The sequence below is a fragment of the Sorex fumeus genome, unplaced genomic scaffold, assembly GCF_029834395.1.
Source record: "Sorex fumeus unplaced genomic scaffold, SorFum_2.1 ptg000019l, whole genome shotgun sequence".
In the NCBI taxonomy this organism is placed as follows: domain Eukaryota; kingdom Metazoa; phylum Chordata; class Mammalia; order Eulipotyphla; family Soricidae; genus Sorex; species Sorex fumeus.
This window is the reverse complement of record NW_026606076.1, coordinates 36,047,129-36,119,217: the sequence shown is the minus strand read 5'-3', so window position 1 is coordinate 36,119,217 and position 72,089 is coordinate 36,047,129. Positions and strand designations below refer to the sequence as shown.

General features: G+C 47.3%; 1 protein-coding gene and 1 pseudogene across 1 annotated transcript; both read right to left on the bottom strand.

Annotated features, from left to right (window-relative positions):
- Positions 1-18,501: 18,501 nt before the first annotated feature.
- On the bottom strand, positions 18,502-26,761 carry LOC130022204 (zinc finger protein 345-like; the record flags this gene model as incomplete). Its single annotated transcript, XM_056112960.1, has 4 exons — positions 26,756-26,761; positions 19,752-19,801; positions 19,141-19,476; positions 18,502-18,805 (listed from the first exon to the last, which is right to left on the bottom strand). Coding segments are annotated over exons 1-4 (696 nt in total), but the record flags the coding sequence as incomplete, so codon positions are not given.
- Positions 26,762-26,954: 193 nt separating this feature from the next.
- On the bottom strand, positions 26,955-47,153 carry LOC130022202 (zinc finger protein 420-like; annotated as a pseudogene).
- Between the last annotated feature and the right edge of the window lie 24,936 nt (positions 47,154-72,089).

Sequence of the window (72,089 nt, the reverse complement as noted above, 5' to 3'; positions counted from 1 at the left end):
AGGAATGTGAGCAACCTTGTGAGTAATCACAGGTAAACGGAATGGTCTGCTGGTATGTGGGGAGCTTGGGACCTGACCCATATTCCCACTTATAAAAGATTTCATCAAGGCGCCCCTTCCATCCTTTCAAACGTTATTCTGTGCACAGTTATGTGCATCTAAACTCTCCAACTGAGACCAGAGCAACTGTAGATCTGGGTAGGGTGTTGCTTGCACATGGCCAACCTAGGTTCAATCCACAGGATCCTGCAGAGTCTCCCGGATCACCATCAGAAATAATACCTGAGTGCAGAGCCAGGAGAAACCACTGAGGATCACCAGGTATTGTAGGATAATAGTGGTCTGCCCTTTCTCCCTGGCGGGTAAGAGATTATGTCTGTTGATTGCCCATAACCTTTCAATTACCTTTGTCTCCTGATTAGACTTTGACTTTTGAGAAATATTGTCTTTCTCTTTTTCTTAATGTCCTTTGCATGATTAGCTATTTCAGAGCAATTGCTTTTTGTATGGACACAGGAAGACAGTTACAAAGACAAGCCTGAGCTTGAGAGTTGATGGTCTGCAGATAATATTACATCCTGGACATCTACTCTCTTGACTGAAGCCTCAGTTGCCCTTAATCCCTCGGTCCCCAGAAGAGGGGTCCGATGAGGGACTAGATGGACCCAGGGCAAGTGGTGAGCTAGCTACTCTGGCGTCGAAATGGGCCTGGACAAAGACCATAATGATTATCTATAAGAGCCTGGTCATGGACAAATTGTGTCATGAAACAAAATGTAATAAGTAGACTTGGACACTGCTGGGATTAGGAGTGATTGATCCGGCCTGAGCACTGTGGTCTTAATCTGTGGTGAGAAGTCCCCAGGGGTGTCACCCACAACCCTAAAAGTATATATTACTGTGTCGATACAGAATGGTAATCATTAGGAAGTAAAACTAAATATGTCCATTAAGTTGCTGGTCTAAGGAGAGGAGTAACACACCCTAAGGTCTGCTTTTCCTTTGTGGGCTGCAGGTAATAGGGAAGTCTGGAAAACCATTTTTCATGTCGCTTCCCGTGGGGAGGCATGGATTGGGGTCATGGTGAGAGAAGAAAAAGAGCAGCTTCAAGGAGACAGGGAGAATGAAGGAGACTAAGAAAAGGGATGGTCCTCCTCCACCCAGATCTCCCATCTTCCAGTATGTAGGCGTTACACCCACCAACTGTCCCTGGTTCCGTGTAATCCCATCAATGGCCAAGATCAAGAGACTATAATACCCTGCTCCTGGAAGAGAACAGCGCAGTCTCCTGACTCCACGTCTGGCGGTCTTACTGGGGCCCCTTGGATGAGGGTGTGTTGAGTTTCGCTCCCCGCCCCAAGCAGAGACCCGGGGAATACATCTGGTTCGAGCCACAGCCATGCTTAAGACCACTCTCCACACATTCGGATGAGCCTCACGCATGAAGGAACTGACAGAGGAACCCAGGTGTGCAGGACTTGGGGCTTAGATCTCCAAGCTGCTCGTATTGGGACTGGGCCTCTTCCACCCAGATTACCCATCTTCCAATATGTATGCGTTACACCACCAACTGTCCCCAGTGCCATGTAATCCCATCAATGCCCAAGACCAAAAGACTATACAACCGTGCGTGGGGAGAGCGCGGCCACACGAAATCTTATTATCTAGTCTTACTCTGGAAAAACTGGAAGGCTACCAGAAGTATTCTGCCCACATCGCAGAGTCTGGCCAACTCCCCGTAATGTATTCATTATGCTAAAAACCAGTAACAATGATGGTTCTCATTCTCCTGACCCTGAAAGTGTCTCAAATATGGCACTTCTTAAAATCTCAGGGATAGGATGAAGGAGACATTACTGGGGCCTGCTTGAATCAATCTATGAACAACAGGATGACAATGATACAGTGCAAGAAGAAGAGACACAGAGTTAGAGGACACGGCTGTGACTTAGAGAAAAGGCTGAGAGCTGAGAGTAAGAGTGGCTGGGGAGATTGGAGAGGAGTCTCAGAGAGCACTGGAGAGCGAGTTAGAGCGAGGGTTGGATAGAACTGGGAGAGACAAGGGACTGAAAAAACGGCAACTAATCAGCAACCAGTCTGGTCCTGATTCTACTTTCATCGGTCCAAAGCAACAGCTGTCCAGGGTGGAGAAGTGGCTCGAGAGCACCAAATGTGGACAGTGAGAGAGAGCCGCCAGGAGAGACCGGGAACATCTGTTAACATGTAAATCCTGTTCAAACCCCCACTTCTTATAGGGTCCCCCAGGCCCTCCTGGAGTGACTCCTGAGTGCAGAGTCAGGAGTAAGCCCAGAGCTCTTCTGTCTGTGATCCGAAAACAAAAACACAAAAAGTGAACTTTGGGGGACTGGAGTGATAGCACAGTGGGTAGGGTTTTTACCTTGGACACGACCAATGCAGGTTTTATTCCCAGCATCCAAAATGGTCCCCCAAGAACCGCCAGGAGTAATTCCTGAATGCATGAGCCAAGAATAACCCCTGTGCATCACTGGGGGTGACCCAAAAAGCAAAAAAAAAAAAAGTTCATCAGAAAAAAGATCACAACTTTCTCGATTTAGCAAAGAAGCATTTTTATGATGGCTACAGAAATAGCACAGAGCATGAGTTGCTTGTCTGACACATAGCTGACCAGGGTTCAATACCTATCACGTCACACGGTCCCCAAACCTAGCATTATCAATGAGAACAGAGCCGGGGTAAACTCTTATCTCCATTGGGTGTAGCCAACCAAAAATAAATCAATAAATTTAGGTGCCAGAACTATAGTCTGGTAGGGTACTGGCCTTGTACACGGCTGACCTGTATACCCCGGCACCACACTGAGTACCGTTTGGTGCCTTTTGGCAGCAACCACAGGGTATGACCATATGAGCTGACAGTGAGTGGGAGGGCACTTGTCATGAATGTAAAGGACTTAACTTCACAACCTGAATTGCCAAGGAGTGATCCCGGAGCACTGCTGGGTTTGGCAAAATTCCGCATAGCCAATCCCCCTCCTGCCCAAATAAAGGCAATGAGGAGTTATCTGCCAACAGAAGAGGTGTGAAATCTAGTAATATATACTGAATGGTCAGTCTTCTGGGTCTGTTATTTTGTTTTGGGACCACATCCAGAAGTGCTCAGAGCTTGCAGGCCAGGTTTTCAGACTATGATTTTACTCCTATGGGTACGTGATTTTATAAAAGAAAAAGAGGATGAAAAATTACACTTAGAGCCAGAGTAATAGTACAGTTGGCAGGGCATATGTTTGGTCCCTGGCATCAGATATAGTCCCCCAAGTACTGCCAGGAGTGTTTCCTGAGTGCCAAGCCAGAAATCACACCTGAGCATTACCGCTGTGTCCAAAAAAGAAAAAAAAAAAAAGAAAAATCAAATTTAGCCCAAACAAGATGTTTGGTCCCTGGCATCACATATAGTCCCCCACGCACTGCCAGGAGTGATTCCTGAGTGCCAAGCCAGAAATAACACCTGAGCATTACCGCTGTGTCCAAAAAAGAATAAAGAAAAAAAAGAAAAGAAAAATTAAATTTAGCCCAAACAAGATTTTAAAGTCCATAATTTTGCTCAGAGCCTCCAACTCCTTCATTTTCCCCTAACAGCCATCTGTTGAAAGGGCTCAAGAAATTTCACATGTAAGAGTTTTCCATGAAGGTATAAACAGGAGAGAGCATACCAGACTGAAGCAGATGCCAGTAACCTGGAAGCCCAGAGGGCCTTCCCTGGTATTCAGTGTCCACTAGTCCCCTGAGCACAGAGCAGGGCACAGACGTCAAGTACTACAAGGTGTGACCCCAAATCTCACCTCATCTGCTCCCCAAGTAGTGAGATACACCCAAGGAGAGGAGCTCAGAGGGCTGAGCACCTGATTTACCTTTGGCGGACCTGCCATGGCTCCCCCTGCATCTCAGACACACAGACACAAGAGGCGGGGAGTCTCTGACGATCTCCAAGTTTATAGCAAATGGAGTGGGGGGGAGGGAAAGACAGGAAAATCACTCCAAACCCAAAAAAGATTCTCAAAGAATGCTCATGTGTCAAGACAAATTCTGGACTGGGAGGATTGGAGTCATACCTAGTGATGCTCAGGGGAACATATCACCTAGTTATGTTGTGGTAGGGATAACTCTGGTCACCGCAAAAAAGACAAACAACCCCCTGGCTGTACTACTGCACCAGCCCCTAAGAGTGAGACATTTAGAACCTATTTCAGCTGGTCCCCGGAAAACCCCTTTCTGCAAGTACTCACTTCAACAGCAGGGCGCACCTCTGGTCTTGGAGAGATGGACAGTGGAGATGCTTGGAACCTGGACAGGTGAGGCAGAAATTCTTTTTTCTGAGGAAATATAATCACATAGGTTTAGCAAAGCTAATAAGTTGATAGGGTGCTTTTCTTTCAAGCAGCTAAGCCAGGGTAAATATGCAACAGGACATAGGCTCACCCACTCCAGAACTGCTAAAAATGATACATGAACTCAGAACCAAGAGTAACCCCTGAGCACTGAGTGCTGCTGTGGTCAAAAAAAGTACAATAAATTAAGTAATTAAGACATTTCTGGGGCCAGAACGATGGTACAGCAGCTAGGGAGTTTGCCTTCCATGAGGTCATCCTGAGTTCGATTCCTGAAATCCCACATGGTCCCCCAACAATGCCAGGAGTGGTTCTTGAATGCAAGGCCTGAGTAAACCCTGATCATCCTGGGTGTGACCTTAAAAATCCAAAAAAAAAGAAATTTCTGTGTAAAGAGATTAGAGACACAGTATAGCAGGTGAGGTGCTTGTCTTGCACTCGGCCAAACCAAGTTTGAATCCTGGCATTCCCTACGGTGCCCTGAGTCCAGCCAGGAGTGATCCCTGAATGCAAAGGCAGGAGAAGTAACTGAGTCTTGCAGTTGTACTTCCTACAGACTGAATCATTATTTCATTTAAACGAATAAAGGTGTGGTGGCCAATAGTGATCCTAAATTGCATTATTAGAGGGTTTACGGCACACTCTGGAAGTGCCCAAGCTACTTCCTGCTAAGATGGCATATTTCGTTGCAAGATCCACTGTAGCACCACCCTGATGCACCCCTCCAACCTGAGTTGGCTTTAAGCTCCACACCTTGGGGCCTGAGTGACAGCATAGACAAATGGGCATTTCTTTTGAAGGTGGCAAACCTGGGTTTAATTCTGGGCATCCTTTATGATTCCTAGCACGACTAGGAGTTCTTGCTGGATTTAGAGCCAGGAGTAACCATAATGCCCTGCTGGGTGTGACCCCAAATGCAAAACAAATAAATAAAAAAGAAAGAGAAGCTCCCGATCTCCCTGAACTCCCAGAAGGCACTGAATGCACATGAACCAGTGAAAATCAAAGGCTCTGCCAAATGCTTTTGAGCCGCAAGCATATGAAGAATGTGCCCAGCCCCACCCCCCCATCCAGCCCCGTCACCCCCCAAGAATGACAGGACAGAGGGGAGGGTTTTTTTTTTCTTTCATGCTGCTGACCCAGATATGGCGTACCCTGATCAACCCCAGGAGTGACCCCTGAACACTGCCAGGTGGGGCTCAACACCCGCCACGAGGAAAAAGAATGCGCCCCCAGGTCCTTTTGATGAGGGAATCCCATGCTTTACCTACTCCACAATCAGCCTGAAGAAGGACAGGGGGCCAGTAACGGGATGTCCTGGGGACACTGCTGGGATGATCCACCCACCCCTGTGACTGACCAGGTGCTGGTCGTCACCCTGAAACTAAGATAACGCTGAGCTGCCCTCACCCGCCCCATCAGATCTGGGGGAGACTGAGGCTCCCTCTAGTTCTGGCACTTTCTGCTTTGTGAGGGGCCAGAGCGATGGGTCAGCAGGGAGGGCACTGGCCCCGCATCCCAACACCCCAAAGGGTACTCGGATCACCAGGGAGGGAGTCCTGAGCGCCACCGGGTGTAAAACACATAAAAAAATTAAAACTTTTTTTCCACTTTTTCTTGTTCGGTTATTGTCCTCATTTCTGAAGCTTTCAAAAGGACCTTTGCGCTTCAAATTCGTTTTTCTCCTCGACCACTTGCTTCCTCTGCCTACCCACCTTTTATTTTTGGGCGCATGGCTATTTTCAGGGGTTACTCCGGGCTCTGGGCTCATTCCAGGCTGGTCCCGGGACACTGTGGGGGGGGCCGGGATCGAACCCGGGCAGCCCCGTTCCCCCCTCATGCATCTTCCTAAATAAGTTCTACTCAGTAAAAACAACCTTCGTTCCACCAAAATCAGTTTATAAACAAGATAAACCTTCCGGCAGGAGCTCTCGGTGCGTCCTGGGTGAGGGGCTGCCACCACGGGCCACCGCCACGGAGCGACCCCGCCGCCCACAAGGCGGAGACCGTGGGGGTTCAGGCGCTCAGAGCGACCACCCGGGCGGGTGGCGGGGAAACCGACCTTCCCGGACCCCCCTGTCCCCCTGGGTGGCCTCTCACCCGCTCCTCACCTTCTGCACCACGCGACCCTTCTGCACTTCCACACAGAACGCCAAGCCTGGAGGATAAAGGTCGCGGATTTTGAGACATCACCCGCACGTTTGCCCAGAGCCGCAAAGGGCCAGGCTTCAAATATTCCTGACCAGGCAATTCCCTGCTCAGAAAGATTCATTTTTCCTCGTTTCCGTGATAGGATCAGGTGATCCAGACATCAAGAGGTCGACAGGTTTGGAATAGATGGGAGAGAGATGAGCTGAACAGATAACATGTCGAGCAGAGAGCCTTTGTATTAATGAAGGAAATAAAATTTATAAAAATACTTTGCAAACAGCCGTCAAGACCATCTCTCTGAGTCCCGACGTTCATTTATTTATTCATTTACAACCCTCAGCCACATGCTAGAAATAGGTCCCCAGGATTCTTTCTGGCAGGTGCCAATGAGAAAGACGGGCTTCAACAAGGTCTCTCACCATTGGGGGCTGAGGAGCTGCCCCTCAAAGTGATCTGGCAGTTTTACACACACATGTCTACACCGAAAGTTGCGGGACAGGGCCTGGTACAAGCCCTGGTTGAGAAGGTTGGGATGGTCAAGACTTCTGCCATCAGCAGGTCTGACATCCTCAAGACCCACAGACCCCATAATCAGCTCTGCATCCTGGCAATGCTGCCCCATCACAGAGCTAGAAGTGAAGATGCCCCCCAAGGATAATGCACTCACACCCAAGACCCCTGTGCCGTGCTAAAATCCCGCAGAATACCTACAAATCTCCATATCCTCCTAAAGCCGCTGGAGCAAGGCAGACCCCAGGAACCCACTTGATATGGATAAGGGGGAGTGAAAAACAACCACAAAAGTGCCCTAAAAGCTGGCACGATCCCGTCGGTCACATCACAGGCACTGGAGGTGAGAGATCCTTATATCTTGCCACTAACTGGCCTTCAGTGCCCCCCTTCGACTGAAGTATCACTTTGTCCTTTAAACGTGTGCCCGGTGGAGGCCTGATCCACTGGACATCATTAGGAAATAAAGGTGCATATAGAAGACTCCCATCTGTGACATCATCCATTTCACCAAGGAGCCTTAAAATGCCAGGTTCCAAGCGCAGACAGACAAGTGCCAGACCAGGTGATTCAGTCCAAGAGAAATGAGCTCAGATAAAGGAGAGGAGAGGTAAGTGCTGGAGGGGCTGGTCACAGAGTTCAGGGCAGTGAGTTAAGGCAGAGTCCCTTGGTCCTATACTTGTGAAACATGGAACCAATGTTCCCACACACATGTCCATCATAAAAACAAAAGCAGATTGATTCAAAGTAAAACACTCAAGTAGATTGTGAATGGGTCATGGGACAGTGACATTCTCTGGGAAGTCATTCATCAAAATGGGTGCAGCGACTCGGAAGGCAGCCCTGAAGATGTAGAGGAACTAGCTTAGCAGCAACCCAGAGAGCTGGAGAGACACTGGACCGGAGCAGAGGCACAGCGGGTAGGGCGTTCACATTGCATGCAGTCAACACGGGTTCAATTTCCAGCATTCCATAAGGTCCCCCAAGAACAGCCAGGAGTAATCCCTGAGTGCAGAGCCAGGAGTAAGCCCTGTGCATCTCTGGGTTTGACCAAAAATCAAAAGAAAACAAAAAGAGTGGCACTGACAGCTGTGATCGAGGGGTGGTTTTTGTACCCATTTACTTAGTTCCTATTTAATCAGTTTTCACCTGGATTCCATCATCAAGACCCATTATTTACAGGGGCTAGAGCAATAGCACAGCGGGTAGGGCGTTTTCCTTGCATGCGGCCGACCCAGGTTTGATACCCAGCATCTCCTATGGTCGCCCGAGCACAGCCAGGAGTGATTCCTGAGTGCAAAGCCAGGAATGACCCATGAGCATCTCCGGGTGTGACCCAAAAAGAAAAATAAGAAAAAAGTACCCATTATTTACAGGTTAACATACCCATCAAGCCCAACTGTGGGACACTGGCATAGGAAATAGTAATCATTACTATTACTATTATGGTTTGCTATATACGGTACCTCAGGAGGTTAATTCAGCTTCACCAGGAACTCAGGCATTAGTAGGCGTATGAAAATACACAGTGGCAAGAACTCTTAAGAGTGTACAGAATGGGAAGATCTTTGTGTTTCCCTGAATTGCAATCATCAGCAATTCCCTTTTCCTCATAGTACTGAAGTCACCAGCTTAATTTGAACTTGAGAACTGTAACAAAAAGAATGAACTAGGAGTGTATATTTAAGACATCAAAAGGTTAAAGCACAGTGTTTGCCATGGGATCCCCCAAGCACCACACTCCCAGAGTAATCCCTGAGAGCATATCCAGGAGAAAACCCTGAGCATGACCCAGGTGGGAAACAAAAATGGAAAAAAAATGGTCAAAAGGCAAGCTATGAGGAACCCAGAGATAATGGAGGCCTTGTGTATCCCACCCAAGGCGTGGGGAGATTGAATCATGCATTCAAGGTAAACTGGAATTCAGATTTTAGGAACTGCTGGGTATTTGTCTTGCAGGGTATGATGGGATATGATCCCTTTCACTCCCAGGCCCACCTGGAGTGATCCTGCCTGTGGAGCCAGAAGTAACTCTTGAGTATTTGTGGTTGTGCCTTACCCCCACCCCTACAAAATAGTACTTTTTTTGTGTATTGAACAGAAAGCGCTATGTCAGGGGGATCAGGTTTATGAATGACAGATGTGAGCGATTTCAGTGATTCCTGGGATCAAGGCTTTCTGTGACTGTAGGTTTTTTTTCTGGGCTCACCTCCAGTATCACATGGTCCCCTGGTACCACAGAGAGTAATCAGCTACCTGGGCAGCACTAGGAGTCTTAGGATTTTCATCTTTGGGGAGGGAGACACAGTCAGCAGTGCTCAGGGCTTATTTATTCCTGCCTTTGCACTCAGGAGTCACTCCTCTGGGGCCAGGGTTGAGGGCTCCTAACATCCTAAATTCCAGCACATCCTAATGGTTTGGATGGAATTGATGTAGGCATGCAGGCAGATAGGGAAGGTCCCCCCTCCCAAGGCAAAGGCAGTAAATTTCCTGGGAATAGCTTTGAAGTTGTGAAGGCCAACCTTGCAAAAAACAGGAATTAAGGCCTGATCACGACCTCACCTACGGCTAGCAACAGACCCAGAGAAGCTCCTGCAGAAACAAAAGGCCAGGAAAGGAATTTCAAAGAAGATCTTCACCACTCCCAACCTGTGTAGACAAACTCCTTAGCAACGGGACTTTCACCTAGGTAAAAGCCTAGATTCGATTCCCTTCTGTTCGTGGAAGACTGCTCATTGGATTCCCCAGACATCTGTGGGAGTAGGGCAAGTGGGTGGTCCCCGAGTGTTGGAACCAAAGTCGGACTTCAGACGGGGGCCACCCACCACTGCTTCTTACCCCCTCCCCCAAATCATATAGTGAGATCAGGAGGTGAGGACCAGGTGGAGTGGGGTGGGGGTTGGGGGATGACCCCAGACCTCAATGGTGCTGCTTCATTCTCAAGGGGTCCGTGTGACAAGAGGAGGTCGCCTCTGGTGGATTCAACTCTCTTGCACCCACAAAGGGCTGGAGGGGATGAGAGAGTCCAGCATCTTCCAGCCCTGCCTGCACCCAACTGGGCCTTCGGTCAGAGAATAAACTGGGGATCTGTGTCCCGGTGTCCCTGCTACCTGAGGCTCGTCCCACTCACTCTATGTGTGGAGGCACACCCAGTGGGCAGTGCTCCAGAGCCAGCTACCCGAGAGTGAACAGGGTGACACAGGAGAGGCTTGCCTTCCGCAGTAAGAAGTGTCCAACCAACTCAGTTATAAACGTCTCCAGACCCCACGTCCACATATCCCAGCACCCCACATTGCTGAGGATGCCTTCTTCTGTCCTATGTTTTGAGGTTCCTACACACATGAGAATTCCCATGCCTTCTGTTCTCTGTGGAGGAGGGTAGCAGAGGCCAGATTCAACTCCAGCATCTCCAGATGTCTGGGGTGAAGGTAACAGCCATCTGAGGAACTAGGGTGTGTTAAGAAGAATTTTAATTAACACAGAAATATTGAGCGTAAGACTGGGCAATCTCCTTCCCTGGAAAATCTAAATAGATCACTTCTTCCAAGGTTGTTCAGTTCCAAGTTGTTCAGTTCATTTCGAACAAGAAAAGTTATGACCCCTCTTTGCTCTGTCTGTGGCCCGGCTCTTTGGAAAGGTATCAGTTATAGTCAACCCCACGTGCCATCACCCCACGTTATGAGAATGCGCCAACCCTCTTCTACACCGAAAAGGGGTCAGGGATACAGCAAGATACAGCTCAGAACCCACCAAGTTAGGGTGGGGGAATCTGCCATCATGGGACTGAGGCTATTTTGGTTTGATTTGTATTGTTCATGGTTTGGGGGCCCAACACCAGCAATGCTCAGGGTTATTCCTGGCTCTGCACTCAAGAATCACTCCAACATGATGGCAGGCTGTACGGAGAGCCAAAGAAAGAACCAGGGACCTGTGACTGCAAACCAAGAGCAATAACCGCCCTGCTACCGCTGCAGCGAACCAAGCGGCTTACCTGATTAATGACCCTATATCTAACACTGAAGCAAAGAAAACGGCTGAAAATCTTAAGCGTGGGAAAGGTCGACCCGCAGCAGTTCTGCGAAGCGCCACGAAGTGGAACTGTGGGCATTTCCGTCCCTCCCCAGGCGTGTTCCTCTTAAGAATTTTCCACCCTTGGGTTTGCTTCAGGGATAAGTATGGCATAATTAAGGATCACACAAGCCGCTACCACAGGTGTTGCTGTACAAGAACCACGTGTGTGCTTTCTTTTACTAGAGTAACCTGGGTTCGATGCCAGCCTTCAGATCTTGTGGGGTACATATCTGAATCTTCTTGGGAGTTGAGTGGGTTGCTCACGCTTTGTCTCTGGACCAGAAGGGGTGCAGAGGATTGAACCTGACGTGGAAAGAGCAAGGCAAAGTCATTCATTTTTATTTTTTGTTCTCCTCACTGAGCTAGAAAACTTCTGTAGCTACTTTGCTATGTCTGTGACCAAGCCATTGAGAAATATTTCCTGTTATGGGCAACCCACACCCCAGCACCCCACATTCTGAGGGAGCCCAAACCTCTACTACAAGGAAGAGGCAGCATGGATACAGCAAGATACATCTCAGAAACCCCTCGTTGGGGTAAGGGAATCCTCCAAGAAGGGATGGAGGCTGTTGTGGTTTTATTTGGTTTGTTCCTGGTTTGCAGGCCACAAATCCTGCAATATGAAGAGGTTCTCCTGGTTCTGCACTCAAGAAGCACTTCAGCATGATGTTGGGGCTGTATGGAGAGCCAAAAACTGCGAGTGCTTTCATTCACTTGGGTAACCTGGGTTCGATTCCAGCATTCAGATCTTGTGGGCTACATATCTGTACTCAGCATAAACAGTGCTCCTCTCCCACAGTCCAGGGGATTCTCACCTGGGGCAGTCTTGAACCATGGACTGAGCAGAACAGTCTCTGAGTAGCTTCGCCCAGGGGAGAGCTTCGTTGCAGGGTGGGCGCTTACTTCCTACTGGTAACCCACAGAAGACTTCCCACCTGTCTTGGCATCCTCATGGGGCTGAGGGCATAACAGCTCACTCGAGATTTTTTCAGTGTGCATGACCAGAAGAATTATACCTGGGCTGGTTGCTACCCGAAGAACAGCAGAGAAGGATTCCAATGACTTTGCTGTGCCTGATAGTCTTCTCGTCAAAAAAATTCTAGACCTGCTGCTTGGTTTCTATCATTTACCCAACTTGCTTGCAATTCTGACACGTGGATGGATTTTCCAGGCAAGAACATAACGTTTCAGCAAGATGGACAAGCAAAATAGACCGACGACAGGTCACATAGCTGTGTAATTTTTTTCCAACTCAAAGAACAGACACAGTAAGTGGAAATAACTCCCTCTACAGAAAATTGAAGCAGCAGTTTAGAGTGAAAATAAAAGGGGGCTGAGACTGGGCTTAGTTCTAGCTCAGTTTGGCCCCCGGGATACACGTGCGAAGGCAATGATGCATTCCCACACAGCCGAGACAGAAGACCTTTGAAAACATCTCACATGAATCAGATTCCTCTCCATGATCAATGAGTTTTTTGTTATCTTGTTCTATTTACTAGGTGGGGAGAGGGTCACACCAGCATTGCTCAGGAATTCCTGCTGCTGCGACTCGTGGGGGCATGTGGGGTGCTGGGATGGAAACAAGGTTTTCTTCCTGGTGCCAAACAAGTGCCCTTCCTAATGCAAAACTACTAGTGCTGAACCATCAAGCTCTTTTCAACAGTCACCACTTGTCATTGTTGTCTATCAAATGTAAAGTCACAGTATTTACCCTAGAATAAAAAGAATTTTGGTTCGGTTGGTTTCATAGTAGAAAGATAAGCATTTCCATTGCACACAGCCGGCCCAGGTTCAATCCCAGGCATCCCATACGGTCCCCCAAGTACCACTAGGAATAGTTCCTGAGCGGAGAGCTAGGATTAACCCCTGAGCATCGCTGAATGTAACCCCAATAGAAAAAAATTAATAAATAAATCTATATATACTTTAGGTTTTAGAATTACTGCTTTAATGCAGCAACACGGTAGGAACTGGAAGATACCGTCTTGAGTGAAGTTAGCCAGAAAAAGAAACAGAAACAGGATGCTGTCACTCATCTGTGGAATACCGAACACTGGATGTGGAAATGTACTGTAAAGGGGCTGATTAAATCATCCCCCATTCCAGTTTTTAGAGAGAAGCCAAAGAAGGAAAAAGAAAGAAGGGCAAAGAAGGACAAAGAAGGAAAGAAATTTGAGGCGGAAGAGAACCAGAAGTTTACAGGGATCAGGGATTCATTTATGCCAGTGACATGAGTGAGGGGTGTAGCCATTTACCCAAAACACAGATGCAACAGAACTGAAAACAAAAAATCTAAGATATAAGCACTGAAACCTAGTCATGTGCTTGTCCAGATGACAGGTGGGGGTAGAGTGGGGACTGGGGTGGGGAGGGAATATGGAAACATGGGTGGAGGGAAGTTGATGCAGGGATTGGTGCTCAATTATTGTACGCCTAAGTACAACTATCAATGACTTTGAAAATCCTGGCACTTTAATGAAAACTTTAAAAAATAATACAATAAAATAAATTTTCATATTTCGGCACCCACGGAGGTTAAAGACCCTCTAGTCCCAGCATTAGGCTCTGATATATTTCCTGTGATATTGAGACCATAGATGTGGTTGTGGGGATGGAGCCAGACACCACCTTTCAAGTTGCATGCTCGGTGACTGAGCACTCCAATGGCATACTATTTAGTTTTAACAAGAGAATCCTACAGCACACTTGTATGCAATTCCCCTGTACCCAAAGCAAATTGCTGTATTGCCACATCCGGAACCTGTGATTTGAGTTCTGAAATCAAACAAAATGCACAATGAGAATTAGTCCAATGTTGAATGGAATGCAGTTGAGGACATCTCCATAGTTCTCTCAGTCCTAGCAAGCCTACCGAAAGGGAAAATCTGTGGGAAGTGTTGTTGGGAGGAGCTCGGCAATCCCCAAAAAAGCCTTTTGGGTTTTGTTTTTAATCAGACCCAGTGATGCAGGGGATACCATAGGGGATGCTGGACATCGAAGGTAGGCGGCATCTGTAAGGCGAGCACCCTCCCTGATGCACTGCTGTTCTGGTCCTAATTAGCTTCACTATGGGCTCACAGTCACAATTTAACATACACACAATAAAACAGTTTTTGGTGCACACAAGCTTACAGCAGGTAGGCATTTGCCTTGCATGAGACTGACAGGGGTTAATCCTTGAACACTGCCAAAAGTAACTTACGAGAACCACCAGGAATAACTGCTGAGCATCCCCAGGCCCCCCCAAAAAAGAAAACTAAATTTCTTCCCATATTCAAAAAACCATGGCAATGATCCAAAGGCAAAGATATGCATGGTGTCAGATTGACTAACCGGGGCCCAGAAAGGGCAGCTGACCCTTTAGGTGTACAGTCAGGCTAGTTATAAAGCCGCTAACACAAGGGCCTTGAAACACATGGACTACTCGACATCCCTGACAGACAAGGAAGAAAGACAACAAAGTCAAGAAAGCAAAGCACAGGATCCCTCCGTAATGAACAGTTCCGGGGAGAAGACACCCCTACCCCATGACACACCCCCACATCACATGTTCTAGGGATGAGAAAGGGACACTCAATATCCAATGAGCAACTCAAAGATGTTTTGGAATGGAGGACTCCTGGGTTGGCCACATCCAAGGCAAGCATCCTACTTTCTCTACTATTTCTCTGGCGATTTCTAAATAAATTCACGGAAACGGGAAAAAAATGGGAGAGCACTCACAAAGCTTTCAGGTTTAAGTTTCGGTCATACAATGAAACAGCGGTCCCTTCACCGTGCCCATTTTCCACCACTAAAAACCCAAGTATACTGCCATTCTACACCCTCCCCCTAACTGTGGGGCAGATAATTTCCACATTCTTAACTCTACTTTGATTACATCAATATTTTGACATGAGACTCACCATTATTATGTGGGATTTTACCCTAGCACTCAAATCTGGCAAAAACACAACAGAAGATAATTCTTTATCGATTGCTGGTTATAAATAACATGATTTTGGAATTCTGAAATTTTAACAACTAAATCTGGAGGGATTTCTGCCAAAACCTGCTGGGTTCCAAGATTTGTTCCTGAGTCTCTGGGATTATGGCCATTAAACAGCATTATCACGAGCCAGAGAGGCGGTTCGTGGTAATAACATAGGCTCTTGTTAGGGTGGGGAGGAATTGGGCGGCTCCACCCCATCCTGAGAGACCCCATGTATATTCGTGACTGTGGGCCCAAACCTGACTTTACAAAGGCCTTTGGAGGATGGAGGCCACCGACCCGCCAAGTGGGAGCAATTGGGGGGACAGCACCAATTACCCCTGGGGTGAAGCGGGGACAGTAACCTACTGCAGCGTCCAGACACATTTTTGCTAAAAGGCGCTGGGTTTCGAGACTTGTCTCTGAATCTCTGGGATCATGGCCATTACGCACCTTGATCACGAACCACTGAGGTCAATCGTGGGCACCAGACAACTCGGGGTTTTGTTGGGGTGGGAAAAAAAGGGCCGGCTCCACCACCATCCAGTTAGGCCCTGCATTTCTCCTCACAGCAGTCCCAAACCTAACCGTCCAGAAGCCATAAGAGATTGCGGCCACTGAGCCGCCAGGCACGAAACCTATTCCGACCTGAAATACCCAGCTTTGGTAACCTACTCCTGGGACCAGACACATTTCTGCTGAAAGCTGCTGGGTTCCAAGATTTGTTTCTGAGACTCTGGGATCATGGCCGAGTGATCAAGAGCCAGAGAATCCGTACATGGGCAGCGACTCGGGATCTCATTGAGGTGGGGAGGAAAGGGCAGAGTCCACCCCTATCACATTAGGCCCTGCATGTCTAGTCATTGCAGGCCCAAACCTGTCTGTCCAATGGAAGATGGTGGCCACCGAGCCACCAAGTGGGATCAGGCGGAGATACACACTCTTTCCCCCTTGTGGTGGTTCGTCGCTGGTAGCTCATTGCGGGAACCGGGCACATCTCTGCCAAAAGGTGCTGGGTTCCGAGATTTGTCTCTGAGTCTCTGGGATCATAACCTTTAAGGAGTTTCATCAGGAACCAGAGAGACTTTGCCTCCAATTATATAGCTGAGCCGGAAATGGTTTGTTGGTGTGTCTTACACATACCTAACTTTTGGCCGTTTACTTTCTTTGAAGACTTTGCCCAAAGATTTTGGAGTCTGGCCAAAGGCAGAGCAGCAATTTTGAGGTATCTGAAAGTCTGATGTTGCCATCAGGCTGCTGATGCACTCACCTTATCGGCACACATTGACCTGCTGGAAGCACCATACTCCCAGGAAGCAGAAATTCTATATATGTAAATAAAAACAATAGTGGGGTTGGACTCACTGTAAAGATAGTAGGATTCTTGCCTTGCTGATCCAGGTCAAACCTCCCTATCCCATAGGAACCCAGAAGCACCACAGAATAATTCCTGACCTGCAGAATCAGAAGTACACCTTGAGCTTCAAAGAGTCCCTTCCAACTCCCCTGAATAAAAAAACATATTATAATTAATATAAGAGGGGCTAAAGTGATAGCAGAGCGGGTAGTCCGTTTGACTTGCACGTGACCAACCCGGGTTTGAATCCCAGCAACAATATGGCCCCCTGAGCTTTACCAGGAGTAATGCCTTAGCGAATAAGCCAGGAATAACCCCATGTGCAACGCTGAGTGTGACCCAAAAAGAAAAAAAAATCCAAAGAGTAAATTTTCAGAGGCAAAATATCTCTCACTTGTCCAAACAAGACCCAAAGTCCCAACCCCAGAACGGAAGCCAATGAAAATGACCAACCGCAAAAGTCTCCCTTTCCTTTGAGGGCTGCCCGGGAACATATCTGGAGTTTCGATAAGTGTTATGTCCAGTCCAAAGGCTCCAAACAGGGTCCTTCGCACTCTCGCGTAGGGAGGAATGATATGGCCAAGACCCCCACTCTCTGCAGGCTCCTCAAACCAAAACCTGAAGTCCACGTGACCACCCACCAGTGCAATCTTGGACATGGATGCGATCGTGGCTGCAGGGGCCCTCAGGATAACGCACCCTCACCCATTACACCTGTGCCACAGAACAGTGTCCAATGCACACCTCAAAAGCTCCACATCCTCTAAAGCCTGGATATCCAGATCAAGTAAGAAACAAGCGTGAAAGCGCACTACAAGCTGGCGTGACCTGGCACTCAAGTTCGCACCGGGATTTTCAGGGCGCTCAAGCATTCCAAATCCTAACACAGGAAAGAATGAAGAATGAAGGTTTTCCTGTTTTTTTCATTTTCAAACTATTCAATGCTGCATCTTAGTTGATTCCTGCCATAATTCCCGCTAACCAGGCCCTCTGGGCCAAGCCAGAAGCATAGCAAACAACAAAAGAGTAGAGAGCCGTGACAGCTCTGAGCAGGGGCTGTTTCTGTACCTGTTTATTCAGTCACCTTCCTCCTTATTTTCATCACCAGAACCCATTATTTCCAAGTTAACACACAAGTAATTCCAAGCACTAGAATATTGGCATAGGTGTAGCCACGGTGAAAATCAGCAGATACCTTTCAATGACATAAGGAGAAGCCTGTCCCAAGCAGGCAGGCTTACTTCCCTCTTAACTGCACTTTTTTTTTTAACACCCTTGACCATCGTGTCCAAAGGAAATTTGCTTGACTGACTTGTCCTGTTCTGTCCTTAGAGACTGTTATTAAGGGATCAAACCATCCAGCATGAACATTTATATGTTTATTAAGGTGTGAGGGGTACATGAAGCCCTTCCCACATTCCTGACATATATGCAGTTTGTCTCCAGTATGAACTCTCACATACTGAGTAAGAGAACAGCACCAAATGAAGGACTTCCCAAAAGACTGACACTGATAAGGTTTCCCTCCACTGTGAATATTCCTGTACTTAGCAAGGATTCAGAACGGCAGAAGGGCTTCCCACATTCCTCGCATATAAAAGGTTTTTCTCCGGCGTGAATGCTCGTATGTACACTAAATCTGAGGCTTCTCAAAAGGCCTTTCCACATTTCTTACATGTATATGGTTTCTCTCCAGTGTATATTCTCCTATGTACATTAAGTATTGAGGACATACAGAGGCCATCCCACATTTCTTACATATACAATTTCTCTCCAGTGAATTCTCCTAAGTACTCTAAGGCTTGAGGCTTCAGCAAAGTAGGCCCCACATTCCTTACCTATATACAGTTTCTCTCCACTGTGAATTCTATGTACAGTCAATTGTGAGGATGAAGTAAAGGACTTTCCACACTCCAGACATATCTAAGACTTCTCTCCATTATGAATTCTCATGTGGAGAGTAAGGGTAGAGAACCGTGTGAATGCCTTCCCGCATGTCTGACACTGATGAGGTTTCCCTCTGAGATGAATTTTCATATGTGCAGTAAGTCTTGAGGCTCCAGCAAAGGCCTTTCCACATTCCTTACATATATATGGTTTCTCTCCAGTGTGAATTTTCCTACGTTCACGAAGTCTTGAGGCTCCAGCAAAGGCCTTCCCACATTCCTTACATATATACGGTTTCTCTCCAGTGTGAATTCTCCGCTGTACACTAAAGTTTGAGGATTCAGCAAAGGACTTCCCACATTCCTTACATATATACAGTTTCTCTCCAGTGTGAATTCTCCTATGTACAGTAAGTTTTGAGGATGTAGCAAAGGCCTTCCCACATTCCTTACATATATACGGTTTCTCTCCAGTGTGAATTCTGCTATGTACACTAAGGCTTGAGGCTTCAGCAAAGGACTTCCCACATTCCTTACATATAAATGGTTTCACTCCAGTGTGGATTTTCCTATGTACACTAAGTTTTGAAGCTACAGCAAAGGCCTTGCCACATTCCTTACATAAATACGGTTTCTCTCCAGTGTGAATTTTCCTATGTGCATTAAGTGTGGAGGCCCAAGCAAAGGTCTTTCCACATTCCTTACATAGATGCGGTTTCTATCCAGTGTGAATTCTTCTATGTACAGTAAGTTTTGAGTCTCTAGTAAAGGCCTTCACACATTCCTTACATATATATGATTTCTCTCCAGTGTGAATTCTTCTATGTACACCAAGTCTTGCGATTCAGCAAAGGCCTTCCCACATTCCTTACATATATATGGTTTCTCTCCAGTGTGAATTCTTCTATGTACAGTAAGTTTTGAGGCTCTAGTAAAGGCCTTCCCACATTCCTTACATATACAAGGTTTCTCTCCAGTGTGAATTCTCTTATGTACACTAAGACTTGAGGCTACAGCAAAGGTCTTCCCACATTCCTTACATACATACGGTTTCTCTCCAGTGTGAATTCTTCTATGTATCCTGAGGCCTGAGGATTGAGTAAAGGCCTTTCCACATTCCTTACATATATATGGTTTATCTCTACTGTGAATACTTCTATGTATACTGAGGCTTGAGGATCGAGTAAAGGCATTACCACACTCCTGACATATACAAGGCTTCTCTCCACTATGAGTTTTCCTATGTCTATTAAGACTAGAGGTGTGAATAAAGGCCTTCCCACATGTCTGACATTCATGAAGTTTCTCTCCTGTATGAATTCTTCTATGCATAATAAGATGTGATGATTGATCGAAGGCCTTCCCACATGCTTCACATGCAAAAGGTTTCGCTCCTGAATTTATATTCATATGGTCATGATGGAGCAACCCCTGACTCACACTTTGTTCTTGGGGCTGACGTTTCTGGAGATTCTGTCGACTGTGGTTTTCTAAGGGAACACCACAGTGCTGAGAACATGTGGAGTCTCCCACACATTCCTTAGACGTAGATGGGTTCTTCTCACGGTGACTGTCGTTGAAGGTATGTTGCTGTGAGGGACTCACTTTAAACAGTGCTCCTCTCCCTAGCAGCTGCCGCACTGGGGGATTTTGTGCCTCTGAACTGAGAATAACACACTCCAAGGAACTTTCTCCAGGAGAGGGCTTCTTCAGAGTGAGGTAGCCCTCGCCATTCTGATCACCCTCAGAAGACATCCCGCCTGTCTCGGCATCCTCATGGGGCTGAGGGCAGGATTGCTCACACGAGACATTATTGTACAGTGCAGGATCAGAGACATTCCACTTGGGGTGGCAGCTTTCCTGTAGAACAACAGAGAATTCTAATTATTGACTTATTCACTGAGACTTCCTGTCCAAAAACTGAGCCCTTCAGATGTGGTTTCACACATATGCACCGCACAAATTCAATTACTGACATATGAATAGTTTTACTATAGAATAACTACATGTTACTGTAAGTTGGATGCACAAAATTGATGGATGCAAAGTCAGTAAATTCTGTGATATCATCCCCTTTAAATTAATGAAGGAATACAACTGGAAACAATTCCTTCTATAGAAAGCGGACGCATCCATTTCAAGAGAAAGTGAAGTACAACCTCATGTGGGTTTTGTTAAAGTTTAGTGTGGAATCTGTGATGCAGGGGTGAAGACAACTCTGCATCATCACACAGCTGAGATAGACCACGTGGCCATTGCAAAGCTCTCACCACAAGTGATGACTTTCAGGATCAATGAAGTTTTCTTTTCTTTCTGTTTTGTAGTTTCTATTTATTGGGGGTTGGGTGGATGGAGGGGCACAGCATGCAGTATCTAGGATCAGTTCTGTGGGTATATGGTATCTATAAGGCGTGCTGGGTAAGGACCATCCATTCCTGTGCAAAGCAAGTATATTTCTCTCTACACCATCTCTAGGGCACACAAATTAGCTTTCTAAACAACTACCATTGTCAAGCAAATCAAAACTAACAGTATTTTTATACATGCTTGATTTCAGCACCTAACAAAGCTAAGGGTCCTCTACTCCAAGCATCAGGCTTTGGAATTCCTCCATGCCATTCTCAGGCTTCCACCTTAACAATCACATACTTGGTCCGCTCCTGCTGGCATAATAATATTTATTCTCAATTAGCGAATCTTACCAACTCACTCGTACTTGCTGACCCCACTCCCAAATCAAAGTGCTGTAATGCCAAATCCTGAAGTCGCCATTTCCGTTCTGAAACTGAACAAAACATGCAATTCAAGCACTTGTCAAAAAAATGTAGCAAAATGATGCCAAGTAGTTAAGAGTACATCTCTGTGGTTCTCAAAGTCCAAAGAGTCCCACACTAAACAAAATATTTGAATAGTGGAAAACTGTGAGGATCTTGGCAATTCTACACAAGGTTTTGTTTTTCAGCAGACCTGGTATTGTTCGGGGAACCAGGTTATTTAACAAATTATTGAACAGGTCACCTTCGGGCACTGCAAGACACTCCCTGCTGTACTATCGTTCAGATCCAAACTAGCTCTGTTATGGTCTTAATTATTCGAGAGCCATGGAAGCCAATTACAGGATCATTCTGTGACTGACAGTCCAGGGGAATGAAGAGCAGCGTGAGTATGGCACAGACCCAAGGATCCAGGAGACCAAGGTCCCGTTCTCAGCAGCGTATTTCATACATGCTCAGGGCACCCATACACTGCACAGGGCTTGAGCCAGGAAGAGTCCTCAGACACTCACCCGCACACACGCCTCTACTCCCCGACCTCAGGGCTCCTCCTTCCAGCCAGGAGATCACCGCAGGCTTCCTACCAGAGTGCCCTGCCCCGACAGAGACAGAGGCATGGATAAATGACATGGAAAAGGCGACAGGTAAATCCCCATGTTTTCCTAATATAACTGCGCAAATATCTGAAAGGCATGAACAGAATGCCCATTTCCATAATGCCACATATTTCTAGTTATTCGAGAGGTAAGACCCAAGAAAATTCCACAAATACTCTAGTCCGGGCCTTGTGGATGGCTGACAGGGGTTTGATCAGAACGGTATGTTGTTGGTTTTTGCCTTGTTTGGGGTCTCCCCTGGCAATGCTCCGGGGAGACTCCTGACTCTCTGTCAAGAAATCACCGCTGGTGGAGCTCGGGGATGACATGGGATGCCGGGGATTTAACCCACGTGCGCTCCTTGCAAGAAAATCACTTTCCTCCCTGTACTGTCCCTCTAGGCCCAGCAGCATATGGAGTTTCCTGAGCCCCTCATGAACTCGTCATGGATTTCAGTAACAATAAGTACATAATAAATCTTGAAATGGCCAAGGGTGGCAAGAGACCCTTATTTTTTTAAGCTGAAAAATGTATCAGAAAGAGAGCACAGCAGGAGTTTCTCACAGACAATCCAGTTGCAATACCCGATATCACCTAGGGTCCCTCATGCCAGCCAGGAGTGATCCCTGAGTGCAGAGTCCAGGAGCAAACCCTAAGTCCTGCTGAAGTCTCACAAGAACCATTAGAAATAAATCCAAGCACTGAAATAGGGCAGCACATAGGACAGAACCGATACACACATATGTGGGTTTGATCCCAGGCAGCACATAAGATCTTGGAGCAGGGCCAGGTGTGGATCCTGAATACACAGGCAGGAATAATCCCTAATCCCTATGGAAAAAAGAAAAAGCAAAAACCGTCTGTCTTGAGTGACTGGTGCAAAAGTACTGGGGGTGAGGTTTCAGTCCACGGTACCCCATGGCCCCTGAGACTCTTAGGAGTCATCCTTTAGCACAGCGCCAGGGGAAGTGTGAACTGTGCCCCCCAAACAAAGGCAACAGCAAACCAATTAAACACACAAAATTTCGTGTAGTACTCAAAGTAAATTGATGCACCATTGGATGGAACTATTTAAAGGACCTGAGCGATAACTGGGCAGATAGGGTTCTTCCCATGGACACAGTCGAAACGGGTTGATAGGAATCACCCCATAGGATCTGGCGACCCCACAAGAGTAATTCCTGAGGACAAGGCTGAGAGTAAGCCCTGAGTATCCACAGGTAAAGCCTAAAAAAAAAAAACAAAAAACAAAAAATGAGGGAGCGAACAGCTACTGCACAACTGTCCAACATCCCAGCCCGTCACAGAGCTACTGTTGAACACACAGCTGCCTCCCAACCCCAGGGAGCCCACCCGGGTCTGTTCAGACACGGTTGTCTCCACACTGCTCTCACCGACAGCCTGTAGATGCTGGTAGGTCTCCAGCATCACGTCCCTGTAGAGCTTCTTCTGAGAGGCCGCCAGGCATGACCATTCCTCCGGGGTGAAATTCACAGCCACGTCATGGAAGGTCACTGCGTTCTGAGTCAGCACGCAGAGAGGGTGGGAGTCAGATTCTATCTTAGCCTCATTGCCACTACTGTGAGGCCAGGAGCCAGGGTCCTATATTGTCGCTGGGCCTCTCCGCTCCGAATGAACCAGTCTCCATGCACATGCATTGTTGACGCGCCCCAGAAATCACATAAGGCAGCTGGATCTGCTAAAGTTGGAGGACGTTATACAGAAGGTTCTTGGATGTATCTAAATTTCCTGGTAACCCCAGGGCCAATTTGAGCACCACTGGTGCAGTGAGCACTGTAGAGAGGATCACTTGAACACAGAATTGTACTTTCCAAAAGACTATCGCTGAGTGTAGCAAAAACCACTGCACGCTCACCGCTGCACCCCCAGAGCTCATGACCAGTAGGATTGAGAACTTGGCAGTCCATATAGACAACTACTCACAGCGGTGCATGGCATGTGCGCATGTAGGAACTCACTGCTCAGTACCACCCCAAATCCCGCTCAAAGAAGGTAGAAGTTTCTGGACCCCAACAACTCTACTGGCCACAGAGATCCTTGGCTCTTTCTCCTTGGGATTGGTGCATGCCCAGAAATCCACACACAAGATTATGTGAACGTAAGACTATATGACCGAGCAGGTAGTCTCTCCAACGCAGGAAGGACAAAACAGGAGAAAAGCAAGTCTCGGGGCCCAAGTCACAGTAGTTGCCACGGCGAAAACGGGGCCAGCACACCCCAGGGTGCTCTGAGGCCAGTAAGCTTTGAATCCAGAGCCCAGAGTCAAGAGGACAGCTCATGACAAAAACAATGCAAAAGAAACCGAAGCAGCAGATTGGCGTAACAGGACAGCTGTTCCCGGGACAGCACGTAAGACTGCCGATCCCCAACATCCCATATGGTCCCACAAGCACTGCCAGGGGCAATGCCAGAATGCAGCGCAAGGAGTGATAGTGAGAATCCTTGCTCTGCCACCCCAAATAAAACAGAAAACCCAAGATGAAGCCTTTGGACCTCCAGCATCCCATCGGTCACCTAGACCTGTCAGGAATCAGCATTGAGCACTGAGCTTTGAGGACTCCTCATGCACCACTGGGTCAGCCCCAAAGCCAAATAAAACTAAACAAACATACACAAAAGCAGCTTCAAACAGCAGAATGGGATGGTCCGATCAAAGTCTCATCTTGGAATCCATCCAAAAGAAACTCAAAACAGAAGGCCGAGGAAGCCTGGGCACTCCTTTTACTATCTCATTTCATTCTCTCTGTCTACTCCTACCTGGGGACGGTTTACCAGAAGCCGCATCACCATCTTCTCCTGTCACTGTTGTTCTGAGGATCAGCAGGAGGCTCCGTGCAAAGACCTGGAAAGTCAGAACAGTGAGCACCAGAGAGGAGCACCCCCTCCCACTCCTGAGCTCAAACCAGCCACACCCTCCTGCACAGCCTCACAATTCCACCTCAGGGAGACAATGGCAGAAGTTCTTGTCTCCACTGGAGATGCAAATTTTGTTGGCATCTGTGCTGCACTTAAGGAGAGGAAGCTGGGCCCAAGCTACAGGGGAGGAAAAAACAGCCTTCTCTGATCCCCGGATTCCTCTATGGCTCCCACAGGAAAGTCCCTATAGGCCCTGCCAGGGGCCGACTCTTAGCCCAGGAGCTCCCAAATAGGCTGGAAGCAGTGCTGCCCTGTGGGAACCGTAGCCTGGCATGTGGCTCCACCATGTGACTTAGAGTGGGCAAACATTCGACACTCTCTTGCAGGGTGGACAAGGATATGCCCCTGGGCACTCTGTCCTGGGGACCTCAGTATTATCCACAAATGCAGATGTTGTCTGCTCAGGGAGAGATGAAGAGTCAGGGGTGCTTTGCAGCTTAATGTTAGGGAGCTGAAATTCATGAACCAGAAAAAGATACAGTGGTATTGTTGTTAGAAGGCAATAATGTGAGTTGGGTGCTTGACTAGATGAACCCATCAATCCTCTGCATCCCATATGGCCCCCAGTAGCTCCAGGGATAATACCTAAGCTTAGAGACTTGAGTAAGTCATGAGCATCTCTGTGTATGTACCCTCTCTGCCCTCCAAAATCTAAAGAACCAAAAATAGCCCCCCAAATACATTTTCATTGGCAAATCGCAGCCACCAGCATGTACCCTTCTCGATACCCAGCCTGACCCGGGCTCTCACGGCAAACAATGAAAATGACGAGCAACAGGTCTCCTGCCATTAGGTGGAGGGGCTGAAGCTCTGCCCCTCGAATCTGGAGATACTACAGAAGTGAGCTTAGGGCTGATGGTTCAAACATGGGAATGTTGGGAGGGTTGGTACGGCCAAGCCCCTAGCTGAGTCCCACATTCACCCACTGTTGCCCCATCCTGAGCTGCAGAGGATCGTGGCCAAAGAGGCACCCCAGAATCACGAACTCACAACTGTCACTCCTTAACCCTGAGACAGCCCCCACTGCACCCACAAAGCTCTGCCTCCCGCCAAAACTTCCATCACGCCTCACGATCCACCTGGATGTTGGCGAATAAGTGAAAAACCAGCGCAAAATTGCTCCCAAGTTGGCTCCCATATGTTCCCACAAGCACTGCCAAGGGCAATGCCAGAGTGCAGCACAAGGGGTGATAGCGAGAATTCTTGCTCTCTCACCCCAAATAAAACAGAGAACCCAAGATGAAACCTTTGGACCTCCAGCAACCCACTGGTCAACTAGACCTGTCAGGAATCAGCATTGAGCATTGAGCTTTGAGTACTACTCATGCACCACTGGGTCAGCCCCAAAGCCAAATAAAGCAAAACAAACATACACAAAAGCAGCTTCAAACAGCAGAACAGGACGGTCTGATCGGAAGTCACATCTTGGAATCCGTCCAAAAGAAACTCAAAACAGGTGGCCCAGGAAGCCTGGGCACTCCTGGTACTACCTCATGTTATTCTATCTGTCTACTCCTACCTGAGGACGGTTTATCAGAAGCCGTGTCACCATCTTCTCCTGTACCTGTTGTTCTAAGTATCAGCAGGAGGCTCCGTGCAAAGACCTGGAAAGTCAGAACAGTGAGCACCAGAGAGGAGCAGCTCCTCCCACTCCTGAGCTCAGGCCAGCCACACCCTCCCACACAGCCTCACAATTCCACCGCTGGGAGACAATGGCCTAAGCTCCTGTCTCCACTGGGGATGCAAATTTTGTTGGCATCTATGTTGCACTTCAGGAGAGGAGCTGGGCCCAGGCTACAGGGGAGGAAAAGACAGCCTTCTCCAATCCCTGGATTCCTTCGTGGCTCCCACAGGAAAGTCCCTATAGGCCCTGCCAGGGGCCGACTCTAAGCCCAGGAGCTCCCAAATAGGCCAGCAGCAGGGTTGCCCCGTGGGAACCGTAGCCTGGAATGTGGCTCCACCATGTGACTTAGAGTGGACAAATCTTCGACACTCTCTTGCAAGGTGGACAAGGATATGCACCTGGGCACTCTATCCACAAATGCAGGTGTTGTCTGCTCAGGGAGATAATGAGGAGTCAGGGGTGCTTTGCAGCTTGATGTTAGGGAGCTGAAATTCATGAACCAAAAAGATATACCGGCATTGTGGTTAGAAGGCAATAATGTGAGTTGGGTTCTTGACTAGATGAACTGATCAATCCTTGACATCCCATGTGGCCCCCAGTAGTGCCAGGGATAATACCTGAGCTTAGAGACTCGAGTAAGTCATGAGCATCTCTGTGTATGTGTCCCTCCCCACAAATCTAAAGAACCAAAAATAGTCCCCCAAATACATTTTCATTGGCCAATCGCAGCCACCAGCAAGTACCCTTCCCGAACCCAAGCCTGGCCCGCGCTCTCACGACAAACAATGAAAATGACCAGCAACAGGTCTCCTGCCATTAGTTGGAGGTGCTGAAGCTCTGACCCTCGAATCTGGAGATTCTACAGAAGCGAGTGTAGGGCTGATGGTTCAAACATGGGAGTGCTGGGAGGGTTGGGACGGTCAAGCCCCTGGCTGAGTCCCACATTCACCCACTGTTGCCCCATCCTGAGCTGCAGAGGATCGTGGCCAAAGAGGCACCCCAGAATCAAGAACTCACAACTGTCACTCCTGAACCATGAGACAGCCCCCACTGCACCCCCAAAGCTCTGCCTCTCCATAAAACCTCCATCACACCTCACGATCCACCTGGACGTTGGCGAACAAGGGAAAAACCAGCGCAAAATTGCCCCCAAGTTGGCTCGGCCCCTCGGCTCAGAGTGTGGAAACGGGAAGGCGCGGAGTGTTCACAGGAGGTTGCTCGAGTTCTGCAACTAAATCCTTCTTCAGAGTCCCCCTTCCAGGATGGGGCACACATTTACTTGTCCTTTGCCAAGTGAGCAACAGCCCCAGTGTCTGAGTCAGGGATGGAAAATGAACCATGACATTTATGACGTCACTTATGACATCACTTCCGTTTCCATTAGGTGCCTTAAAGAGCCAGAGTCTAGGCACTGAGAACCTTTTTGCCACCCAGGTGAATCTGTGCTGCAAGGGGGATGGACTCGAATAAAGGGGTGGAGAGGCAAATGCTGGACTGGTCGGTCACACACTGGGGCCGGGGGATAAGGAGAAGTCCCCTGATCCTGCATCGAACCAACATCGAACCAACGATATCTAAACACAAAATGTTACCCTGACACTTGTCAAATGATCCCTGAGCTCAGAGACAAGAGTAAACCCTGAGCACTGTAGGCTGTGGTGAAAAATATAACAAGAAAAAAGTCAAATTCTACCGAAGAGGGGGGGGGAAATGATGTAAAAAGACAAATTCGAGAATGAAACACTAAAAGAGTCAAATTTCTGGTCCTTAAAAATCCCCTATTATTGCGGCTGGAGAGACAGCACAGCGGGTAGTGTGTTTGCCTTGCACGCGACCAACCCAGGTTCGATTCCCAGCATCTCATATGGTCCCCTGAGCATTGCCAGTAGTAACTCCTGAGTGCAAAGCCAGGAGTAATCCCTGTGCATTGCCAGCTATGATCCAAAAGAGAAAAAAAATCCCCTATTTTTGATCTATCCCTGCTACAAAAACTCACAGTTTCTCCTAAATCCCTATTGTTTTTTCACCATTGTTCATGCATGTATATGTGTATATATAAGTGTGACTTTGTATGATTTTTGTTTCGGGGCTACAACCGGCAGATTTAGGGCTTACTCCTAGCTCTACACGCAGGAATCACTCTGGTTCAGACCATATGGGATACAGGGGATAGAACCTGGGTCGACTGCTTGGATGGTAAGTCCTAACCCACTGTACTATGGCTCCGGCCCTACGTAAATGTGCTCCTAGCACACCCAGTGGGATTCGTGAGCAAATGTCTTGACTCCTGGAAAACTAAAACTTTCTTGCTTAAAAAAAACAAAACCCTTTAGCTTGGTTGGATTCTAGTTCTAAACAATTTAGGTTTAACATTGGTTCATCATTTCTCCTCTGCTACAAGGAGCTGAGGCTTACTGAGTAACACCCATCCCAATAACTCCCATTTCCTTAGTATGCATCTTTAACTTCTTCCCCTATGCGATAATCACCCATTTCCCAGAACCACAACCTGTGATTTGTAAAGTCAGATTCTTCAGAGATCTCTGGGTTTTGTATTTGGAAGTGAAATGTTGAATTTCTCTTTCCTTTATATCCTCTTCAGTTTACTTTAGACAAATATCCCTTTTTGCTCCTGGACAAGGACCAGTGCAGTCCCAGGTTGGGAGGATTTTGCTGGGAGGATTGGGATGACCATGCCCCCAGCCCTCAGCTTTGTATAGACAAAGGAAGCCAATATTATGCTTTTGTAACTTCAGAGTTAATTGACTGCAGATAGTATATAGTCTTTGGGATTGTCATGTTCATGAGACTTAAGCCTCAACTGCTCTTTGTTCTTAGCACCCCAAAAGCAAGAGACTGGATGGACCCAGGAGAGCTGTAAGCTACCCTGGTATTGAAAAGGGACAGGGAAGAACCATAACAGAGGAGTGTCTGATCATTTACGCAGATATTTGGCAGAGGATATTCTCATTCACCCAAGGAGACACTCTGTCTCCCAGGGACATCTACGTTGCTTTTATCTTTTCCTCTAGTTGTATGAGTTATCAACACTTGTAGTTTGGATAAACACAGTAAGAGAGAAAGATTCCAACACTTACTTCTCTGGGCTTTGACAGTTAATAAGGCTTTTTTTTGGCTTTTTTTGGGTCACACCCGGTGGTTCAAGGGGTTACTCCTGTCTCTGTACTCAGGAGTTACTCCTGTTGTTGCTCAGGGGACCATATTGGATGCTGGGAATCAAACCCAGGTTGGCCGCGTGCAAGGCAAACACCCTAACCACTGTGCTATCTCTCTAGCCCCCAGAGCAAATGAGGCTTATAACACTTACTTCTCTGGGCTCTGAGAGCAAACAAGGCTTTTACTGTAAATCCCAGACTAAGTCTTTAGGCCAGTTCAGCTTGTCCTTCCCCATGGAGGTCCTGTCTCTAATGTTGTAACAGTCTGCATCAAAGCCATGAATAGTGCTTCCTAGAAAGTTCCATTTTGAAGCCAGGGTAATTTTCCACTTGCCCCGGGTCCATCCAAGTCCCACAGCAGAACCTCCCTTTTGGAGTGTTAGGAAGTACAGCAACTGAAGCCCGGGTCAAGTAATAATTACCAAGCAATTATACCCTGGAGAAGATGACTTGAGAGTCAATCAACTCCCAAATATTAGGAGTATAAGCATTGATGGTCTTTCTATGTTTAACCAAAGAACAGTGCTGTAGAGTAAAAACCTAAAAAAGCTATAGGCGAAACAGGAAAGCAGGTACAAATACACAGCACTTCAACTACAAAGCAGTACAAATATAAAGTTGAGAATTACCAGAAAGTTATGGTTTATAAGTAATCAAGACTGACCTGGGGAACTGAGACAACACGAGGGAAAATAAAAACGAAATGTTTAAGATAAACTTGAACTAAATTAGGGATGTTAGCAAGAACATGATAAGCTTCTCTGGGAGGAGGAAAAGGGTCAATTCAGAGATGAAGCCTAAGACTTAATCACTTAATCACTTAATCACTTAACTTCCCGTTAGTCGTCGATTTGCTCGAGCGGGCGCCAGTAACGTCTCCATTTGTCCCTGTCGCGTGCTAGTGTAGCCCAATGGCATCTCTTCGTTCCGGGAACATGGAGGGCCTCAAACCGATCGTTCATGACCTTGACAAAGAAGTCTGACCATCTGGTAGGTGGGCGGCCACGCGGTCTCTTGACATCCTGTGGAATCCAATCAGTAACAGCTCTAGTCCAACGGTCGTCTTTAAATCTCATTACGTGACCAGCCCATCTGATTTTTGACACCTTGGCAAATGAGACAGCGTCCCTGATCCTTGATCGTCGACGGATGTCAGAACTCCGGATTCGTTCTCTCATTTTAGTGAAACGTGATATTCCAAGCATAGCTCTTTCTATTCTTCTTTGGGAGACCTGAATGGCGTTCTCATCTTGTTTGCGTAGGGCCCAGGTCTCTGAGGCATATGTTAATGCAGGAAGAACAGTGGAATCAAAGAGATGTGCCCGGAGCCGGAGGTTCTTCGTCCTCTTAGCTATTTCTTCGACGTTCTTGAAGGCGTTCCAAGCCGCTCTCTTCCTCCTGCACAGCTCGGGTGCCAGGTCATTTGTCATGTTGACCTCTCGACCTAGGTACACATAGCTGTTGCATTCGGAGATGGTCGTTCCATTGAGAGCGAATGGGGCGTCAGGAATAAGGCTGTTTCTCATAAACATTGTCTTCGTAAGATTCAGCTGTAGTCCTACCTTTCCACACTCACGGTCAAAGTCGGCCAGCATTTGTGCCGCTTGGCTGATGTTTGGTGTTATTAAAACAATGTCATCAGCAAAGCGGAGGTGGTGTAGTTGCCGACCATCTATCTTCACTCCCATTCCTTCCCATTCCAGTCGTCGCATGATGTTCTCGAGGGTGGCACTGAAGAGTTTTGGTGAAATGGTATCACCCTGCCGCACCCCTCTCTTGACATCAACGATCACTTCTTTGTAGAATGGTGAGATCCTGGTAGTGAATCCGCAATACAGCTCACGGAGGATCCTGATGTATTGGGCTTGAATGCCCTGATTGGCTAGGGCTTCAATGACCGCTTCCGTCTCAACAGAATCAAAGGCCTTCTTTAAATCAATGAACGTTAAGCAGAGCGGCATCTTGAACTCCCGAGAAACCTCAATGAGCTTGGTTATCGTGTGGATATGGTCGATGGTGCTGAATCCTTTGCGGAACCCTGCTTGCTCACATGGTTGTCCTTCATCTAGTGTTCTGCCAATCCTATTCAGGATGACTCGAGTGAACAACTTGTAGATGACAGACAATAGGCAGATCGGGCGATAGTTGCCAATGTCATGGATGTCTCCCTTCTTGAATAGTAGTACGGTCCTGCTGGTTTTCCATTGAGATGGAACCTTGCATTCAGACAGGTAGCGAGTGAAGAGCCGAGCCAGTGTATTGATGAGTACTGACGGCAGGTTCTTCAGGTGTTCAGGTCTGACCTTGTCTGGGCCGGGTGCTGTTTGCTTCTTTACTGACGAAATGGCGTGTCAGATTTCGGAAGGGAGAACGTTGGGAACGACATACCCATCCTGTGGAATTTGGTATGTCGGCAAGTGGACATGGCTATCGAAGAGATTTGAGTAGAAGTCATGGATAATCTTCTCCATTGCCGTTCTGGAGGATGTGATGGATCCATCAGGACGTCGGAGGGCAGTCATCTTGGTCTTATAGTTGGCGAAGGACAGGCGGGTGTTACGAATACTTTTCCCGGCTTCTGCCGCATCTACAAGTACTTCTGCTCTTCTCTCTTTGAGGTCTTCCTTGATCGCATCTCTGCACTGCTTTGCAAGCTCGGACGTTAGCTTGCGGTTGCCTGAGGCATGCGCCAAACCACGCTGGCGAATTAGCTCAAGAGTTTTCGAAGATAGGCGACTTTTTGTGGCTATCTCTCTCTTGGCGTTCCTCGCACATTCATGGAGGTGCTGAACCAGTCGATCGTATTCCTCGTCAATGTTGTCAACAATGGCATCTTCCCATGTTGCCGCAATAGTACCAAAGAGTTCCCAGTTGGTGGTCGTTCTGGGAGTTCTCTTTTTGAACTTTGCAGCCCTTTCTCCCCGCTCTGTGAAGTAGAATTTTGCACGAAGGAGACGGTGGTCCGATCCCGTTCGAAATTTTGGGACAACAGCGACATCAGTCAGGCAAAACCGTCGATTGAATATGATGTGGTCTATTTCGTTGTGGAATCGTCCACCGGGAGACTCCCATGTCCATCGTTTAGATTCTGCCTTCTGGAACTGTGAGTTACCATGAATGGTCTTGGTCGACATGATGAACTCAGACAGTCTCTCACCCTGTTCGTTCCATTCTAGGCCATGGGTTCCGATGTGAAGTTCTTCAGCTGATCTTCTCGGTCCTATCTTGGTATTAAAATCACCCACAATGATCTTGTAGAAGGTGTGGTCTTCTTTATAGAACTTCTCTAGCTCCATGTAGAACTTCTCGATTTCTCTTTCATCATAATGAGATGTTGGTGCGTAGACAACGAAGATAGAAACTGCAGGCAGTGAGCCACATCTATTCAAATGTAAACGTCCGATTCGGGTTGTTAGGCATGCGAATGAATCAATGCTCTTGGCCAAGTTTGTGTTGACAAGGACACCAACGCCTCCAACACCTCTTTTATCGCATGTTCCGAGGAACAATTCTTCTCCAGTGTCGAAAACGGCATGGTGAGATTCGTGCCTTCTTGTCTCGGTCAGACCAATGATGTCGTACTTGATCATTCGCGCTTGTACCATCAGGTCCTCGATGGATGCATCTGATGCTAGCGTACGTGCATTGAAAGTACAGACGATCATTTTTGTCTTCCTTCGTTGTGGCAGCCTAGGTCGGCCTTGAGATTTTGTCGGCCTCTCCTTTCTCATCCTTCTCAGTGCTGCCATGTCGGTGAAGCCTTCAGGGTCAGGTGAATGAGACCAGTTGTAGTTACTGGTTTTGGCATATCGAATACACAGCAGATAGCTTGCCAGGCTCTTCCGTGCGGGCGGAATACTCTCGGTAGCTTGCCAGTCTTTCCGAGAGGTATAGAGGCTTTTGGGGTGACCTCTAATCCCCCTTGTAGGTGTTACCATATTTGAACCCTATCAAATATGGTATGACAATTCCAGAAGACAGGTATTTAGTGTCTTATGATGTGTCGCGCGGGTCAGGAAAGCGTCCTGGAGTGTGGCGACGGCTTTCTAAATAAATATCTTTCTAAATAAATTCTCCTTAGTACCAACGACCCTGTTTCCCCCAAAATCAATTTATAAACCTCTGGGCGGGAGCGTTCCGTGTGTCCCGGGTGAGGGGCCGCCACCCCTGGCCACCACCAAGGAACGAACCCGCCGCCCACAAGGCGGAGCCCGCGGAGGTTCAGGAGCTCAGAGCGACCATCCTGACGGTCAACGGTGAAACCAACCTCCCGGGACCCCCCTGCCTTCCCTGGGTGCCCCCTCACCCGCTCCTCACCTTCCGCAACCACGAGACCCGCGGCACTTCTGCAGAGACCGCCAAGGCCGGAGGATAAAGGTCGCTGGTTTTGTGACGTCACCCGCACCGTTCGCCCAGAGCCTTAAAGGGAAAGGCTTCAAATATTCCTGACAAGGTACTAGCCTGGTCAGGAAGGTTCATTTTTCCTCATTTCCGGAATAGGATCAGGTGATCCAGACATCAGGGGGTCGCCGTGTTTGGGACAGATGGGAGAGTGATGAGCTGAACAAATAACATGTTGAACAGAGAGTCTTTGTATTTAAGAAGGAAATAAAATTCACAAAAATACATTGCAAACAGCCGCAAGACCATCTCTCTGAGTCCCGACGTTCATTTATTTATTCATTTACAACCCTCAGCCACATGCTAGGACCAGGCCCCCAGGATTCCTCCTGGCAGGTGCCAATGAAAAATACTTGCTTCAACAGAGTCCTGCACCATTGGGGGCTGATGAGCGGCTGCTCAAAGTGATATCGCAGTTTTACATATACATGTCTACACAGAAAGCTGCAGGACAGGGCCCGGCATAACCCCTGATTGAGAAGTTTGGGATGGTCAAGACTTCTGCCATCAATAGGTGCTGCATCCTCAAGACCCACAGCCCCCCATGTTGATAACCACCCCGGGCCATGTTGCTCCATCGCAGAGCTGGAGGTGAAGATGCCCCAAGGATAATGCACTCACACTCGAGACACCTGTGCCATGCTAAATCCCCCCAGTGCAACCAGCAATGCTCCATATCCTCCTAAAGCCTCTGGAGCAAGGCAGACCCCAGGAACCCACTGGATATGGATGGGGGGAGTAAAAAAACAACCACAAAAGTGCCCCAAAAGCTGGCACAATCTCGTTGGTCACATTATAGGCACTAGAGGTGAGACGTCCTCGTGTTCTGCCACTAATTGGCCTTCAGTGTCCCCCTTCGACTGAATTATCACTTGTCCTTTAAACGTGTGCCTGGAGGAGGCCTGATCCACTTGACATCACTAGGAATAAAGGTGCACATGGAAGACTCCCGTCTGTGACATCCATTTCACCAAGGAGACTTAACGTGCCAGGTTCCAAGTCCAGATAGACCATTATGGCAGCCCAGGTGAATCAGTGCAAGGGGGATGAGCTTGAATCAAAAAGAGGAGAGGCAAGTGCTGGAGGGGCTGGTCACAGAGTTCAGGGCAGCGAGTTAAGGTGGAGTCCCTTGGTCCTGTACTGGTCAAACATAGAACCAATGCTCCCCAAAACGCCCATCAACAAAACAAAAGCAAGGTTGATTCAACGTAAAACAGACAAGGAGATTGTGAATGGCTCCTGGGACAATGAGTTTCTCTGGGAAGTCATTAATCAAGATGGGTGCAGAATTTCTGAAGCCAGCCCTGAAGATGCAGAGGAACTGGCCTAGTAGCAAACCAGAGAGCTGGAGAGACACTGGACAGAAGCAAAGGCTGGAAAGAATGACAGAGAGCACTGTACAGTGAAAAATCTACCTCTTGAAAACACACTATATAAGAACCTACAAGGAAACCCCAGGACGCAGCTCTAGAAACACATTTTCAACCAAGAGTATGGGGAAAGAGGTTAGTACTGTGGCTTAATGCTTGTGTTAAACATGGTTTTCCCCAGTTCCATTCCTGGCATCCAAAACAACACAAACTCCTAAGAACTACCAAGTATGGCATGAATTACGTAAAACATGTTTCAACAAATAAATCCATGTATGGACCTACCCTAAGAACGGAGGCACATAGGAGCTAATGGGCACCAAAGTCTACTAGATCATTTTGTAGACTTGGTCTTTTGGACAGATCAAAAATGGTTTTAATAATTCTGGTGGCTAGTAGGGTTGAGATTTTAGACTTTCAAACACAAAGTTTTGTCATCTTTTTTCCTAATATAACTGAAATGAGAAGAGTAAAATCCAGGAATGTGACGATCCTTTATAGTTAGTCATCACAGCTGATGTTATTGACTGCTGAGATGGTTGTTTGGGGATTCTGCCAGGTTCCCACCATTTGTAAAATATTTTGATCAAGGGGTCTGTTCCATCCTTTCATAGAACCATCAGAAATCTTTCTGTGCACAGTCAAGTCCATTTCAACTATCTCTAATCCACCGTATTACAGAATAATGACAGGGCCATTATCCTAAACTTTTCAGAAATATTTATCCTCAATGTTAAGTGAAATCTAATAAAAATCTGAATACAAGGAGTGCAGAGCTGATACAGCGGGAACGCTCTTGATTGCACAAGACTGATCAGGATTCAAAGTCCTGATTCCCATAAGGACACCTATGTCCTCCCTCACAGGTATGGATGAGCTCAGACCCAAGAGTACGGCCTGAGCAAAGCAGGTGTGACTCCTCAAACATAACAGAGGAAGGCCTGAAGTGTGGAGGTTTGCCTCTTTTTCAATCCCAAAGGATTCACTGCAACATCCTGCTTGATCTCTATCATAAAGCCCGCCAACCAGGGTCTCTGCCTCGAACCAGAGTCCAAGAAAAAATGAAACACTGGGCTGGAGTGATAGCACAGCGTGTAGTACGTCCGCGTTGCTCACAGCCAGCCCAGGTTAGATTTCCAGCATTCCATAGGGTCCCCCAAGATCAGCCAGGAGTAGTCCCTGAGTGCAGAGCCAGGAGTAACCCCTGTGCATCTCTGGGTTTGACCAAAAAAATAAAAGAAGACAAAAAGAGTGACAGTGATCACTGTGATCGAGGGGTGGTTTTTGTACCTATTTACTTAGTTCCTATTTAATCAGTTTTCACCTGGATTCCATCAGCAAGATCCATTATTTACAGGGAAGAGAGCAATAGCACAGCGGGTAGGGTGTTTTCCTTGCATGCGGCCGACCCAGGTTCAATTCACAGCATCTCATATGGTCCCCCGAGCACAGCCAGGAGTGATTCCTGAGTGCAAAGCCAGGAATAACCCCTGAGCATCTCCGGGTGTGACCACCCCCCCAAAAAAGAAGAAAAAAAGGACCCAATATTTACAGGTTAACATACACATCAAGTCCAAGTGTGGAACACTGGCATAGGAAGTAGTAAATATTACTATTACTATTATAGCACAGCGGTAGGGCGTTTGCCTTGCACGCAGTCAACATGGCCGACCCGAGTTCGATTCCTCTGCCCCTCTTGGAGAGCCCGGCAAGCTACCGAGAATATCTCGCCCGCACGGCAGAGCCTGGCAAGCCACCCGTGATGTATTCAATATGCCAAACACGGTAACAACAAAATCTCCAATGGAGATGTTACTGGGCCCGCTCGAGCAAATCGATGAACAACGGGAGGGCCTTTTACTTTTACTTATATAAGGTAACTCAGTAGGTTAATTCAGGTTCACCAGGAACTCAGGCCTTAGTAGGCGTATGAAAATACACAGTGGCAAGAACTCTTAAGAGTGTACAGAATGGGAAGATCTTTGTGTTTCCCTGAATTGCAATCATCAGCAATTCCCTTTCTCTCATAGTACTGAGGTAACCCGTTTAATTTGAATTTGAGAACTGTAACATAAAGAATGAACTAGGAGTGTATATTTAAGACATCAAAGGTTGAAGCTGAGTGTTTGCCATGGGATTCCCCAAGCACCACACTCCCAGAGTAATTCCTGAGTGCATATTCAGGAGAAACCCCTGAACATCATCCAGGTGGGACACAAAAATGAAAAAAATGGTCAAATGGCAAGCCTTGAGGACCCCAGAGATAATGGAGGAATTGTGTATCCCACCCAAGGCCTGGGATCTTGAATGATGCATTCAAGGTAAATTGGAATTCAGATTTTAGGGACTGCTGGGCGTTTGTCTTGAAGGGGATGACTGGATATGAGCTGTTTCCCTCCCAGGCCCACCTGGAGTGATCCTGCCTGTGGAGCCAGAAGTAACTCCTGGGCATTTCTTGTTGTGCCTTACCCCCACCCCTACAAAAAAGTACTTGTTTCATGTATTGAACAGAAAGCGCTATGTCAGGGGGATCAAATTTATGAATGACAGTTGTGAGTGATTTCAGTGATCTCTGTGATCAACACTTTCTCTGCCTGTAGATGGTTTTTCTGGGCTAACCTGCACTATCACATGGTCCCCTGGTACCACAGGGAGTAATCAGCTACCTGTTCAGCACTGGGAGCCTTAGGATTTGCATCTTTGGGGAGGGAGACACAGTCAGCAGTGCTCAGGACTTATTTATTCCTGCCTTTGCACTCAGGAGTCACTCCTCTGGGGCCAGTGTTGAGGGCTCATAACATCCTAAAGTCCAGCACCTCCTAATCGTTTGGACGGAATTGATGTAGGCATGCAGGCAGATAGGGAAGGACCCCCTTCCCAAGGCAAAGGCAGTAAATTTCCTGGGAATATCTCTGAAGATGTGAAGGCCAACCTTGCAGAAAATAGGAACTAAGGCCTGATCACACCCTCACCTATGGCCAGCAACAGACCCAGAGAAGCTCCTGCAGAAACAAAAGGCCAGAAAAGGAATTTCAAAGAAGATCATCACCACTGCCAACCTGCCTAGGCAACTTCCTTAGCAACAGGACTTTGACCTTGGTGAAAGCCTAGATTGGATTCCCTTCTGTTCCAGGGAGACTGCTCATTGGGTTTCCCAGACATTTGCGGGAGCAGGGCAAGTGGGGGGTCCCCGAGTGTGGGAACCACAGTTGAACTCCAGAAGGATGTGCCCCCCCACAGCTTCCGACCACCTCCCCCAAATCATATAATCAGATTAGGAGTTATGGACCAGGTGGTATGGGGTGGGGGTTGGGGGATGACCCCAGACCTCAATGGTGCTGCTTCATTCTCGAGGAGTCCGTGTGCCAAGAGGAGTCTTCTCTGGTGGATTCAACTCTCGTACAGCCGCAATGGGCTGGAGGGGATGAGAGAGTCCAGAATCCTCCGGCCCTGCCCGCGACTGACTGGAACAGGGGTCAGAAAATAAACTTGGGATCTGTGTCCGGGTGTCCCTGCTGCCTGAGACTCGCCCCACTCACTCTATGTGTGGAAGGATACCCAGTGAGCAGAGCTCCACAGGCAGCTACCCGAGAGAGAACAGGGTGACATAGGAGAGGCTTGCCTTCCCGCAGTACGATGTGTCCAACCAACTCAGTTCTAAAGGTCGCCAGAGCCCACGTCCACATATCACAGCACTCCGCATTGCTGAGCGTTCCGTCTTCCATCCTGAGTTTTGAGTTTCCTACACACATGACAAGGCCCATGTCTTCTGTTTTCCGTGGAGGAGGGTGGCAGAGGCCAGATTCAACTCCAGCATCTCCAGATATCTGGGGTGAAGGTAACAGCCATCAGAGAAACTAGGGTGTGTTAAGAATTTTAATTAACACAGTAATAATGAACCTAAGACTGGGCAATCTCCTTCCCTGGAAAATCCAAATGCATCACTTCTGCCAAGGAATTTTTTTTTTGCTTTTTGGGTAACATCCAGCAACGCTCATGGGTTACTCCAGGCTCTGCACTCAGAAATTACTCCTGGTGGTACTTGGGGGACCATATAAGATGCCGGAGATTGGACACAAGTTGGCTGTATGCAACGCAAACATCCTACCAGCTACACTGTAGCTCTGGCTCCGAGGGTTTTTTTTTGGGGGGGACTGTTTTGGTGTGTGCCCACAGGGTTCTGGGAAACATTGAGTACCTGGGATTGAACCTGGTCGGTTACAAGCAGGGTGAGATTATTTTGTCGTTGTTCTGTTCACTCTGAACAAGAAAAGTTATGAGCCCTCTTTGCTCTGTCAGTGGCCCAGCTCTTTGGAAAGGTTTCCAGTTATAGCCAACCCCATGTGCCATCACCCCACGTTCTGAGGATGCCCCAACCCTCTCTACAAAGAAAGGGGGTTAGGGATACAGCCAGATACAGTTCAAAACCCACATACTTAGGGTGGGGGAATCTGCCATCACGAGACTGAGGCTGTTTTGGTTTGATTTGGTTTGTTCATGGTTTGGGGACTAATACCAGCAATGCTCACCTCCACTTTGCTGATGACATCGTTCTAAGAACACCAAATATCAGCCAAGAAACTAAAAATGCTGACCTACTTCGACCGTGAGAGTAGAAAGGTCGGACTACAGCTGAATCTTACGAAGACAATGTTTATGAGAAACAGCCTCGTTCCTGATGCTCCATTCGCTTTCAATGGAACCACCATCCCCGAATGCAACAGTTATATACAACGAGTTCGAGAAATCAACATGATGACTTTCCTGGCACCTGAGTTGTGCAGGAGGAAGAAAGCGGCTTGGAATGCCTTCAAGAGCGTTGAAGAAATAACTAAGAGGACAAAGAACCTCCAGCTATGAGCACATTTCTTCAATTCCACTGTTCTTCCTGCATTAACATATGAATCAGAACAAAAACAGGATGAGAATGCTACTCCGGTCTCTCAAAGAGGAATCAAAAGAGCTATGCTTGGAATAGCACGCCTCACTCAAATGAGAGATAGAATCCGGAGTTCTGATCTCCGCCAACGGACAAGAATCAGGGACGCTCTCTCATCTGCCAAGGCATCAAAAATCAGATGGGCTGGTCACATAATGAGGTTTACAGACAACCACTGGCCTAGAGCATTACTGACTGGATTCCACGGGACATCAAAAGATCGCGTGGACGCCCACCTACAAGATGATCAGACTTCTTCGTCAAGACCCTGAATAATCAGTTTGAGGCTCTGCATGTTCCTAGAATGAACAGATGCCATTGGGCTACACTAGCACGCAGCAGGCATGCATGGAGATGTTACTGGCACCCACTCCAATAAATTGATGAATAAAGGGGGATCAAGGGATATATTTTTTAGGTTTTAGAATTACTGCTTTTATGCAGCAACACGGTTAGAACTTGAAGATACCATCTTGAGTGAAGTTAGCCAGAAAAAGAAACAAAAACAGGATAATATTCACTCATCTGTGGAATACCGAACACTGGATGAGGAAATGTACTGTAAAGGGGCTGCTTCAATCATCCCTGATTCCAGTGTTTAGAGAGAAAATGAACAAAGAAGGAAAGAAATTTGGGTTGGAACAGAACCAGAAGTTTACAGGGATCAGGGATTCATTTATGCCAGTGACATGAGTGAGGGGTGTAGCCATTTACCCAAAACATAGATGCAACAGAACTGAAAAGAAGAGATCTAAGCTGTAACCACTGAAACCTAGTCATGTGCTTGTCCAGATGACAGCCTGGGGTAGAGTGGGGACTGTGGTGGGGAAGGAATACGGGAACACGGGTGGGGGGAAGCTGATGCAGGGACCGGTGTTCAGTTATTGTACGCCTAAAACAACTATCAATAACTTTGAAAATACTGGCACTTTAATGAAAACTTTAAAAAACAATAAAAAAATACATTTCTAGATTTCAGCACACACAGAGGTTAAAGACCCTCTAGTCCCAGTATTAGGCTCTGATACTTTTCCTGTGATGCTGAGACCATAGATGTGGTTGTGAGGATGAAGCCGGACCCCACCTTTCAAGTCGCATGCTCGGTCCACTGAGCACTCCAATGGCATAATAGTTTCAACAAGAGAATCTTACAGCACACTTGTATGCAATACCCCTATTCTCTAAAGAAATTGCTGTAATGCCACATCCTGAACCTGTGATTTGAGTTCTGAAATCAAACAAAATGCACAATGAGAATTAGTCCAATGTTGAATGGAATGCAGTTGAATGATCAAACAGGTGGAGGACATCTCCATAGTTCTCACAGTCCTAGCAAGACTACAGAAAGGGAAAATCTTCGGGAAGTGTTGCTGGGAGGAGCTGGGCAATCCCCAAAAAAGCCTTTTGGGTTTTGTTTTTAATCAGATCCAGCGATGCTGGGGATACCATAGGGGATGATGGACATCGAAGGTAGGCGGCATCTGTAAGGCGAGCACCCTCCGTGATGCACTGCTGTTCTGGTCCTAATTAGTTTCATTATGGGCTCACAGTCACAATTTAACATACACACAATAAAACAATTTTTGGTGCATACAAGCGTACAGCAGGTAGGCATTTGCCTTGCATGAGGTTGACAGGGGTTGATCTTTGAACACTGTCAAAAGCAACTTACGAGAACCACCAGGAATAACTGCTGAGCATCCCCAGGCCCCAAAACAAAACTAAATTTCTTCCCATATTCAAAAAACCATGGCAATGATCGAAAGGCAAAGATATGCATGGTGTCAGATTGACTGAGCGGAGTCCAGAAAGGGCACCCGACCCTTTAGGTGTACAGTCAAGCTAGTTATACAGCCGGGAACACAAGGACTACTTGACATACCTGACAGATAAGGAAGAATGACAACAAAGTCAAGAAAGCAAAGCACAGAATCTATCCAAAATGAACAGCTCTGGGGAGAAGACACCCCTACTCGATGCCACACCTCCACATCACATATTCTAGGGATGAGAAAGGGATACTCAATGCCCAATGAGCAACTCAAAGAGGTTGTGGATTGGAGGACTCCTGGGTTGGCCACATGCAAGGCAAGCATCCTACTTACCCTACTATTGCTCTGGCCATTTCTAAATAAATGGGAGAAAATGGGAAAAAATGGGAGAGCAATTACGAAGCTTTCAGGTTTAATTCTCGGTCATACAATGAAACACCCGTCCCTTCACCGTGCCCATTTCCCACCACTAAAACCCCAAGTATACCGCCAATCCACAGCCTCCTCCTACCTGTGGGGCAGATAATTCCCACATTCTTCCCTCTACTTTGAGTACATTCAATATTTTGACACGAGACCCACCATTATTATTTGGGATTTTACCCCAGCACTCAGATCTGGCGAAAACACAACAGCAGACAATACTTTTTCGATTGCTGGTTAAAAATAACATATGATTTTGGAATTCTGAAATTTTAATAACTAAATCTGCAGGGATTTATGCCAAAACCTGCTGGGTTCTAAGATTTGTTCCTGAGTCTCTGGGAATATGGCCATTAAACAGCTTGACCACGAGCCAGAGAGGCGGTTCGTGGGAATGACATACGCTCATGTTGTGGTGGGGAGGAACTGGCCGGCTCCACCCCATCCTGAGAGGCCGCACGTAACTTCCTGAGTGTGGGCCCAAACCTGACTTTCCAAAGGCCTTTGGAGGATGTAGGCCACCGAGCTGCCAAGTGGGAGCATTTGGGGGGACAGCACCAATTCCCCCTGGGGTGGACCGGGGACAGTATCCTACTGCAGTGTCCAGACGGATTTCTGCTAAAAGGCAACTGGGTTTCGTGATTTGTCTCTGAATCTCTGGGATCATAGCCATTAGGCACCTTGATCACGAGCCACAGAGGTCAATCATAGGTGCCAGACAACTCGGGGTTTCGTTGGGGTGGGGAGAAAAGGGCCGGCTCCACCACCATCAAGTTAGGCCCTGCATGTCTACTTAAAGCAGTCCCAAACCTAATCGTCCAGAAGCCATAATAGATGGCGGCCACTGAGCCGCCAGGCATGAAGCCTATTGCCACCTGAAATACCCAGCCTCAGTAACCTACTGTGGGAACCAGACACATTTCTGCTGCAAGCCGTTGGGTTCGGAGATTTGCTACTGAGACTCTGGGATCATGGCTAAGTGATCAAGTGCCAGAGAGTCCATACATGGGCAGCAACTCGGGGTCTGTCACATTGAGGTGGGGAGGAAAGGGCAGAGTCCACTCCAATCCCATGAGGCCCTGCATGTCTTGTCACTGCAGGCCCAAACCTGTCTGTCCAATGGCCTCTGGAATATGGTGACCACCGAGCCACCAAGTGGGATCAGGCGGAGATACACACCCTTTCCCCCTTGTGGTGGTCTGTCACTGGTAGCTCATTGCGGGAACTGGGAGCATCTCTGCAAAAAGCTTCTGGGTTCCAAGGTTTGTCTCTGAGTCTCTGGGATCATAGCCTTTAAGCAGTTTGATGAGGAACCAGAGACCTTGCCTCCAGTTATATAGCTGAGCCAGAAATGGTTTGTTGGTGTGTCACGCACATACCTAACTTTTGTCCATTTACTTTCTTGGAAGACTTTGCCCAAAGTTTTTGGAGTCTGGCCAAAGGCACAGCATCAATTTTGGAGTATCTGGAAGTGTGACGGTGCCATCAGGCAGCTGATGCACTCTCCTTACAGGCATAGATTGACCTGATGGTGGTAGCATACACGCAGAAAGTAGAAATTCTGTATATGGAAAAAAACACCAATGGTGGAGTTGGACTCACTGCAAAGCAAGTAGGATGCTTGCCTTGCTAGTAAAGGTAAAGTTAAAGGTCCTCCTGTTGTTCTTCCGTTTGCTCTACCCTGCCTTCCTGATCCAGGTCAAACCTGCCCATCCCATAGGAACCCAGAAACACCACAGAATAATTCCTGAGCTGTAAAACCAGAAGTAACCTTGAGCATCAAATAATCCCTTCCAACTCCCCTGAATAAAAAACCTATTAAAATTAATCCAAAGAGGGGCTGAAGTGTTAGCAGATCGGGTAGGGTGTTTGACTTGCACGTGACCAACCCAGGTTCAAATTCCAGTAACTTTACCAGAGCTTTACCAGGAGTAATTCCTGAGTGCATAAGCCAGGAGTAACCCCATGTGCAACGCTGAGTGTGATCAAAAAAATTCCAGTAACTTTACCAGAGCTTTACCAGGAGTAATTCCTGAGTGCATAAGCCAGGAGTAACCCCATGTGCAACGCTGAGTGTGATCAAAAAACCAAAAAAAATTAATCCAAAGAGTAAATTTTCAGAGGCAAATACCTCTCACGTTTCCAAACCCAAGAACAGAAGCCAATGAAAATGACCGACTGCAAAAGTGTCTCTTTCCTTTGTGGGCTGCCCGTGAACATATCTGGAGTTTCAATAAGTGTTATGTCTAGTCCAAAGGCTCCAAACAGGGTCCTGCAGAGTCTCGAGTAGGGAGGCATGATATGGTCAAGACCCCCACTCTCTTCAGGCTCCTCACACCAAGGCCTGAAATCCATATGCCCACCCTCCAGTGCCATCTTGGACCTGGATGCAATCGTGGCTGCACGGGACCTCAGGATAATGCACCCTCACCCAGGACACCTGAGCCACAGAACAGCCTCCAATGCACCCCTTAAAAGCTCCACATCCCCTAAAGCCTGGATGTCCAGAACAAGTAAAAAAAAGCGTGAAAATGCCCTACAAGCTGGCGTGACCTGCCGCTCAAGTTCCCAAACCTGAATTTTCAGGGGGCTCAAGCATGCCAAAACCTAACACAGGAAAGACTGGAGAATGGAGGTTTTACTGTTTTTCCATTTTCAAAGTATTTAATGCTACATCTTGGTTGATTTCTGCCATAACTCCTGCTAACCAGCCCCTCTGGGCCAAGCCAGAAGCATAGAAAACAAAACAGAGTAGTGAGCCATGACAGCTCTGAGCAGGGAGATGTTTCTGTACCAGTTTATTCAGTCACCTTCCTCCTTATTTTCATCACCAGGACCCATTATTTACAAGTTAACACACAAGCAATTCCAAGCGCTAGAATACTGGCATAGGTGCAGCCCGCATGAAAACCAGCAGGTACCTTTCGATGACATGAGGAGAAGCCTCTTCCGAGCAGGCAGGCTTACTTCCCTCTTAACTGCACTTTTTTAACACCCTTGACCATAGTGTCCAAAGGAAACTTGCTTGACTGACTTGTCCTGTTCTGTCCTTAGAGACTGTTATTAAGGGATAAAATCATTCAGTATGAACTTTTATGTTTATTAAGGTGTGAGGGGTACACGAAGCCCTTCCCACACCCCTAACATATATGCAGTTTGTCTCCAGTATGAACTCTCACATAATGAGTAAGAGAATAGCACCAAATGAAGGCCTTCCCACAAGTCTGACACTGATAAGGTTTCCCTCAACTGTGAATTTTCCTCTGCTTAGAAAGGACTCAGAATGGCAGAAGCCCTTCCCACATTCCTCGCATATATAAGGTTTTTCTCTGGCACGAATCCTCCTATGTACACTAAATCTGAGGCTTCTCATAAGGCCTTTCTACATTTATTACAAGTATAAGGTTCCTCTCCAGTGTGTATTCTCCTATGTACATTAAGTATTGAGGCCATACAGAGGCCTTCCCACATTCCTTACATATGCAGTTTCTCTCCAGTGTGAATTTTTCCTATGTATACTAATATTTGAGGCTGTAGCAAAGGCTTTCCCACATTCCTTACATATATATGGTTTCTCTCCACTATACGAATTCTTCTATGTACAGTGAATTGTTAAGATGAAGTAAAGGCCATTCCACACTCCAGGCATGTCTAAGGCTTCTCTACAGTGTGAATTCTCATGTGTAGAGTAAGGGAAGAGAACCGTGTGAATTCCTTCCCACATGTCTGACACTGAGGAGGTTTCTCTCTGAGATGAATTTTCATATGTGCAGTAAATCTTGATGCTCCAGCAAAGGCCTTCCCACATTCCGTACATATATATGGTTTCTCTCCAGTGTGAATTCTCCTATGTACAGTAAGTTTTGAGGGTCTAGGAAAGGCCTTCCCACATTCCTTACATATATATGGTTTCTCCCCAGTGTGAATATTCCTATGTTCCCTAAGAGTAGAGGCTACAGCAAAGGCCTTCCCACATTCCTTACATATATAGAGTATCTCTCCAGTGTGAATTTTCCTATGTTCACTAAATGCTGAGGGCCAAGGAAAGGCTTTTCCACATTCCTTACATATATATGGTCTTTCTCCAGTGTGAAAATTCCTATGTTTCCTAAGTGTTGAGGCTGCAGCAAAGACCTTTCCACATTCCTTACATATATATGGTTTCTCTCCAGTGTGAATTTTCCTATGTTTACTAAATGTTGAGGCCCAAGCAAAGGCCTTTCCACACTCCTTACATATATATGATCCTCCTCCAGTATGAATATTCCTATGTTTACTAAGTCTTGAGGCTGTAGCAAAGGCCTTCCCACATTCCTTACATAAATACGGTTTCTCTCCAGTGTGAATTCTCCTATGTACACTAAGCCTTGAGACTACAGCAAAGCCCTTTCCACATTCCTTACATATATATGGTTTGAGTCCAGTGTGAATTTTCCTATGTACACTAAGCCTTGAGGCTACAGCAAAGGCCTTCCCACATTCCTTACATATATACGGTTTCTCTCCAGTGTGAATTCTCCTATGTACACTAAGGCCTGAGGCTTCAATAAAGGCCTTCCCACATTCCTTACATATATACGGTTTCTCTCAAGTGTGAATTCTCCTATGTACACTAAGGCCTGAGGATTCAATAAAGGCCTTCCCACATTCCTTACATATATGCGGTTTCTCTCCAGTGTGAATTCTCCTATGCGTACTGAGGCTTGAGGATTGTGTAAAGGCCTTTCCACACTCCTTACATTTATACGGTTTCTCTCCAGTGTGAATTCTCCTATGTGTACTGATGCCTGAGGACTGAGTAAAGGCATTACCACACTCCTGACATACATAAGGCTTCTCTCCACTATGAGTTTTCGTATGTCTCTTAAGATTAGACATGTGAATAAAGGCCTTCCCACATGTCTGACATTCATGAGGTGTCTCTCCTGTATGAATTCTCCTATGCATAATAAGATGTGATGATTGATCGAAGGCCTTCCCACATGCTTCACATGCAAAAGGTTTCGCTCCTGAATTTATAATCATATGGTCATGATGGAGTAACCCTTGACTCACACTTTGTTCTTGAGACTGACTTTTCTGGGGATTCTGTCCACTGTGGTGTTCTAAGGGAACACTACAGTGCTGAGAACATGGGGAGGCTCCCCCACATTCCTTACACGTAGATGGGTTCTGCTCACAGTGACTGTCGTTGAGGGTATGTAGCTGTGAGGGACTCACTATAAACAGTGCTCCTCTCCCTAGCAGCTGCCGCACTGGGGGATTTTGTGCCTGTGAACTGAGAATAACACACTCTAAGGAACTTTTTCCAGGAGAGGGCTTCTTCTGAGTGAAGTAGCTCTCAGCATTCTGATCACCCTCAGAAAACATCCTGCCTGTCTCGGAGTCCTCATGGGGCTGAGGGCAGGATTGCTCACTCAAGACGTTGTCATACAGTGTAGGATCAGAGACATTCCACTCGGGGTGGCAGCTTTCCTGTAGAACAACAGAGGATTCTAATTATTGACTTATTCACTGAGTCTTTCTGTCCAAAAACTGAGCGCTTCAGATGTGGTTTCACACATATGCACCACACAAATGCAATTACCGACATATGAATTGTCTTACTACAGACTAACTTCATGTTACTGTAAGTTGGATGCACAAAATTGATGGATGCAGACTCAGTAAATGCTGTGACTTCCCCCCCTTTAAATTAATGAAGGAATACAACTGGAAACAATTCCTTCTATAGAAAACGGACGCACCCATTTCCAGAGAAAATGAAATACAACCTCATGTGGGTTTGGTTAAAGCTCAGTGTGGAACCTGTGATGCAGGGGTGAAGACATCGCTGCATCGTCACACAGCTGAGACAGACCACGTGGCCATTGCAAAGCTCTCACCACCAGTGATGCCTTTCAAGATCAATGACATTCTTTGTTCTTTCTGTTATGTAGTTTCTATTTATTGGGGGTTGGGTGGGTGGAGGGGCACTGCATGCAGTGTCTAGGATCAGTTCTGTGGGTCTATGGTGTCTATAAGGCGTGCTGGGTAAGGACCATCTATCCCTGAGCAAAGCAAGTATATTTCTCACTGCACCATCTCTAGGGCGCACAAATTAGCTTTCTAAACAACTACCACTGTCAAGCAAATCAAAACTCACAGTATTTTTCTGCATGGTTGATTTTAGCACCTAATAAAGCTAAGGGTCCTGACTCCAAGCATCAGGCTTTGGAATTCCTCCCTGCCATTCTCAGGCTTCCACCTCAACAATCACATACTTGGTCCATTTCTGCTGGCATAATAATATTTATTCTCAATTAGCGAATCTTACCAACTCACTCATACTTGCTGACCCCATTCCGAAATCAAAGTGCTGTAATGCCAAATCCTGAAGTCGCGGTTTCAGTTCTGAAACTGAACAAAACATGCAATTCAAGCACTTATCCCAAAACGTAGCAAAATGATGCCATGTAGTTAAGAGTACATCTCTGTGGTTCTCAAAGTACAAAGAGTCCCACACTAAAGAAAAGATTTGAATAGTGGAAAACTGTGAGGATCTTGGGAATTCTACACAAGGTTTTGTTTTTGTTTTTGAGCAGACCTGGTAATGTTTGGGGAACCAGGTTATTGAACAAATTATTGAACAGGTCACCTTCGGGCACAAGGCACTCCCTGCTGTACTATCGTTAAGATCCAAACTAGCTCTGTTATGGTCTTACTTATTCGAAAGCCATGGAAGCAAATTACAGGATCATTCTGTGACTGACAGTCCAGGGGAATGAAGAGCAGCATGAGTGCAGCACAGACCCAAGGATCCAGGAGACCAAGGTCCCGTTCTCAGCAGCATGTTTCATACATGCTCAGGGCACCCATACACTGCACAGGGCCTGAGCCAGAAAGGGTCCTCAGACACTCACCCGCACACACGCCTCTCCTCCCCGACCTCAGGGCTCCTCCTTCCAGCCAGGAGATCACCGGAGGCTTCCTCCCAGAGTGCACTGCCCCGACAGAGACAGAGGCATGGATAAATGACATGGAAAAGGTGACAGGTAAATCCCCATGTTTTCCTGATATAACTGGGCAAATATCTGAAAGGTATGAACAGAATGTCCATTTCCAAAATGCCACATACTTCTAGTTATTCGAGAGATAAGACCCAAGAAAATACCACAAATACTCTAGACCTGGCCTTGTGTATGGCTGACAGGGAGTTGATCAGCACAGTATGTTGTTGGTTTTTGTCTTGTTTGGGGTCTCCCCTGGCAATGCTCAGGGGTGACTCCTGACTCTCTATTCAGAAATCACCACTGGTGGAGCTCGCGGATGACATGGGATGCTGGGGATTTAACCAACGTGCACCGCTTGCAAGAAAATCACTTTCCTCCCTGTACTGTCTCTCTAGGCCCAGCAGCATATGGAGTTTTCTGAGCCCCTCATGTAATCGTCATGGATTTCAGTAAAACTCTGTGCATAATAAATCTGGAAATGGCCAAGTGTGGCAAGAGACCCTTATTTTTTTAAGCTGAAAAATGTATCCAGAAAGAGAGCACATCAGGAGTTTCTCCTGGCCAATCCAGTTGTGATACCCGATATCACCTAGGGTCCCTCATGCCAGCCAGGAGTGATCCCTGAGTGCAGAGTCCAGGAGAAAACCCTAAGTCCTGCTGAAGTCTCACAAGAACCTTTAGAAGTAAATCCAAGCACTGAAATAGGGCAGGGTCTAATGAGTTGAGAGACGAGATATCAAATCCCCTGTGGTGGGAGAGAGATAGTACAGCACATAGGACAGAACCGATACACACACATGTGGGTTTCATCCCTGGCAGCCCATATGGTCTTGGAGCAAGGCCAGGTGAGGATCCTGAATACACAGGCAGGAGTAATCCCAAATCTCTAAGGAAAAAGAAAATGCAAAAACCGTCTGACTTGAGTAACTGGTGCAAAAGTACTGGGGGTGTGGGACCAACATTTTAAGTTTCCAAGAGGTTTCAGTCCACGGTACCCCATGGCCCCTGAGCACTCTTAGGAGTCATCCTTCAGCACAGAGCCAGGAGAACTGTGGACTGTGCCCCCAAACAAAGGCAACAGCAAAACCAATTAAACACACAAAAGTTCGTGTAGTACACAAAGTAAATTGATGCACCAATGGATGGAACTATTTATATGGACCTGAGTGATAACTGGGCAGATAGGGATCTTCCCATGGACACAGTTGAAACTGGTTGATATGAATCACCCCATAGTATCTGGCGACCCCACAAGAGTAATTCCAGAGGACAAGGCTGAGAGTAAGCCCTGAGCATCCACGGTGAACCCTAAAAATAACGAGGGAGGGAAGAGCTACTGCACGGCTGTACAACATCCAAGCCCATCACAGAGCAACTGTTGGAAACACAGCTGCCGCCAAGCCCAGGGAGCCCACACGCGTCTGTTCAGACACCGTTGGCTCCACACTGCTCTCACCGACAGCCTGCAGATGCTGGTAGGTCTCCAGCATCACGTCCCTGTACAGCTTCCACTGAGAGGCCTCCAGGCATGATTATTCCTTCCGGGTGAAGTTCACAGCCATGTCTTGGAAGGTCAGTGTGTCCTGAGTCAGCACACGGAGAGGGTGGGAGTCAGAGTCTATCTTAGCCTCATTGCCACTACTGTGAGGCCAGGACCCAGGGTCCTATATTGTCGCCGGGCCTCTCTACTCCGAATGAACCAGCCTTCATGCACACACATGACTGACAGGCCCCAGAAATCACATAAGGCAGCTGGATCTGCTAAAGTGGTAGGACGTTATACAGAAGGTTCTTGGATGTATCTGAATTTCCTGGTAACCCCAGGGCCAATTCGAGCACCACTGGTCCAGTGAGCACTGTAGAGAGGATCACTTGAACAGAGACTTGTCCGATCCAAAAGACTATCGCTGAGTGTAGCAAAAACCACTGCACACTCACCGCTGCACCCCCAGAGCCCATGACCAGTAGGATTGAGAACTTGGCAGACCATACAGACAACTATTCAGAGCGGTGCATGGCATGTGCGCCTTTAGGAACTCACTGCTCAGGACCACCCCAAATCCCGCTCAAAGAAGGTAGAAGTTTCTGGACCCCAACATCTCTACTGGCCTCAGAGATCCTTGTCTCTTTCTCCTTGGGATTGGTGCATGCCCAGAAATCCACACAAAAGATTATGTGAACGTAAGCCTATATGACTGAGCAGGTAGTCTCTCCAACGCAGGAAGGACAAAACAGGAGAAAATCAAGTCTCGGGGCCCAAGTCACAGTAGTTGCCAGGGCGTAAACAGGGCCAGCACACCCCAGGGTGCTCTGAGGCCAGTAAGTTTTGAATCCAGAGCCCAGAGTCAAGATGACAGCTGATGACAAACTAATGCAAAAGAAACCGAAGCAGCAGGTTGGCGTAACAGGACAGCTGTTCCTGGGACAGCATGTAGGACTGACGATCCCCGACATCCCATATGGTCCCACAAGCACTTCCAGGGGCAATGCCAGAGTGCAGCATAAGGAATGATTGCGAGAATCATTGCTCTGCCACCCCAAATAAAACAGAAAACCCAAGATGAAACCTTTGGACCTCCAGCATCCCATTGGTCGCCTAGACCTGTCAGGAAAGAGCATTGAGCACTGAGCTTTGAGTACTCATCATGCACCACTGGGTCAGCACCAAAGCCAAATAAAACAAAACAAACGTACACAAAAGCAGCTTCAAACAGCAGAATGGGACGGTCCGATTGGAAGTCTCATCTTGGAATCTGTCCAAAAGAAACTAAAACAGGTGGCCCAGGAAGCATGGGCACTCTTGGTACTACCTAATGTCATTCTATCCGTCTACTCCTACCTGGGGATGGTTTATCAGAAGCCGCGTCGCCATCTTCTCCTGTCACTGTTGTTCTGAGGATCAGCAGGAGGCTCCGTGCAAAGACCTGGAAAGTCAGAACAGTGAGCACCAGTGAGGAGCACCTCCTCCCACTCCTGAGCTCAGAACAGCCACACCCTCCCACACAGCCTCACAATTCCACCTCTTGGAGACAAAGGCAGAAGCTCCTGTCTCCACTGGGGATGCAAATTTTGTTGGCATCTGTGCTGCACTTCAGGAGAGGAGCCTGGGCCCAGGCTACAGGGGAGGAAAAGACAGCCTTCTCCAATCCCCGGATTCCTCTCTGGCTCCCACAGGAAAGTCCCTGTAGGCCCTGCCAGGGGCCGACTCTCAGCCCAGGAGCTCCCAAATAGGCTGGCAGCAGTGTTGCCCCATGGGAACCATAGGCTGGAATGTGGTTCCACCATGTGACTTAGAGTGGACAAACCTTCGACACTCTCTTGCAGGGTGGACAAGTATATGCACCTGGGCACTCTGTCCTGGGGACCTCAGTATTATCCACAAATGCAGGTGTCGTCTGCTCAGGGAAAGATGAGGAGTCAGGGGTGCTTTGCAGCTTGATGTGAGGGAGCTGAAATTCATAAACCAGAAAAAGATACACCAGTATTGTGGTTAGAAGGCAATAATGTGAGTTGGGTGCTTGACTAGATGAACCCATCAATCCTCTGTATCCCATATGGCCCCCAGCAGAGCCAGGGATAATACCTGAGCTTAGAGACTCGAGTAAGTCATGAGCATCTCTGTGTATGTGCCCTCTCCCCCCCCAAATCTAAAGAACCAAAAATAGCCCCCCAAATATATTTTCATGGGCATATCGTAGCCACCTGCAAGTCCCCTTCCCCCACCCCCGCCTGACCCGGGCTCTCACGGCAGACAATGAAAATGACCAGCAACAAGTCTCCTGCCATTATGTGGAGGGCTGAAGCTCTGCCCCTCAAATCTGGAGATTCTACAGAAGCGAGCTTAGAGCTGATGGTTCAAACATGGGACTGCTGGGAGTGTTGGGACGGCCAAGCCCCTGGCTGAGTCCCACATTCACCCACTGTTGCCCCATCCTGAGCTGGAGACGATTGTGGCCAAAGAGGCCCCCCAGCATCACGAACTCACAACTGTCACTCCTGAACCCTGGGATAGCCCTCACTGCACCCCCAAAGCTCTGCCTCCCCGTAAAACCTCCATCATTCCTCACGATCCACCTTGATGTTGGCGAACAAGTGAAAATCCAGAGCAAAACTGCCCCCAAGTTGGCTCGGCCCCTCGGCTCAGAGTCTGGAAACGGGAAGGCGCAGGGTGCTCACAGGAGGTTGCTTGAGTCCTGCAACTAAATCCTTCTTCAGAGACCCCCTTCCAGGATGGGGCACACATTTACTTGTCCTTTGCCAAGTGAGCAACAGCTCCAGTGTCTGAGTCAGGGACGGAAAATGAACCGTGACATTTATGACATCACTTCTGACATCACTTCCATTTCCATTAGGTACCTAAAAGAGCCAGAGTCTAGGCACTGAGAACCTTTTTGCCACCCAGGTGAATCTGTGCTGCAAGGGGGATGGACTCGAATAAAGGGGTGGAGAGGCAAATGCTGGACTGGTCGGTCACACACTGGGGGCCTGGGGGTAAGGAGAAGTCCCCTGATCCTGCATCGAACCAACATCGAACCAATGATATCTAAACACAGAATGTTACCCTGACTCTTGTCAAATGATCCCTGAGCTCAGAGTCAAGAGTAAACACTGAGCACTGTAGGCTGTGGTGAAAAATATAACAAGAAAAAAGGCAAATTCAACCGAAGAGGGGGGGAAATGATGTACAAAGACAAATTCGAGAATGAAACATTAAAAGAGTCAAATTTCTGGTCCTTAAAAATCCACTATTCTTAGGGCTGGAGCAATAGCACAGCGGGTAGGGTATACGCCTTGCAAGCAGCCAAGCCAGGTTCGATTCCCAGCATCCCATATCGTCCCCTGAGCATTGTCAGGAGTAACTCCTGAGTGCAAAGCCAGTAATCTCTGTGCATCACCAGGTGTGATCCAAAAAAGAAAAAAAAATCCCCTATTTTTGATCTATCCCTGCTACAGAAACTCACAGTTTCTCCTGAATCCCTATTGTTCTTTCAGCATTGTTTGTGCATATATATATATTTAAATATAAATGTGACTTTGTGTGATTTTTGTTTCGGGGCCACAACTGGCAGATTCAGGGCTTACTCCTAGCTCTACAAGCAGGAATCACTTTGGTACAGACCATATGGGATGCAACGGATAGAACCTGGGTCGATTGTTTGGAGGGTTAAGTCCTTACTCACTGTACTATGGCTCCGGCCCTAAGTAAATGTGCTCCTAGCACACCCAGTGGGATTCCTGAGCAAATGCCCTGACTCCTGGAAAACCAAAACTTTCTTGCTTAAAAAAACAAAACCCTTTACCCTGGTTGGATTCTAGTTCTAAACAATTTAGGTTTAACATTGGTTCATCATTTCTCCTCTGCTACAAGGAGCTTAGGCTTACTGAGTAACACCCATCCCAAAACACCTGAATCACTCCCATTTCCTTAGTATTCATCTTTAACTTCCCTGTGCTCTGCTTCCCCTATGCGTTAATCACCCATTTCCCAGAACCACAACCTGTGAATTGTAAAGTCAGATTCTTCAGAGATCTCTGGATTTTGTATTCAGAAGTGAAATGTTGACTTTCTCTTTCCTTTATATCCTCTGCAGTTTACTTTAGACAAATATCCCTTTTTGCTCCTGGACAAGGATCAGTACAGTCCCAGGTTGGGAAGATTGTGCTGCAAGGATTGGGATGGCCATGGCCCCAGCCCTCAGCTTTGTATAGACAAAGGAAGGCAATATTATGCTTTTGTAACTTCAGAGTTAATTGACTGCAGATACTATATACTCTTGGGCATTGTCATGTTTATGAGACTTAAGCCTCAGCTGCCCTTTGGTCTTAGCACCCTAAAAGCAAGAGACTGGATGGACCCAGGAGAGCTGTGAGATACTCTGGAATCAAAAAGGGACAGGTAAGCACCATAACATAGGAGTGACTGACCATTTACGCAGATAAAAATTTGGCAGACGAAATTCTCATGGGGAGATTCACCCAAGGATACAATACACTCTGTCTCCCAGAGAAATCTATGTTGCTTTTATCTTTTCCTCTAGTTGTCTAAGTTATCAGAACTTGTAGGTGTTTGGATAAACACATAAGAGGCAAAGATCCCAACACTTAGTTCTCTGGGCTTTGACAGCAAATAAGGATTTTTTTTTTTGCTTTTTGGGTCACACCTGGCGATGCAGAGGGGTTACTCCTGGCTCTGCACTCAGGAGTTACTCCTGGGGTTGCTCAGGGGACCATATGGGATGCTGGGAACCTGCCTGCAAGGCAAACACCCAACCCGCTGTGCTATCTCTCCAGCCCCCAGAGCAAATAAGGCTTGTAACACTTACTTCTCTGGGCTCTGAGACCAAGAAAGGCTTTTACTGTAAATCCCAGTAAGTGTTCGGGCCAGTTCACCTTGTCCTATCCCATGGGGATCCTGTCTCTAGTGTTGTAACAGTTTGCATCAAGACCATGCACACGTGTTTTCTAGAATGTGACATTTCGAAGCTGTGGTAGTTTTGCCATTTGCCCCGGGTCCATACAAGTTCCACGGCAGAACCTCCCTGTTGGGGTGTTAGGAACTACAGCAACTGAAGCCCGAGTCAAGTAATTATGACCAAGCAACTATGCCCTGGAGTAGATGACTTCAGAGTCAATCAACTCCCAAATATTAGGAGCATAGCATTGATGGTCTTACTCTGTTTAACCAAAGAACATTCTGTATAGTAAAAACAAAAATAATCTATAGGGGAAATAGAAAAGCAGGAACATATGCAAAGCCCTTCAACTACAAAGCAGTACAGATACAAAGTTGAGAATTACCAGAAAGTTATGGCTTATAAGTAATCAAGACTGACTAGGGGAACTGAGACAACGTGAGGTAAAATACAAAGGAAAGGTTAAAGATAAACTTTAACTAAATGAGGGATGTTAGCAAGGACATGATAAGCTTCTCTGGGAGGAGGAAAAGGGGTAAATATAGATGAAGCCTAAAACACTTTGGGTTAATATCCAGCAGATCACCAAACAGCCTGGCCCCTGTTTTCTTCTTTGATCCTCTGTCACCCTTTACCGGCCAGGGTTGGGAGACCAACCATAGCCACCAAAGGCACGCAGCGCATGTGCAGATATTATTTGAACACAATTCTCAGTACTCAGTGTAATATCCGAGTTTTGCCTGATCAGGGAGAGATGAAGAGCCAGGTGCAATTTTGAAGTTGATTTTAGGATACAGAAATTTTACGTTAGAATAAACAACAATGTGGAGTCAGAGATAGTAAGCTGGGAGGGGCGCTTCCCATGCTGACCCCGATAGACATTCGGCATTTCACATGACCCATAAAAAACTTTAAAAAAAAATTCCAGAGTGCTGCTCCTGAAGTAAGCCCTGAGATATATATATGCCACATATATGCCCAAAATACATGCAAAAATAGCCCCAAAGTAAATTTTAATTTGCAAACCACAACGACTCCTAGAACCACGCCCAAGGGATGGTCTGGAAATCAAGGATACTAATGAATAGTGACGGAGGGCTACAGTGTCATTTGCATTAGGGAGCTGCCCCCCTGCCCCTCAAAAATGAACAGTCCTTTTATAGTTTTGGATGCACCACAGGCGATATGAACGAGGAGCTTGACTCTGCGCTGAGGCACCCGTCCTGGTCACGCTTGGAGGACGATCTTGGGTGGGCCAAATGCAAAGCACACGTCCTACCCACTGTGCTATCTCTCCGGTCCTCTAAGAGAATCTGCAGCTTTTGCAGCAGGGAGCTCCCGGCCAAAGCGTCCAGGACGGGGCCCAGCGTAATCCTGAGCTGGGTCAGGACGGCCCAGTCCCCCGCCCCACCCACTCGGCCAGGGCCACCCGCCACCTCACCACGACGGAGCTGCAGGGGATCCCCAGAACCACGCACTCACATCCGCGACCCCTGTGCCCCGGCACAACCCCCACTGCACTCAACAAAGCTCAGCGTCCCCACCAAACCCTGCCGCGCCACAGGAACCGCCTGGATCTGGAAAATGATTGAAAAAGGAGCACGAAAGTGCCTCCAAGGTGGCCTGGCCCTGACCCTCAGTGCGGACAGGGGGAGGCGCAGGCGTGACGTTCACGGGAGACCGCTAGTGTCCTGCCATGAAACCGGCCTTCACAGACCCCTTCCACGCTGGACAGCCACTTCGCCCCTCACCTACGTAACAAATGGACGCCCAATTCAGCGGCTTGCATGCAAACAGGTAAATGCCCTGCTGTGACATCACTTCCGCTTCTGCAAGCAGCCTTAAATGACCAGACACCAGCCGCGCAGAGAACAACTAGGAAAATGCAGGTAAATGTGTAAGGATATTTGGCTGGAGCAAAAGCACAGTGGATAGGGTACGCAGCTGACCCAGGTTCAATCATCTGGATTCTATATGGTCCCATTTTGGTGTATAAGAGATTGTTAGGATTTTACTGCTTCCAAAGTGTAAGTCTCAAAACATTTACCCTCAATGTTTGTGTAAATCCAATGGAAAACTGAATACAATGAGTGCAGATATGCTACAGTGAGTGAAGTGCTTCCTTGCATGTGGCTGACCTGGACACAAATTATGGACTGTACAGCGGGATGTGACTCCCAGAACATAACACAGAAGAGCCTGAAGAATGGAGGTTTGGCTGTTTATCCAACCTCAAAAGGGCTCACTACAGCATAATGGTTGATCTCTCATGATCCTCTACAAAGCAGGGATTCTGAGCCAAGTAAGAGTCACAGCAAAGAATGAAACCATGGTGAGTATTCACAATACCCAGCAAAATGCAATGTTTGTACCTATTTACTTTTTATTTAATTCCTTCCACCTTGCTTTATCACTAAGAACCATTATTTACCAGTTAACATACTGGGAAGTCCACATGCCAGGACATTGTCATAACCATGGTGCAGGGGATAATAAGCAAGTACCTTTCAGTTATGGTACTAGAATCACAGGAAGCTTTCACACATAACAGGATTAATTCCTTCCTTATTGTACTTTTTATCAATCCCCCACCCACTTGTTGAAACTAAAATTGTTTTACCTCAGGGCCCTGTTCTGACGCCGGCAATTGTTATTATGAAAGTGATTGATCCAGCATAACTTTTATATTTACTAAAGCTTGAGGGAACATGAAGGCCTTCCTATATTCCTTACCTACAGGATTTTCTCCAGGATTCTCTTTAAAGTCGCAGGTGCGAAAAATGCACTTTCCACGTTCTTACATAAATATATATATTCTTACATATATATAAATATGTATAGTTATATATAGCTTCTCTCCATTGTGAATTCTCCTATGCATAAGGCCTGAGGATCCAGGAAAGTCCTTCCCACACTCCTGACAGATATAAGGTTTCACTGCAAAATGACTTTTCACATGCGCAGTAAGGGCTGAAAATAAGCTGAAGGCCTTTCTACATTCCTTACACTTATGAGGGTTCTCTCCACTGTGAATGTTTCTGTTCAGAAAACTATGCCAATTGCATCAAAATCTTCCTGCAGTCCTTTCATATAGAAGGCCTCAATCCAGGATAAATTTCTTTCACAAAGCAAAGCTTGAGGACTGAGTAAAAATCTTTCCACAACATATGTTTTCCTCGAGTATGAATTTTCCTATGTTTAATAAGGAGTTAGGAGGAAGTGAAGGCTTTGCCAAAGTGTTTACAAACATAAGGTTTGTCTCCAGTATGAAAATTTCAGTGCCTCAAAAGGATTGCAAAATATGCAAATGCCTTGCCACACTCCTTACATATATATATATATATATATATATAGAGAGAGAGAGAGAGAGAGAGAGAGAAAGAGAGAGAGAGACTCACTGCAATGTGCATTTTCTTATGGACAGAAAAGTTTGAATAGTAAGTGAAGACCCTCCCACAGTAGTGACACGAATAGTGTTTCATTCCCCTGTATGAACTTTCCCATGCTCAGAAAGTCCTGAGAGGAAATGAAAGGCCTTTCCACCTACCTCACATATATAAGGGTTTTCAACGAAACAGAAATTATGAAACTAAGACTTCAGGAATAAGCAAAGGCCTTCCTACATTGCTGACAATTTATCTCTCCAGTGTGAGTTTTTCTGTTTACTAAGGCTTGTGGAATAAACAAAGACTTTCCACTCTGTATATGCATGTGGTTAATTCCAGTTTGACTTTTTCTGTGCATACTAAGATGTGCTGAGCGATAGCACAGCAGTAGGGTGTTTGCCTTGCACACAGCCAACATGGCCGACCCGAGTTCAATTCCTCAGCCCCTCTCGGAGAGCCCAGCAAGCTACCGAGAGTATTTCGCCCAGACGGCAGAGCCTGGCAAGCTCCCCGTGACGTGTGCGATATGCTAAACACAGTAGCAACAAAGTCTCCAATGGAGAATTTACTGGGCCCGCTCGAGTAAATCGATGATCAACAGGAGGGCCTTTACTTTTACATTTTTACTAAGATGTATGAGACAGAGAAAGGCTTAGACACATTCCTTACATGCATATAGACTCTCCAGTATGAAATTTCCTGTGTATAAGGTATGAGGATCCATTGAAGGCCTTCCCTCAGTCCTTACACTTAAATAGTTTCTCTCCTGTGTGGACGTTCACATAGTACTACAGGGGTGATGCTGGACTCAAAAGTTTGTCCTCAGTGCTTACATTTCTGGGGATTCTGTCCAATATGGGCTTCTATGGGAAAGTGATGGTGCTGAGGACATGGGAAGAGTGATCTTCAGATCACGCTCAGAAGACATCCCACCTGTCTCGGCATCCCTGGGGGGATGAGGGCCAAATTGCTCATTTGAGCCTTTATCAAAGTGTGCAGGAAGAGACATTCCACCAGGGCTGGCTGCATCCATGTAGAACAGAGGATTCCAATTATTAGTCTATGCCATGAGAGTTATCATGTCAAAAGAAATCAAGCTCTGCAGGTAGGTAGCTGGTAGGGTACGGGACAATGAGTTTCTTGGGGAAGTAATAAATCCAGATGGGATTGAAAGCGGTGACTCTGAAGCCAGCCCTGGGGATTCAGAGAGGAACTGGCCTAGTAGAAACCCAGAGAGCTGGGGACATGTAACAGGAGCAAAGGCTGGTAAGAACATCAGAGAACAAGGTCCGGCCAACGGTCTACCCCTTGACAACATGCGAGCAGTGGACTCAGAGCTACAAAGAAAACCCCAGGAGGCAGTTTCAGAAACATTATTTCAAACTGAGAGTATCAGGCTAGTACAGTAAGTTGTATGCAGTCAATCTAGGTACAATATCCAGAATTCCAAATGGTCCCCTGAGCACCATCTGACTCATAGATGGATGGAATTTTGCTTTTTCCAATCATAAATGTTTCCTTTTTTACCTCTAATATTAGTAAAGTGACGTGGGTGGGATGCAGGAATGTGACCAACCTTGTGAGTAATCACAGGTAAACAGAATGGTCTTCTGTGATGTGGGGAGCTTGGGAGCTGACCCATATTCCCACTTATAAAAGATTTCATCAAGGTGCCCATTCCATCCTTTCAAACGACATTCTCTGCACAGTTACGTGCATCTAAACTCTCCAACTGAGACTAGAGCAACTGTAGATCTGGGTAGGGTGTTGCTTGCACATGGCCAACCTAGGTTCAATCCACAGGATCCTGTAGAGTCTCCCGGAGCACCATCAGAAATAATACCTGAGTGCAGAGCCAGGAGAAACCACTGAGGTTCACCAGATATTGTAGGATAATTGTCGTCTGCCCTTGTTCCCTGGCCAGTGCGAGCTTATGTTTGTTGATTGCCCATAACCTTTCAATTACCTTTGTCTCCTGATCAGACTTTGACTTGTAAATATTGTCTTTCTCTTCTCCTTAATGTCTTTTGCATGGTTAGCTATTTCAGAGCAATTGCTTTTTGTATGGATACAGGAGGACAGTTACAAAGACAAGCCTAAGCTTGAGAGTTGATGGTCTCCAGATAATAGTACCCCCTGGCCATCTGCTCTCTTGACTGAAGCCTCAGTTTTCCTTACTTCCTCGATCCCCAAAAGAAGGGTCCGATGAGGGACTAGATGGACCCAGGGCAAGTGGTGAGACAGCAACCCTGGCATCTTAATGGGCCTGGCCAAAGTACCATAATGCTTATCTATAAGAGCCTGGTTATGGACAAATTCTATCATGAATCAAAAAGTAATAACTAGACTTGGACGCTGCTGGGATTAGGAGTGATTGATCGGCCTGAGCAATGTAGTCTTAATCTGTGGTGAGAAGTCCCCAGGAGAGTAACCCACAACCCTAAAAGTGTATATGACTGTGTCCATACAGAATGGTAATCTTTAGGAAGTAAAACTAAATATGTCCATTAAGTTGCTGGTCTAAGGAGATGAGTAACACACCTTAAGGGCTGCTTTTCCTTCGTGGGCTGCAGGTGATGGGGAGGTCTGGAAAACCATTTTTCATTGTGTTTCCCGTGGGGAGGCATGGATTGGGGTTGTGGTGAGAAGAAAAAGAGCAGCTTCAGGGAGACATGGGGAATGAAGGAGACTGAGAAAAAAGATGGTCCTCCTCCACCCAGATCCCCTGTCTTCCAGTATGTAGGCATTACACCCAGCAACTGCCCCCGGTGCTGTGTAATCCCATCAACGGCCAAGACCCAGAGACTATAAAACCCTGCTCGTGGAAGAAAACAGCGCAGTCTCCTGCCTCCTCATCTGGCTGTCTTACTGGTGCCTTTTGGAGGAGGGTGTGTTGAGTTTTCCTCCCCACCCCGAGCAGAGCCCGGCAGCTGAAGACCTCTGGTTTGAGACACAGCCATGCTTAAGACCACTCTCCACACATCTGGACGAGCCTCACGCATGACGGAACCGGCAGAGGAACCCAGGTGTGCAGGACCTGGGGCTTAGATCTCCAAGCTGCTCGTATTGGGACTGGGCCTCCTCCACCCAGATCTCCCATCTTCCTCTATGTAGGCGTTACACCCACCAACTGTCCCCGGTGTCGTGTAATCCCATCAATATCCAAGACCCAAAGACTATAATACCGTGCTCTGGGAAGTGCGCGGCCACACAAAATCTTATTATCTAGTCTTACTCTGGAAAAACTGGCAGGCTACCAGAAGTATCCTGCCCACACTGCAGCATCTGGCAAACTCCCCGTGGTGTATTCCATATGCCAAAAAACAGTAACAATGATAGTTCTCATTCTCCTGACCCTGAGCGAGCCTCAAATGTGGCACTTCTTAAAATCTCAGGGGTAGGAAGAAGGAGACATTACTGGGGCCTGCTTGAGTCAATCGATGAACAACAGGATGACAATGATACAGTGAGAGAAGAGACACAGAGTTAGAGGACACGGCTGCGACTTAGAGAGAAGGCTGAGAGCTGAGAGTAAGAGTGGCTGGGGAGATTGGAGACCAGTCACAGAGAGCACTGGAGAGCGAGTTAGAGAGAGGGTTGGATAGAGCTGGGAGAGACAAGAGACTGAATAAATTCCAACTAATCAGCAACCAGCCTGGTCCTCATTCTACTTTCATTGGTCCAAAGCAAAAGCTGTCCAGGGTGGAGAAGTGGCTCGAGAGCACCAAATGTGGACAGTGAGAGAGAGCCGCCAGGAGAGACCGGGAACATCTGTGAACGTGTAAATCCTGTTCAAACCCCCACTTCTCATAGGGTTCCCAAGGCCCCTGGAGTGACTCCTGAGTGCAGAGTCAGGAGTAAGCCCAGAGCACTTCTGGCTGTGATCTGAAAACAAAAACACAAAAAACTGAACTGTGGGGGGCTGGAGCGATAGCACAACGGGTAGGGTGTTTACTTTGGACACAACCAACCCAGGTTTAATTCTCAGCATTTCAAATGGTCCCCCAAGAACCGCCAAGAGAAATTCCTGAATGCATGAGTCAAGAACCACCCACCCCTTTGCATCACTGGGGGTGACCCAAAAATAAAAAAAAAGTGAATTGTTTAGTTAATCAGAAAAAAGAACACACCTTTCTCAACTTAGCATAAAAGCATTTTTATGATGGCTACAGAGATAGCACAGACCACGAGTTCCTTGTCTGGCACATAGCTGAGCATGGTTCAATCCCTATCACCTCACAGGGTCCCCAAACCTAGATTTATCAATGAGAACAGAGCCAGGGTAAACTCTAATCTACATTGGGTGTAGCCAACCAAAAATAAATCAATAAATTTAGGTGCCAGAACTATAGTCTGGTAGGGTACTGGCCTTGTATACGGCTGACCTGTATACCTCGGCACGACACTGAGTACCGTTTGGTACCTTTTGGCAGCAACCACAGGTTATGATCATATGAGCTGACAGTGAGTGGGAGGGCACTTGTCATGAACGCAAAGGACTTAACTTCACAACCTGAACTGCCAAGGAGTGATCCAGGAGCACTGCTGGGTTTGGCAAAATTCCGCATAGTCAATCCCCCTCTGCCCAAATAAAGGCAATGAGGAGTTAACTGCCAACAGAAGAGGTATGAAATGTAGTAATATATTCTGAACGGTCAGTCCTCTGGGTTTGTTGTTTTGTTTTGGGACCACATCCAGAAATGCTCAGAGCTTCCAGGCCAGGTTTTCAGACTATGATTTTACTCCTATGGGTACGTGATTTTATAAAAGAAAAAGAGGATGAAAAATTACACTTGGAGTCAGAGTGATAGTACAGTTGGCAGGGTATATATTCGGTCCCCGGCTTCACATACAGTCCCCCAAGCACTCCCAGGAGTGATTCCTGAGTGCCAAGCCAGAAATAACACCTGAGCATTACCGCTGTGTCCCAAAAACAAAAAAAGAGAGAAAAAATTTAAATTTAGCCCAAACAAGATATTAAAGTCCATAATTTTGCTCAGAGCCTCCAACTCCTTCATTTCACCCTAACAGCCATCTGTTGAAAGGGCTCAAGAAATTTCACATGCAAGAGCTTTCAATGAAGGTATAAACAGGAGAGAGCACAACAGACTAAGGCAGATGCCAGCCACCTGGAAGCCCAGAGGGCCTTCCCTGGTATCCAGTGTCCACTAGTCCCCTGAGCACAGAGCAGGGCACAGACCTCAAGTACTACCAGGTGTGGCCCCAAATCTCACCTCACCTGCTCCCCAAGTAGTGAGATACACCCAAGGAGAGGAGCTCAGAGGTCTGAGCACCTGATTTACATTTGGGGAACATGACATGGCTCCCCCTGCATCTCAGACACACAGACACAAGAGGGAGAGAGTCTCTGACTATCTCCAAGTTTGCAGCAAATGGAGCGGGGGGGGGGGTGGAGGGAAAGACAGGAGAAACACTCCAACCCCAAAAAGATGCTCAAAGAATGCTCATGTGTCAAGACAAATTCTGAAGTGGGAGCATTGGAGTCATAACTAGTGATGCTCAGGGGACAATATCACCTAGTGATGTTGTGACAGGGATAACTCTGGTCACCGTAAGAAAGAGAAATGCCCTCCTAGCTGAGACATATAGAACCTATTGCAGCTGGTCCCTTAAAAACCCCTTTCTGCAAGTACTCACTTCAACAGCAGGGCACACCCCTGGTCTTGGAGAGATTGACAGTGGAGATGCTTGGAGTCTGGACAGGTGAGGCAGAAATTCTTTTTTATGAGGAAATATAATCACATAGGGTTAGCAAAGCTAATAAGTTGATAGGGTGCTTTTCTTTCAAGCAGCTAAGCCGGGGTCAATATGCAACAGGACATTGGCTCACCCACTCCAGCACTGCTAAAATTGATACACGAACTCAGAACCAAGAGTAACCCCTGAGCACTGAGTGCTGCTGTGGCCAAAAAAAGTACAATACATTAAGTAATGAAGACATTTCTGGGGCCAGAAAGATGGTACAGCATGTAGGGAGTTTGCCTTCCATGCGGCCAACCCAGGTTCGATTCCCGAAATCCCATATGGTCCCCCAGCACTGCCAAGAGTGATTCTTGAATGCAAAGCCTGAGTAAACCCTGAGCATCTTTGGGTGTGACCCTAAAAATCCAAAAAAGAGAAATTTCTGTGGAAAGAGATTGGAGACACAGTATAGCAGGTGAGGTGCTTGTCTTGCACTCGGCCAAGCCAAGTTTGAATCCTGGCATCCCATATGGTGCCCTGAGCCCAGCCAGGAGTGATCCCTGAGTGCAAAGGCAGGAGACGTAACTGAGTCTTGCAGTTGTACTTCCTACAGAATAAATAATTATTTCATTTAAACGAAAAAAGTTGTGGTGGCCAATAGTGATCCTCAATTGCATTATTAGAGGGTTTAGGGCACACTCTGGAAGTGCTCAAGCTACTTCCTGCTAAGATTGCATATTTGGTTGCAAGTCCCACTGTAGCACCACCCTGATGCACCCCTCCAGACCGCAACCTGAGTTGGCTTAAAGCTCCACACCTCGGGGCCTGAGTGACAGCACAGACAAATGAGCATTTCTTTTGAAGGTGGCCAACCTGGGTTTAATTCTGGGCATCCCTTATGGTTCCGAGCACCACTAGGAGTGCTTGCTGAATTTAGAGCCAGGAGTAACCACAATGCCTCGCTGGGTGTGACCCAAAATGCAAAATAAATAAATAAAAAGGAAAGAGAAGCTCCCCACCTCCCTGAACTCCCAGAAGCCACTGAATGCACAAGAACCAGTGAAAATCAAAGGCTCTGCCAAATGCTTTTGAGCCTCAAGCAAATGAAGAATATGCCATGCCCCTCCCCCCATCCAGCCCCGCCACCCCCCAAGAACGACAGGACAGAAGGGAGTGTTTTTTTCCTTCATGCTGCTGACCCAGATATGGGGTACCCTGAGCAACCCCATGAGTGACCCCTGAACACTGCCAGGTGGGGCTCAACAACCCCCACGAGGAAAAAGAATGCGCCCCCAGGTCCCTTTGATGAGGGAATCCTATGCTTTAGCCCTACTCCACAATCGGACTAAGGAACAAAAGGGGGCCAGGAGCAGGATGTCCTGGGGACACTGCTGGGATGATCCACCCACCCCTGTGACTGACCAGGTGCTGGAGTCGCCCCGAAACTAAGATAACGTTGAGCTGCCCTCAGACGCCCCATCAGATCTGGGGGAGACTGAGGCTCCCTCTAGCTCTGGCACTTTCTGCTTTGTGAGGGGCCCGAGCGATGGGTCAGCAGGGAGGGCGCTGGCCTCGCATCCCAACACCCCAAAGGGTCCTCGGATCCCGAGGGAGGGAGTCCTGGGCGCCACCGGGTAAGGATCTAAAACACATAAAATAAAATTTAAAAAAATTTTTTCTCTTGTTCATTCGGTTATTGTCCTTGTTTCTGGAACGTTCAGAACGACCTTCGCGCTTCCAATTCGTTTTTCTCCTTGACCACTGCTTTCTCTACCCACCCACCTTTTATTTTGGGGGGTCTGGGGGGCTTTGCTCAGGGGTTACTCCGGGCTCTGGGCTCACCCCAGGCCGTGATCGGACGCTGTGGGGTGCCGGGATCGAACCCGCCCGGCCGCGTTCCCCCCTTACGCATTTTTCTAAGTAAGTTCTCCTCAGTATAAACAACCTTCTTTCCCCCCAAATCAGTTTAGAAACAAGATAAACCTCTCGGCAGGAGCGCTCGGTGCGTTCGGGGTGAGGGCCCGCCACCCTGGACCACCGCCACGGAGCGACCCCGCCGCCCACAAGGCGGAAACCACGGACGTTCGGGCGCTCAGAGCGACCACCCAGGCCGGCGGCGGGGAAAACCGACCTTGGGGAACCCCCTGCCCCCCTGGGTGCCGCCTCACCTGCTCCTCGCCTTCCGCAACCAGGAGACCCTTAGGCACTTCCGCACCTACCGCCAAGCCCTGCGGATAAAGGTCGCGGATTTTGTGACGTCACCTGACGTTCGCCCAGAGCCTTAAAGGGCCAGGGTTCAAATATTCCTGACCAGGTAATTCCCTGGTCAGAGAGGTTCATTTTTGCTCATTTCTGGGATAGGATCAGGTGATCCAGACAGCAGGGGATTGCCATGTCTGGGATAGGTAGAAAGGGATGAGATGAACAGATAACACGTTGAGCAGAGAGTCTTTGTATTGACGAAGGAAATAAAATTCACAAAAATACTTTGCAAACAACCGCCAAGGCCGTCTCTCTGAGTCCCAGCGTTCATTTATTTATTCATTTATAATCCTCAGTCACATGCTAGAAATAGGTACCCAGGATTCTTTCTGGCAGGTGTCAATGAAAAAGACGGGCTTCAACAAGGTCTCTCAACATTGGGGACTGAGGAGCTGCCCCTCAAAGTGATCTGGCAGTTTTACATACACGTGTCTACACAGAAAGCTGCAGGACAGGATCCGGCACAACCCCTGGTTGAGAAGTTTGGGATGGTCAAGACTTCTGCCATCAGCAGATGCGTCATCCTCAAGACCCACAGCCCCCCATGTTGAACTCCACCCCGGGCCATGTTGCCCCATCGCAGATCTGGAGGTGAAGATGCCCCAAGGATAATGCACTCACACCCGAGAACACTGTTCCGTGCTAAATCCCCCCAGTGCAACCAGCAAAGCTCCATATCCTCCTAAAGCCTCTGGAGCAAGGCAGACCCCAGGAACCCACTGGATATGGATGGGGGGAGTAAAAAAACAACCACAAAAGTGCCCCAAGAGCTGGCACAATCTCGTTGGTCACATTATAGGAACTGGAGGTGAGAGGTCCTCGTGTTCTGACACTAACTGACCTTCAATGTCCCCCTTCGACTGAAGTATCACTTGTCCTTTAAACGTGTGCCCGGAGGAGGCCTGAACCACTTGACATCACTAGGAATAAAGGTGCACATGGAAGACTCCCGTCTGTGACATCATCCATTTCACCAAGGAGACTTAACGTGCCAGGTTCCAAGTCCAGACAGACCATTATGGCAGCCCAGGTGAATCAGTGCAAGGGGGATGAGCTTGAATCAAAAAGAGCAGAGGCAAGTGCTGGAGGGGCTGGTCACAGAGTTCAGGGCAGCGAGTTAAGGTGGAGTCTCTTAACTGGTCAAACATAGAACCAATGCTCCCCAATGCATCCATCATAAAAACAGAAGCAGGTTGATTCAAAGTAAGACAGGCAAGTAGGTTGTGAATCAGTCCTGAGACAATGAGTTCCTCTGGGAAGTCATTAATCAAGATGGGTGCAGTGTCTCCGAAGCCAGCCCTAAAGATGCAGAGGAACTGGCCTATCAGCAACCCAGAGAGTTGGAGACACACTGGACAGGAGCAAAGGCTGGGAAGCACATCAGAGACCATTGTACAGTGAACACTCTACCCCTTGAAAACATGCTATATAAGAACCTACAAGGAAACCCCAGGACGCAGCTCTAGAAACACGTTTTCAACCAAGAGTATGGGGAAAGAGGTTAGTATTGTGGCTTAATGCTTTTGTTAAACATGGTTTTCCTGAGTTCCATTCCTGGCATCCAAAACAACACAGACTCCTAAGAACTCCCAAGTATGGCATGACTTACATAAAATGGCCGACCCGAGTTCGATTCCTCCGCCCCTCTCGGAGAGCCCGGCAAGCTACCGAGAGTATTTGATATGCCAGACACAGTAACAACAAAGTCTCCAATGGAGACATTACTGGGCCCGCTCGAGTACATAAAATATATTCAATAAATAAATCTATGTATGGACCTGCCCTAAGAACGAAGGCACATAGGAGCTAATAGGCACCAAATGTACTAAATCATTTTGTGGACTTAGTCTTTTGGGCAGACCAAAAACGGTTCTAATAATTCTGGTGGCTAGTAGGTTTGAGATTTTACCACTTGCAAACGCAACATTTTGTCATCTTTTCTCCTAATATAACTGAAATGAGAAGAGTCAAATCCAGGAATGTGACGACCCTTTATAGTTAGTCATCACAGCTGATGTTATTGCCTGCTGAGATGGGAGTTTGGGCATTCTGCCAGGTTCCCACCATTTGTAAAATATTTTGATCAAGGAGCCTGTTCCATTCTTTCATAGAACCATCAGAAATCTTTCTGTGAACAGTCAAGTACATTTCAACTATCTCTAATTCACCCTACTAAAGAACAATGACAGGGCCATTATCCTAAACTTTTCAGAAATATTTATCCTCAATGCTTAGGGAAATCTAATAAAAATTTGAATACTAGTAGAGCAGAGCTGATGCAGTGGGAAGGTGCTTGATTGCACAAGACTGATCTGGATTCAAAGTCCAGATCCCCATATGGATACCTATGTCCTCCTTCGCAGGTATGGATGAGCTCACAACCAAGAGTATGGCCTGAAAAAAGTAGGTGTGACACCTGAAAACATAACAGAGGAAGGTCTGAAGTGTGGAGGTTTACATCTTTTTTCATTCCAAAGGATTCACTGCAACATTCTGCTTCATCTCTATCATAAAACCCACCAACCGGGGTCTCTGCCTCAAGTCCAAGCAAAAATGAGACACTGGGCTGGAGTGATAGCACAGCGGGTAGGGCATTCGCATTGCATGCAGCCAACCCGGGTTCAATTTCCAGCATTCCATAGGGTCCCCCAAGAACAGCCAGGAGTAATCCCTGAGTTTAGAGTCAAAAGTAACCCCTGTGCATCTCTGGGTTTGACCAAAAAACAAAAGAAAACAAAATAAGTGACACTGATAATTGTGATAAAGGGGTGGTTTTTGTACCCAATTACTTAGTTCCTATTTAATCAGTTTTCACCTGGATTCCATCATCAAGACCCATTATTTACAGGGAAGAGAGTAATAGCAGAGCGGGTAAGGCGTTTTCTTTGCATGCGGCTGAGCCAGGTTCGATTTCCAGCATCCCATATTGTCCCCTGAGCACAACCAGGAGTGATTCCTCAGTACAAAGCCAGGAGTAACCCCTGAGAATCTCCTGCTGTGACCCAAAAAGAAAAAAAAAGAAAAAAAGGACCCATTATTTACAGGTTAACATACACATCAAGTCCAATACACTACAGGCTAACATACACATCAAGTGCTGGGGCACTGGCATAGGAAATAGTAATCATTACTATAATTATTATGGTTTGCTATATAAAGTAACTCAGCAGGTGCCATCAGCAGGTGCGGTATCCTCAAGACCCACAGCCCCCCATGTTGACCTCCACCCCGGATGATGTTGCCCCATCGCAGAGCTGGAGGTGAAGATGCCCCAAGGATAATGAACTCACACCCGAGAACACTGTGCCGTGCTAAATCCCCCCAGTGCAACCAGCAAAGCTCCATATCCTTGTAAAGTCTCTGGAGCAAGGCAGACCCCAGGAACCCACTGGATATGGATGGGGGGAGTAAAAAAACAACCACAAAAGTGCCTTAGTAACTCAGGAACTCAGGCCTTAGTAGGCGTATGAAAATACACAGTGGCAATAAGTCCTAAGAGTGTACAGAATGGGAAGATCTTTGTGTTTCCCTGAATTGCACTCATCACCCATTCCCTTTCCCTCATAGTACTGAAGTCACCAGTTTAATTTGAACTTGAGAACTGTAACATAAAGAATGAAGTAGGAGTGTATATTTAAGAGATCAAAAGATTAATGCACAGTGTTTGCCATGGGATCCCCCAAGTACCACACTCCCAGAGAAATTCCTGGGTGCATATTCAGGAGAAATCCCTGAGCATCACCCAGGTGGGACACAAAAATGAAAAACAAAATGGTCAAAGGGCAAGCCGAGAGGAATCCAGAGATAATGGAGGCATTGTGTATCCCACAAGGCCCGGTGGAGATTGAATGATGCATTCAAAGTAAATTGAAATTAAGATTTTAGGGACTGCTGGGCGTTTGTCCTGCAGGGGATGATGGGATATGATCCCTTTCCCTCCCAGGCCCACCTGGAGTGATCCTGCCTGTGGAGCCAGAATTAACTCCTGGGCATTTCTGGTTATACCTTACCCCCACCCCTACAAAATAGTACTTGTTTTGTGTATTGAACAGAAAGCGCTATGTCAGGGGGATCAGGTTAATGAATGACAGATGTGAGCGATTTCAGTGATCCCTGTGATCAAGGCTTTCTTTGACTGTAGGTGGTTTTTCTGGGCTCACCTCCAGTATCACATGGTCCCCCGGTACGGATGTCGGTGGGCCCTGAATCCCTTCGTGGTTGCCATCTGATGTCGGTGGGCCCCACGGGTGACTTATGTGAAGTGGGGAGGAGAAAGACAGTCACTTTCTCCTCACCCGCCTCTGCCACCCGGAACCCTGGGTAGGCTAGGACCGGTAAAGTCTGCAGTGAGCACCTGCTCGGCACGGGCCTAAGCCCCGCCAGCCCCACAAGGTGGCCGTCAAGCCACACCTGAAGTCCGCTTGATCTTCTCGGCACGGGAGTTAATCCCCGCCACCCAATTGCTCGGGGAGCCACGGACTCAAGCTGGGGCGAGAATTTGCTCTTTGCAGGAAAGGAGAGACCAGTCCCAAGCCTTACCCAAGGTTTCTGGGGTTCTTGTCTCGCTCGCAGAAAAGAATTTCAGGAGTAGACGAGCAGTGAAGTAACAGGTTTTATTTGGAGGCTTTTGGAGAGGGAGAGGAAGGGATAAGCAGATAAGTGGGGGAATGGAGAGTAAGAGAGAGAGAGAGTAACGCGTCCAGAGGGAACGCGGGCTTCTCCGAGGGTGGAGAGAGCCCCAACTGGGCTCTTGAGCTGGCTCTTATAGATCCTTCCGACTCAGAATGTTCTGGAATCTCCTTGGGGCTGGGTCACTGGAGTCAACCGGATTGAAAGCGGGTTCGAGAGTCATCTGACTTGGAATGTCCTGGGGTCTCCTTGGGGCTGTGTCGCTGGAGTCAACCGGATAGAAAGCGGGTTCGAGAGTCATCTGACTTGGAATGTCCTGGGATCTCCTTGGGGCTGGGTCGCTGGAGTCAACCGGATAGAAAGCGGGTTCGAGAGTCATCT